This window comes from Mustela erminea, chromosome 1 (genome assembly GCF_009829155.1).
Source record: "Mustela erminea isolate mMusErm1 chromosome 1, mMusErm1.Pri, whole genome shotgun sequence".
Classification (NCBI taxonomy): Eukaryota; Metazoa; Chordata; class Mammalia; order Carnivora; family Mustelidae; genus Mustela; species Mustela erminea.
The window spans coordinates 177,761,096-177,833,184 of NC_045614.1; the positions used below are offsets into that span (position 1 = coordinate 177,761,096).

At 37.6% G+C, this 72,089-nt stretch overlaps 2 non-coding genes across 2 annotated transcripts; both read left to right on the top strand.

Moving 5' to 3' along the window:
- Positions 1 to 1,556: 1,556 nt before the first annotated feature.
- Positions 1,557 to 1,620, top strand: LOC116581806. Its single transcript, XR_004282236.1, has one exon. It is a non-coding gene; the product is annotated as a small nucleolar RNA U2-19 (small nucleolar RNA).
- A 197-nt stretch (positions 1,621 to 1,817) lies between these two features.
- LOC116581801 lies at positions 1,818 to 1,887 on the top strand. The gene has a single exon (XR_004282234.1). It is a non-coding gene; the product is annotated as a small nucleolar RNA U2-30 (small nucleolar RNA).
- Positions 1,888 to 72,089: the final 70,202 nt, after the last annotated feature.

The following is a 72,089-nucleotide window of genomic DNA, read 5'->3' on the forward strand; positions in this document are numbered from 1 at the left end:
AGGAGCACTGCCAAGGATAGCTCAAAATTTGTGTGAAAGCCACACTGTCAGATTGGGACCATGATCTGATTTCCTGAAGCAAGAAAAATTGTATGAAGAGCAGTTTCATAAAGCTGTTCTGGACAGCAACCAAATAGAGAAGCCTGACACTGTAAGGAGTTATCTTGCTTCCACATGAATGCTTGTTTGGTTTCTACTCAATAAGCTTGTTGGGGAGGAAGTTTCTCTATCCTTCAAAGTTCTTCTGGTTGGTCTAAGAGTTAAATTGACATAAAACAGGTTAATAGGAGAAAATCAATTTGATTTATTTATTTATTTTAAAGATTTTATTTATTTATTTGAGAGAGAGCACAAGCCAGGGGAGAGGGAGAAGCAGGCTCCCCCCTGAGCCAGGGGCCTCATATGGGGCTCAATGCCAGTACCTTGGGAGGATGACCTGAGCTGAAAGCAGATGCTTAACAAACTGAGCCACCCAGATGCCCCTGAGAAAAATCAATTTTAATTTTGGATGTATAGAAATCCCATATGTGAAAGTTTCAAAGATAGAAAAGTAAAATGAAGTCTATATACCATCCTGAACTAAGGAGAAAAGGGTAGAGGCATGGGAATTCAAAAAGAAGGAAAGGCATTCATAAGAGATGAAAAAGAGTAATGCTTGATGGATAAATGTTTTCTGGGCCATACAGAAACAATGAGAAATGCAGAGAAATTTTAACAGACTCTATGTTAAATTTCTGCTTTCTACCACTTCTAACTTGTATTAAAATGGAGTTATCTATGGTGATAGCTCTATTTCTGGAGCAGGGCCTCTATCTAAATTCCTTTAGGTAGTTAGGGGAAAAGTCAAAGTTTCTTCCCAAGTTTTAGCGCTTTGATTGTTTTGAGCTCAGATAATCTGTGTGGAGAAGTGGCACATCTTTGGGGCAATTCATTCTGAACTCCTACCAGCTAAAAGCTTTGATCCTGTGTCTCTTCACAAGTATCTCAGTCAACTGGGGTAAATCCAGAAAAAGGTGATACAAAACACATGGAACATTTTCAATAGAAAAATTAACATGGAACACATTGTATAATTAACGATGCAAAACACTGATATCATATACATAGTATCAGCAAATATCCACACTTCAATACTTTGATTATTCTTGAACATAATAAAGGAATAGTTATTCTAAATTATGAAGGCATTAGCTTTTCCTCTGTATTTTGTTACTGATTCATTTGTTTGTTCATCAAACATTCACTGGAGTACCAGATATACAAAAGGCATTGCTATGAACTATGAATGAGGAGCAATGTCCACAAGTATTTCCACTTTCCCAACAGGAATCTGTTATAAGTCAATGTAGCCTTATAATTTTAAAAGAGTTTTATATTCAGATAGTTATACAATCTAAATTTCTCTAGCATTATCTTATATGTTGTGGCTCTACACTCGTAAGTTTTCCATTTTTAAGCTATGTGATCTTGGAGATATATATATCTCTCTCTGGGAATCATCTTCTCATCTGTGCAATAAAAATAAGTGCCCTCTGAGATCTGCTCTTACTGAAGTGGATTAATGATGAAAATAGCCAAATCTGAGCATCAGAAGACCTTCCAGTCTCAATAGTTCTGAGAAGCAAAAGTAATTCAGAACAATAAAGGCTTATGTCTGGAGGTGTGTGTGTGTGTGTGTGTGTGTGTGTGTGTGTGTGTGTGTGTGCATGCGCACGTACGCACACATTTGCAAGCGGCAGTGTATAACTGATGACTTGATGAATGAGCCTGGGGTGAGGGTGGAGAGTGTATGTGTATATGAAAGACTGATCAGTTCTGAGCAATGATGGAAAGGTTTTACTACTGACATTTACAACTATGAAGGTTTCTACACTTGTTCTGAGCTCAAGAAATATATATATATATATATATAAGTGTACGTATTCCATTACGTTGCAGGCTTATGAAATATTTAGAGAGACTAGCATTCAGCAATAACTCAGTAAATGTTAGTTATAACTATTACTTGTAATTATGATCATTATAATAAAGAAATCATGCCTTTATTAAAAGTATTAGAATAAAGTTTAAATATTTGAATTGTTCTGAAAAACAGAGATTCAATATGTATGTGTCTTCAGCAAGAAGGAAAAAGATGACATAGAACCATGTTACAAGTTACAATATAATATCATGTATTTATAGTTTCCAGATACAAAAAGGAGTGGTTACTAAACTGATGGGAACCAGAGGGACTTGAAATGCCTAATTACCCCCTCTTTGGGATTAGCATAAAGTCACTTTTCCTGATCATTAGAGGGTACAGGTTCGTCCATAAGCATGGATCAAATGAATAATGAACAGATCCTTGAGATGACAGACACCTTGAGAAATAAAATTATTCAGATGTTCAGGCCAGGCTCCTGAGGCACAAAAGTCATTTTATAAAGTCATCATAGTTGTGCTAGCAATAAAAGCTCACACCTGGTTTTTAATTTTTTTTCTCCTTTAGTAGTTGCCATCAGTTATTGGAGGTGTTTTTTTTTTCCCCTGTGTATTTGATATCCATGGGGCAAACGTTTTCATTCTGCTCGGTGAACTGTACTGAAACACCTTTCTGAAACCTTTCATTATTACTTTTAAAGGGAAGTAAGCCTTTAAAGCGTCTTTAAAGAGAACCTATGTGGGGGAAAAAATAATGCTCATCCTTCCACCCCACATGACCTTTATAGGCCCCCAGCTAAGTATATACGATCATCTCATAGTTAACAAAGACAGTGCCTTATGCTTGCCTTTTTCTCACTTCCATAAGGATGCTGGCTCTGGAATTTTCTAATACGCTGAAGGCATTTTAACTCTATTACTTAATTGTGAAGAAATACTGACCTTCGGGCTCCTGGGTGGCTCAGTCAGTTAAACACCTGCCTTTGGCTCAGGTCCTGATCTCAAGGGACTGGGATCAGAGTCCTGCATTGAGCTCCCTGCCTGGCGTGGGGGTGGGGTCTACTTCTCCCTCTCCCTCTGCTACTCCCTCAGCTTGTGCTCATTCTCTCTGTCAAATAAATAAATTAAATCTTATAAAAATAAAAACAAGTACTGACCTTAAGGTGTTGTGGTTTTTGGTGCTTTTTTTTTCTATTGTCTTTATTTGTATTAAAAAGAGCTTAAATAGAGAATATATGGCACTGTAGTAGAGGTAGAATATGTCGCTTCTAAGGAACTGCCTCAGTTTAACTGTCTTTTCCAGCCTCATACTCTTTCAGATCATCAGGCAAAATAGATTCTCTATGCCAGACATCCCTGATGTTACATATACTTCCTTTCCTTCTGAAACTGCCTGGGACTTTATCCTGACATTTTTAACAGATAAATGAGGAAAAACCCAAGTGTATTTTTCCAACACCTGCCTGGAGAGTATATTCTGTGCTCATTCTAGAATTATCACATGTTATGATGCAAGTTTAGACAACACTCCCCTAAATATAGATGGCAAACGGTAATCTGTTTTAGTGGTTGGGATTAAATTATTTAGATTTAGATGTGAACCCCCATCCCAGATTTTTGGCTAAACAAACTTTAAAAAGGTAGCCCCCTTCTCTGATTTAATTTACCTATCTATAAAATAGGGATAAAAATATCTCAGAAAATTACTGAGGGTAAATGTGGTAATTTATTTTAAAATGTGCTAACTTTTGTGATACCTAATACTTAATAAGCATTCATTACCTTTGTGGCTATTATTCTACAGCTTCCTTCATTTTTTTCATGTTCTAGTTGTAAATACAGACTTTCAAGTCAGCCAAATTCAGTTTCAAAGAATATTATGTATAAGATGTTTGCGATGGAATTCACCTTTCTGAATCGTTTTATTCATCTATTTTCCCAAAGATGTTTTGAGTATTAAATAATGACCATAAAGTACCTAACATATAGCCTAGAAGTTAATACTCTGCAAATGGCAGATAGAAGTGGCAGTTTCCCCATTTCCATTAATTTATATCGCAACTAATATAAAAATGCAGTCCACATATGATAATCATAAATCTGAATAATACTGTTGATGTCCATTCTTTACCTTTCGTTACCTGCCTGCACTGGAAGGCCAGTTGGAAACATGATGGCATTGGTGTTGGCAAATAAGATATTGGCACAAGTATCCTGGGAAGCCTTTTTGGAAGGTTTTTGCTTTTCCTCATAAAAGGGATAGAGGAGGCTGATTCCATTCGTTTCCCACTTTTTCATGCTTTAACTGTGTCCATGATTTCTGGATCTGCAGTAACCATCTTGAGACCAAGAAAGAAAGGCTAATATAATTTCAGAGGTAGCAACCCTGGCATTGTTACAGAGATAAACCAATGCCAAGAACTGCCTGTTCAGCATTTTTTGTTAACCAAGATAGTAACCGTACAGTTTGGAGAGGTGGAAAGTTGGTTGGGTTTTCTTCCACTTTTAAAGTGTTATATCCTTGTAGAGATACTAAACCTCCTCTTGCCTACAAATTAGCCCCAAGAAACCAAAAGAAAAGAAAAGAAAATATAAAACTTTTACCCCTTCTAGCAATTTGAATCTAAATTTTATTTTACTATGTATGCTCCCGGCCAGATTCTTCCTTATCCTTTATTCTAACATTTCTGGGAATTAGAATACAAAGTGATGCACATAGGTGATCATTTATTTAGTTATCCTTTTTAACTCTTACACTTCCTGAATTTTCTTGTTTTTACACTTTAGAAAAGGGAAAACTAGATACTTATTACAAGGATATAATGAATTTTAGAGTGATTCTTCAAGGTAGCTTCTATTATTATCATTCTCATTTTACAGATGAGAAAACTGAGAAATTGAGAGACCTAAATTCCCTTAATTTGTAAGAGATATATTGAGGCAAAATTATATTATTTATGCCTCATGTTCTTCATCAATAAAATATGATGGTTTTACAGGTTGGCTTCTAAATTTGCTTTTGTGTATTTGCTACTTCTCTCAGAATATTAACTACCAAATTTCTCCAAGTCCTATTGTCCTTACCACCGCAATTAGAGAGACGCACCATCAACAGGGAGATACTTTGGTACAGACAATATATTTAAACATGGCTTCTCTTAGCCACCTGTACAATGTTTATGGGGAATTTACCTAATCTCTCTAAGCCTGTTTCCCTCATATGTGAACTTGAATGTGGTATCACATAGCGATTTGATCTGAGACTTCAATGAAATCATCCATATAAAGTACAGGGCTTGGTACATAATGCTCTACAAATATTAGTCATCATTTTTATTGTTATTGCTATCATGTTAACCTCTGAAAACTTGATTCTAAGCAAACTGGTGAGGGTCTTCCTGTGAATTAAAATCTATTGTCATAAGAAAACCATCACTGACATATTTGATACATTTCATTAATCTTATCCATAATATCACATTATAAAGTATTAAATTTGATGCATGTTCTATTCTTGGGAATCCTGAGAAATAAACTTGAAAATTCACTTTCATTTTACTAGCCCTATAGCAAAAGAAAAAAAAAATCTACTGATGAGACTAACAAAACAAAAGCAACTTTCCTTTAATCCCTATACCAGTCAATAACTAGATACGGGATAGGGTGGTAAAAGCAGGACAGCTTCATATCAAACATTACACTAAAAACTGGATTCCACCCAATTATCAATCCTAATAACATACATCTCATGCTTCTTAAGGAACTGGCTGAAACACTGACTGGGTTATTAAATATTATTTATAGAGTTTTTAAAGGACATCATGCCTCTGATACCAATAACTCATCATCTTTCTTTTAGAAAGGGAAAGGACAATTCTAAAAGTAATAAGCCAATCACCTTGATCAGCTGACCAGTGAATTTCCAATCATGTTCTTGAGAGCCAATCAAAGGAAAATCTTCTTAACCTTTTCCACACGCTTTTATCTCTATCCTTCTTTTAACTTCAGTTGAAGTATACGTACATATGGAATTTATAGAAATATAAATATATTTGCACACACACAATAAAAATTTTACAAATTGGACTTTGTTTTTAAGAAAAGTCTTAAGGGCTAAGAAGCCAATAACAACAACAAAAAAATTACTATTAAAAGACACAGAAAGAAATCACCAAATTTCTTAAAATAAATAAAAAATACATATTATTGATTTCAAAGGCTTTAGATTCACAACCTTATGTGAAATGAGAGTAAGTACTACCAGGATGCTGGGATATTGGAAGTGAGGTTTATTCTTTGACCTTTAATTCTGCCATTCAGAGTATTAATGCTTAGCTGTTACTGATATCAACAAAGCCCAAAGTTGGGATTTATTTAGTTAAGGAAAGTGAATGAATGAGCATGGGCAACCATGATCTCCAAACTACAGGAGTGATTACTAGTAACCCTTAACGAAGGCATTAAAAAAAAAAAAGAAGAAGTGTTGTCGAGTTCCTGGCTCTCCTAACAGGTATGGCTAGAGGAATACCTGAGAAGTTTTTGGTATTAAATGAGTTCAACGGAGGGAGGAGTCAAGATGGCGGAGAAGTAGCAGGCTGAGACTGCTTCAGCTAGCCGGAGATCAGCTAGATAGCTTATCTAAAGATTGCAAACACCTGAAAATCCATCGGCAGATCGAAGAGAAGAAGAACAGCAATTCTGGAAACAGAAAAACAACCACTTTCTGAAAGGTAGGACTGCGGAGAAGTGAATCCAAAGCGACGGGAAGATAGACCCCGGGGGGAGGGGCCGGCTCCCGGCAAGCGGCGGAGCAACGGAGCACAAAATCAGGACTTTTAAAAGTCTGTTCCGCTGAGGGACATCACTCCAGAGGCTAAACCGGGGCGAAGCCCACGCGGGTTCAGCGTGGCCTCAGGTCCCGCAGGGTCACAGAAGGAGCGGGGGTGTCTGAGTGTCGCAGACCTTGCGGGTATTGGAACAGGAAAGCCGGCTACAGAGACAGAGCCGACAGTAAGCTCACAGCTCGGTGTTACCTTGAACTGGTCGCAGGCTCGGAGAGCTCGGAGCGCGGCCGGAGGTCAGGCGGACGGGAGTAACTGGGCGCTGTTCTCTGAGGGCGCACTGAGGAGTGCTGTCCTGGGCTCTCGGCTCCTCCGGGCCGGAGACCAGGAGGCCGCCATTTGTATTCCCGTCCTCCGGAACTCTACGGAAAGCGCTCAGGGAACAAAAGCTCCTGAAAGCAAACCCGAGCGGATTACTCACCCCGGCCCCGGGTGAGGGCGGTGTAATTCCGCCTGGGGCAAAGACACTTGAGAATCACTACAACAGGCCCCTCCCCCAGAAGATCAACAAGAAATCCAGCCGAGACCAAGTTCACCTACCAAGGAGTGCGGTTTCAATACCAAGGAGAGCAGCAGAATTCCAGAGGAGGAGAAAGCCAAGCACGGAACTCATGGCTTTTTCCCTGTGATTTTTTTTTAGTCTTGCAGTTAATTTAATTTTTTTCTTTTTCATTTTTTTTTGTTTTTTTTTCTCGCCTTCGGGTAAAATTTCTTTTTTTTTAACTGTTACCTTTTTCTTTTTTAACGATTTTTTACTAGTTTATCTAATATATATATTTTTTCTTTTTTACATTTTTCCTAGGTGTTTTCCCTTTTTTTTTTAATTCTTTTCTTTTTTCTTTTTTTTTTTCTTTTTTCTTTTTTTTTCTTTCTTCCTTTTTGAACCTCTTTTTATCCCCTTTCTCCCCCCTCACGATTTTGGATCTCTTCTAATTTGGTTAAAGCATTTTTTCCTGGGGTTGTTGCCACCCTTTTAGTATTTTACTTGCCCCTTCATATACTCTTATCTGGACAAAATGACAAGACGGAAAAATTCAACACAAAAAAAAGAACAAGAGGCAGTACCGAAGGCTAGGGACCTAATCAATACAGACATTGGTAATATGTCAGATCTAGAGTTCAGAATGACAATTCTCAAGGTTCTAGCCGGGCTCGAAAAAAGCATGGAAGATATTAGAGAAACCCTTTCGAGAGATATAAAAGCCCTTTCTGGAGAAATAAAAGAACTAAAATCTAACCAAGTTGAAATAAAAAAAGCTATTAATGAAGTGCAGTCAAAAATGGAGGCTCTCACTGCTAGGATAAATGAGGCAGAAGAAAGAATTAGTGATATAGAAGACCAAATGACAGAGAATAAAGAAGCTGAGCAAAAGAGGGACAAACAGCTACTGGACCATGAGGGGAGAATTCGAGAGATAAGTGACACCATAAGACGAAACAACATTAGAATAATTGGGATTCCAGAAGAAGAAGAAAGAGAGAGGGGAGCAGAAGCTATACTGGAAAGAATTATTGGGGAGAATTTCCCCAATATGGCAAAGGGAACGAGCATCAAAATTCAGGAGGTTCAGAGAACGCCCCTCAAAATCAATAGGAATAGGCCCACACCCCGTCACCTAATAGTAAAATTTACAAGTCTCAGTGACAAAGAGAAAATCCTGAAAGCAGCCCGGGAAAAGAAGTCTGTAACATACAATGGTAAAAATATTAGATTGGCAGCTGACTTATCCACAGAGACCTGGCAGGCCAGAAAGAGCTGGCATGATATTTTCAGAGCACTAAACAAGAAAAACATGCAGCCAAGAATACTATATCCAGCTAGGCTATCATTGAAAATAGAAGGAGAGATTAAAAGCTTCCAGGACAAACAAAAACTGAAAGAATTTGCAAATACCAAACCAGCTCTACAGGAAATCTTGAAAGGGGTCCTCTAAGCAAAGAGAGAGCCTACAAGTGGTAGATCAGAAAGGAACAGAGACCATATACAGTAACAGTCACCTTACAGGCAATACAATGGCACTAAATTCCTATCTCTCAATAGTTACCCTGAATGTGAATGGGCTAAATGCCCCTGTCAAAAGACACAGGGTATCAGAATGGATAAAAAAACAAAACCCATCTATATGTTGCCTCCAAGAAACTCATTTTAAGCCCGAAGACACCTCCAGATTTAAAGTGAGGGGGTGGAAAAGAATTTACCATGCTAATGGACATCAGAAGAAAGCAGGAGTGGCAATCCTTATATCAGATCAATTAGATTTTAAGCCAAAGACTATAATAAGAGATGAGGAAGGACACTATATCATACTCAAAGGGTCTGTCCAACAAGAAGATTTAACAATTTTAAATATCTATGCCCCCAACGTGGGAGCAGCCAACTATATAAACCAATTAATAACAAAATCAAAGAAACACATCAACAATAATACAATAATAGTAGGGGACTTTAACACTCCCCTCACTGAAATGGACAGATCATCCAAGCAAAAGATCAGCAAGGAAATAAAGGCCTTAAATGACACACTGGACCAGATGGACATCACAGATATATTCAGAATATTTCATCCCAAAGCAACAGAATACACATTCTTCTCTAGTGCACATGGAACATTCTCCAGAATAGATCACATCCTCGGTCCTAAATCAGGACTCAACCGGTATCAAAAGATTGGGATCATTCCCTGCATATTTTCAGACCACAATGCTCTAAAGCTAGAACTCAACCACAAAAGGAAGTTTGGAAAGAACCCAAATACATGGAGACTAAACAGCATCCTTCTAAAGAATGAATGGGTCAACCGGGAAATTAAAGAAGAATTGAAAAAAATCATGGAAACAAATGATAATGAAAATACAACGGTTCAAAATCTGTGGGACACAACAAAGGCAGTCCTGAGAGGAAAATATATAGCGGTACAAGCCTTTCTCAAGAAACAAGAAAGGTCTCAGGTACACAACCTAACCCTACACCTAAAGGAGCTGGAGAAAGAACAAGAAAGAAACCCTAAGCCCAGCAGGAGAAGAGAAATCATAAAGATCAGAGCAGAAATCAATGAAATAGAAACCAAAAAAACAATAGAACAAATCAACGAAACTAGGAGCTGGTTCTTTGAAAGAATTAATAAAATTGATAAACCCCTGGCCCGACTTATCAAAAAGAAAAGAGAAAGGACCCAAATAAATAAAATCATGAATGAAAGAGGAGAGATCACAACTAACACCAAAGAAATACAAACTATTATAAGAACATACTATGAGCAACTCTACGCCAATAAATTTGACAATCTGGAAGAAATGGATGCATTCCTAGAAACATATAAACTACCACAACTGAACCAGGAAGAAATAGAAAGCCTGAACAGACCCATAACCAGTAAGGAGATTGAAACAGTCATTAAAAATCTCCAAACAAACAAAAGCCCAGGGCCAGACGGCTTCCCGGGGGAATTCTACCAAACATTTAAAGAAGAACTAATTCCTATTCTCCTGAAACTGTTCCAAAAAATAGAAATGGAAGGAAAACTTCCAAACTCATTTTATGAGGCCAGCATCACCTTGATCCTAAAACCAGACAAGGATCCCACCAAAAAAGAGAGCTATAGACCGATATCCTTGATGAACACAGATGCGAAAATACTCAACAAAATACTAGCCAATAGGATTCAACAGTACATTAAAAAGATTATTCACCACGACCAAGTGGGATTTATTCCAGGGCTGCAAGGTTGGTTCAACATCCGCAAATCAGTCAATGTGATACAACACATCAATAAAAGAAAGAACAAGAACCATATGATACTCTCAATAGATGCTGAAAAAGCATTTGACAAAGTACAGCATCCCTTCCTGATCAAAACTCTTCAAAGTGTAGGGATAGAGGGCACATACCTCAATATCATCAAAGCCATCTATGAAAAACCCACCGCAAATATCATTCTCAATGGAGAAAAACTGAAAGCTTTTCCGCTGAGGTCAGGAACACGGCAGGGATGTCCATTATCACCACTGGTATTCAACATAGTACTAGAGGTCCTAGCCTCAGCAATCAGACAACAAAAGGAAATTAAAGGCATCCAAATCGGCAAAGAAGAAGTCAAATTATCACTCTTCGCAGATGATATGATACTATATGTGGAAAACCCAAAAGACTCCACTCCAAAACTGCTAGAACTTATACAGGAATTCAGTAAAGTGTCAGGATATAAAATCAATGCACAGAAATCAGTTGCATTTCTCTACACCAACAGCAAGACAGAAGAAAGAGAAATTAAGGAGTCAATCCCATTTACAATTGCACCCAAAACCATAAGATACCTCGGAATAAACCTAACCAAAGAGACACAGAATCTATACTCAGAAAACTATAAAGTACTCATGAAAGAAATTGAGGAAGACACAAAGAAATGGAAAAATGTTCCATGCTCCTGGATTGGAAGAATAAATATTGTGAAAATGTCTATGCTACCTAAAGCAATCTACACATTTAATGCAATTCCTATCAAAGTACCATCCATCTTTTTCAAAGAAATGGAACAAATAATGCTAAAATTTATATGGAACCAGAAAAGACCTCGAATAGCCAAAGGGATATTGAAAAAGAAAGCCAACGTTGGTGGCATCACAATTCCGGACTTCAAGCTCTATTACAAAGCTGTCGTCATCAAGACAGCATGGTACTGGCACAAAAACAGACACATAGATCAATGGAACAGAATAGAGAGCCCAGAAATAGACCCTCAACTCTATGGTCAACTAATCTTCGACAAAGCAGGAAAGAATGTCCAATGGCAAAAAGACAGCCTCTTCAATAAATGGTGCTGGGAAAATTGGACAGCCACATGCAGAAAAATGAAATTGGACCATTTCCTTACACCACACACAAAAATAGACTCAAAATGGATGAAGGACCTCAATGTGCGAAAGGAATCCATCAAAATCCTTGAGGAGAACACAGGCAGCAACCTCTTTGACCTCAACCGCAGCAACATCTTCCTAGGAACAACGCAAAAGGCAAGGGAAGCAAGGGCAAAAATGAACTATTGGGATTTCATCAAGATCAAAAGCTTTTGCACAGCAAAGGAAACAGTTAACAAAATCAAAAGACAACTGACAGAATGGGAGAAGATATTTGCAAATGACATATCAGATAAAGGACTAGTGTCCAGAATCTATAAAGAACTTAGCAAACTCAACACCCAAAGAACAAATAATCCAATCAAGAAATGGGCAGAGGATATGAACAGACATTTCTGCAAAGAAGACATCCAGATGGCCAACAGACACATGAAAAAGTGCTCCATATCACTCGGCATTAGGGAAATACAAATCAAAACCACAATGAGATATCACCTCACACCAGTCAGAATGGCTAAAATAAACAAGTCAGGAAATGACAGATGCTGGCGAGGATGCGGAGAAAGGGGAACCCTCCTACACTGTTGGTGGGAATGCAAGCTGGTGCAGCCACTCTGGAAAACAGCATGGAGGTTCCTCAAAATGTTGAAAATAGAACTGCCCTATGACCCAGCAATTGCACTATTGGGTATTGACCCTAAGGATACAAACGTAGTGATCCAAAGGGGCACATGCACCCGAATGTTTATAGCAGCAATGTCCACAATAGCCAAACTATGGAAAGAACCTAGATGTCCATCAACAGATGAATGGATCAAGAAGATGTGGTATATATACACAATGGAATACTATGCAGCCATCAAAAGAAATGAAATCTTGCCATTTGCGACAACATGGATGGAACTAGAGCGTATCATGCTTAGCGAAATAAGTCAAGCAGAGAAAGACAACTATCATATGATCTCCCTGATATGAGGAAGTGGTGATGCAACATGGGGGCTTAAGTGGGTAGGAGAAGAATAAAGGAAACAAGATGGGATTGGGAGGGAGACAAACCATAAGTGACTTTTAATCTCACAAAACAAACTCAGGGTTGCTGGGGGGAGGGGGTTTGGGAGAAGGGGGTGGGATTATGGACATTGGGGAGGGTATGTGCTTTGGTGAGTGCTGTGAAGTGTGTAAACCTGGTGATTCACAGACCTGTACCCCTGGGGATAGAGTATTATGCCTCCATCAGAAAGGATGAATACCCAACTTTTATAGCAACATGGACGGGACTGGAAGAGATTATGCTGAGTGAAATAAGTCAAGCAGAGAGAGTCAATTATCATATGGTTTCACTTATTTGTGGAGCATAACAAATAGCATGGAGGACATGGGGACTTAGAGTAGAGAAGGGAGTTGGGGGAAATTGGAAGGGGAGGTGAACCATGAGAGACTATGGACTCTGAAAAACAATCTGAGGGTTTTGAAGGGACGGGGGGTGGGAGGTTGGGGTACCAGGTGGTGGGTATTATAGAGGGCACGGATTGCATGGAGCACGGGGTGTGGTGCAAAAATAATGAATACTGTTATCCTGGAAATAAATAAATAAATAAATAAATAAATAAATGAGTTCAATATTGCTATCTCTCTGGGCTTTTTAATTCCTTCTTTTGCAGTATACCAGGTAAATTCTAGCTTTAACACTATTTTGATGATAGACCACAGATGTCTCTAGCCTATAGATAGCCTACCTAATTGGTTAAAATCACTCCTAGGTGCTTAAGACAGCACGTGAAATTCTGTAACTTTTGTGGGCATATGCATATTAGTCATTTTTTTCCAACCAAATAATATCCATAGATTCCACACTTATACATGCTTCTGATTCCTGCTAATACAAACTGATGGGGTCCTACAACCCTTAGGTATATAAGCTATACCATTCAGAGTAGGCTTTGTATGTCTCCATCAAGTCCATGTTGGAATCTTACTCCTATGTGTAGAGAAGCCATAAAGGATAGGGCTGGTGGGTAGCTACAAGAACTGGCACTTCTTTGTGAGACACTACACCCAGTAGCAGTCATTAAAAGTTTCATTTCAAGGGGAATCTCTCCCTCAGATGGGAGAGGGAGGTAAGATCACTTTATCCCATGGGATTAAGTCTTGAACTGGCACTACAACTTTATAGCCTTTTAATCAGACCCTAGGGTTGGTCCTCAGCCAAATCTGCCCAATGACTACAAGAAATAAGAGAACTCCTTCAAAGATGCCCTTGAAGACTTCTGGTTTCTTTTTCTTTTCTTTTTTTTTTTAAGGTTTTATTTATTTATGTGACACACACAGAGAGAGCACAGCAGGCAGAGAAAGAGGGAGAAGTAGCCAGAGGGAGAAAAGGCTCCCCACTGAGCAAGAAGCCCTATGGGGAATTCAATCCCAGTACCCTGGGATCGTGACGTGAGCTGATGGCAGATGCTTAAGTGACTGAGGCACCCCAAAGATTTCTGATTTCTATCTTGCTCTCTGGGTTATATTTTTATGACTTTGAATTTGTTCCTTTGACCCTGTATGATATCTAGGAGCTTCCAAAACAGCCAACCCAATCCATAATCGTTATGGTCACTACCGTTACCATAAAACCGAGGACTGCAGCACTTGATTCCATTTCCTTGCTTTCTACATTCACTTAAGCCTGTGCCATATGGGTGGAATTTTGAATAATCATAAAGACACTGTAAGCCATGGACTATTAGTGTCCTATTCCTTCCCACCAAAAGATTATCTGTTTCTCAAATGTATGGAGCTACCCAATCGATTTTTTAGGCCACCCCTACTACCAGATATTTAATCAGTCATATTCCTAACAAAAAAGAGATGGCACATCCAATCTGGCTAATTTGTAAAATGTTTAATAAAGGACCACTTACAAAGGGATGGGCAAGCAGCAAGAAAATAAATGAGAGAAGATAAAGTTCCTCCAGAGCTAACAACTAGTGGAAAACCATTACCACCTCTGGGCCTGAAGGTGCAAGGGAGAGAGCAGTTATGAAAATGTGCAATAACTAGCTATCCATCTGAAAGGAACTGGGGTAGCCGACTGCAGGAAGTTAAGGGTCTAAGTGCCCTGACCTCACTCTGGTCCCACTCAGATATCTGAATCTGAAGAAGTAAATGAAAACTATCCATCCAACATAATCATAATGGGGAAGACATTTCAACTGGGATCTTGTAGCCAAAAAATCAGGAGTTTGGATTTCATTCTGACTCTAATGCAAAGCCACTTAAGATTTTTAAGTTGAGAAATAGCATGAAATGCAATTGAAGATTTAAAAATAATGCTCTGACTATTCTGTAAAAACAGAACTGGAGAGGGTCAAGAGAAAAAACGGGATGATGAATTTGGAAGTTACTGCAGTGGGTTAGGCAAGAAATTATTGTATTTTTGCTTGTGTTAGAAAGGTGGCAGTAGAGATGGATATAAAGGAGTGGCATGAAGCACAATTTGAAAGGGGAATGCAGATGATTTAGTGGTAAATATAATATGGAGAACGAGGAAAAAGATGTCAAATATAAATCTCAATCTTCCGGACTCCCTAACAAGCTAGAGGGTGGGTGTAATTTACTGAGATCTGTTCAGCATGCGCTAGTTGAAAATTAAGTTTGAGAAAAATCCCTGAAGAGAGAAGAAAAAAAAAAAATGCAATGTATAAAAAGTCACACAAGCTGCATAGTTTTCTAGGAACAAAGCACATTTTATTATAGCCTATTTCAGCATTTTGGAATCTAACCACAAATTAAAAAGTCAGCTTTATGGCTGTCTTCTGTCACTGGCAAATGGGAGCTTTCAGGGACGTCTGCTCACCTCTTTGAGACAAATGATATTACTAACTGAAGACAATAAAGTTATTTGTGACAAATGAATATAATATTGACTTTATTCTATTTTCCTCTGGTAATTTTTTAAAGAAATATTCAGAAGAAGCTAGGTTCCAGGCCCAACCAATTGAAAATAACAACAGAATTAATTTATTGTTAACTAAACCATTCTCAATATTTCTAGCATCTGTGTTTATTTGGCTATAGTTTATACATCTTCTATCAGTCAGAATTCTATTAATTCTTTCCAGGATTATGTACTACAAAAAGATTCTAAGGAATGAAGCAGTTTCAGTAAAGTTTCAATATATGCCTTATCCTCTTCCCCAAATATCTGAACATTTTAACTAACTTTTCTGAGAGAAAACTAGTCATGCCTTCTAATGTGAAAATCTTGAAAGACTAATGTTGTTCTTTTTTACATATTGATTAAAATCACTTACACAAGATTATCAGAGAATGGCAATTGCTACTTCCAATGATGATTCCTTCTGATGCCCTCCAGTAGATAATTTTGTTAACAGCTTCTGCAGGGCTTTTCACAGAAAACTGTGGCAGCCAAATGGGACAAGTCCTGCTTCAAGTTCTTAGCATCAGTGCCCAGAAAGAATGGACAGAGCTTGTTGTAAGCAGCTCCTACAAACCACTCCAGTTAACTCCAGTTAAAAAGACTAATACCCAGAACTCTGTGACACAAATGTCCAGAAAATACATCATTTGATAGGTCCTTTGCTTCCTTGGAGGCTAGAATGCTCTGTAACAGTTTAAGTTCCTATATTTAAAGTCTCAGTATTAAATAATCCATCATGCCTTAACTGTTAACCCCACCAAAAGTTGCCATGTGAGCAAAATAACTAAGGGCTGGTCCTTTGGAGTTGATGGTCATGATTTTGTCATGTGATCTGAATTCCTGGTTTGACTGGACTAAGAGTGGGTGCTGACCACTAGAGGCTGACAAATAAAGGCATGTTCTGTGGGGTTTTGACTAGTAGTCCAAAATCAGACCCTTTCTCAGAGAGTTTGTATGTGAGACATGGGTAGGAATTCAGGCAATAGAGTAATTTACTCACCAAGAGTCAGCTATTGTTGGTAAGAACATAGAGGTAAACTTACAGTAGATACTAAGGACAGAAAGTGACTAGTCAAAAATAAGACAGTTTTCTAAAGCTGCTGTTGAGCCTCTAAAATTATGTGGTATACCCAAAGGTAATCTATTTATTCATAAATTCCAGTCCTGAAACTATAGAGGCTGGTTCCAATTCCTTCTTATTTTCCAGTGTCTCTTTCCAATGAACTATCACCCAAAGTACTGAAAGCATATCTGGATTTCTTAAGACATAAACCCCTTAACACAAATTAACACAAATCCTTATTTGATAATTTTTTTTTTAATTTATCAATAAATGATCACTTTCAATGTAGTAAGTGAGCACCCTCTCCTTGGAATAAAATATCCTTAATTTAAATTGTGGCTTTTTTAACTCACCTACGTGATTTTGCCTAAATTATTTAACCTCTCTGATCTTACAGGTTTCTCATCTGTAAACGGAAGATGAGACCAGTGTTAGAGCTGTAAAGTTTAAAATGTTGCATGTATTTATCAAAAAATAATTTCTTATTGTAAAATATTACATTTTCAAAAGATGGCTGTCTGTTCTATAGAAAATATTCTCAACTGCTGTGTTTTCAGTTTTGAAGGGGAAAAACACTTTATTGATATTGTAAAGTGAAAACCTAGGGGAAATGAAAAGAGAAAGAAAATCTATGCACAGATTAGGGCAATATGAGTAGTGAAGGAGAGTAAGATAGAGTTACATCAAGCTGGTACTTACAACATCCAAATTCATTAGCTGGGAAAGCCCCATGGATTTAGACAAGCTGGAGTCCAGATGGAGAGGCCTGGGTGAAGCATCTTCCCCTCAGGTGAGACATCTAACTGACCATCCCCATAAGGGCCATATTTAAAGGGCAAATGACAGGATCTGAAGTTAAACCTTTGTTTGCCTACTTGCAGTTTTCAGTGAGCTGCATTTCTATGTTATCATGTATTTACATCTTCAAGGAGGCTGGGTTAAATGTGCTTGCCTCCCCACCCAGATTCCATTCTGGGGGACCAGCCCAACCTGGAGCCAGAGAAGATGAAAGGCACAATTTATAGTCCCTGTTGTCCAGACCAGAAGGGCCAATTCTGATCTAGAGGCCTGCTAATAATTGATTTATCAGACTCCCAAGGTCACTTATGCAGCACAAGTCTCACAAATGACATTCCTCAGACTGCCCGCATACATGCAGGTCTGGTGGTCAGTTATGCAGGACAAATGACAGAAACCTCCACCCATATGATACACTACACAGACGCACACACACAAATATGTTATAGTATGTTATATACTATATATCTACTATATATCTATACTATATTTACTATGTGTATGTGTGTGTGTGTTATAGTATGTTATATGGTATATACCTTACATGCTACACTGTCTTCCTATAGAATGATACTGTTACATTTCTATTAGGAGGTAGACCATTTTACTTCTTCTTGAAACTGGGTAAATCTTTGTAACTGCCTCAACAAAACGATTGTAATAGAAGTGACAAGGCTTGACTTCTGAATCTAGATCATAAAAGATGACATGGCTTCTGCCTGGCTCTAACTCTCTCTTGAAATTCTCACCCCTTGAACCTAGTCACTAAGTTGTGAGGAAGCCCAGGACATGGAGAGGCCATGTGTAGGCATTCCTGATATGAAAGTCCCAGCTAAGGTCTCATTGGACAGCCATCATTAATCACCAGACCTACAGAAGAGTGAAGGAGCCATTAGATCATATCATCTCTCGGGGTTGGAGTCTTCCAGCTGAGACTTCAGATATCCTAGAGCAGAGACAAGTCATCTCCATTGTGCTCTTTCCAAATTCCTGGCCCACAGAATCTATGAGCACAATGAATCATTATTTTACATCACTAAATATTGGGTTATTAATTATAGCATAGTAATCAGGATACTCAATAGATGATAATTATTATAGTATTACATCAGAACTCCTAAAGTGTGATGCAATAACATTATTATAATTACCACCATTTCCATCATCATCATCATCACATCATTATTACTATATTGTGAGGGTCTTACATATTTTATTTCTGTAAGTATACTGTCAAGAGGAAAGCATGACTTTATTTAAAGATTCTTTTTTTTTAATTTTTATTTACTTATTTGACAGAGGGAGAGAGAGCACAAGCAGGAGGAACAGCAGATGAAGAGGGAGAAGCAAGCACCCCGCTGTGCAGGGAGCCCCATGCAGGACTTGATTCCAGGACCCTGGGATCGTGACCTGAGCCAAAGGTAGATGCTTAATGACTGAGCCTCCCAGGTGCCCCTATTTAAAGATTCTTTAAAATTCACTTTCCTGGAGCACATATTCCCTTAAATGGAGCCTCCCAGGTGCCCCTATTTAAAGATTCTTTAAAATTCACTTTCCTGGAGCACATATTCCCTTAAATGGAGAGCACCTATAGTGTTTATAACATGTTCTTGCCACTACAGGCCTGAGTCAGGAGAAACTTCTAGAAGCTGTTTGTGTTTGAGAGTTTTATTTTAATTATGCAGAACAATCAAGAGAATTGAAATAGAATGAGCATTTCTTTGCAAGTTCCCAAACACAATGTATCTTTAATGTGCGTAACTTTTTACGCCAAGTATAGGTAGAAAAAAAATTATCTAGACAAGCTCTTTCAATAGCAAAAAGATGTGTGTTTTTTTCTAATGGTAATTGGCAGCAAGACAGTTTGCTCTAGTTTACTTATAGTAAAATTGTAGAATTGTTTTTAAAGAGCAAACCTTTGTTGCTATCAGAAAAATGTATCCAACAGTATTGTTTTGTGGGTACCAAGAAGTGACAGAAGCTAGTAATATGGTCAGCTTCCTGGATGAATCTTAGTTGTTCATTGGATTAATGAACTTTTTATGGTTATACTTTCTTCTCCTACCTTCTACCCTTGTCTTTCATTTATATCTTTGCTGAAATTTATAAAGATGAAATGTCTTTTAAAATATGTGAAATAGGGGTGTCTGGGTAGCTCAGTCGTTAAGCATCTGCCTTCAGCTCAGGTCATAATCCCAGGGTCCTCAGATTAAGCCCTATGTCAGACTCTCTGCTCAGCAGGAAGCTTGCTTCTCCTTCCCCCACTCCCATTGCTTGTGTTCCCTCTCTTGCTGTGTCTCTCTCTGTCAGATAAATAAAAATAAAATCTTTAAAAAAAAAAAAGTGAAATAACTCTATTTCACTGAAGGAAAAATACCAATGCCAAAAGAGAAGAACAGGAATTAACAGTTGAAGCAGAAATCTTGAATTAGTCAATAGATGTAATTCTGAAAAGTTTAGCATAACTTGGATTTTGGTAAATTATATTTTAGATATCTATCAGAGTTTGATACTGAAAAAAAGTTCTTATCAAATCTTAGTGTATTTGTTTTGTAAATATAAAAGTTCAAATATTATTTTTATTTATAATAATCAGAGCCTAGAGTAGAAAATGGATAGTATATCTAAATTTAATTACAAATGAATAAAAGTCTTAATGCTAAAGATAAAACTAAAAAAAAAAATTATTATATTTTATTTCAATATGGAAAAATATTTACCCATTTTTGGATATACAAAGATATCTTTTAAAAACAGATTGATAGATTTGGTTTCATAAACATTTGAAACATATATAGATAAAATATAACTCAAATTAATTTTAAAAGTAAAGTTAAAAGGTATAAAAGAATTGCAACATATATAATAAATAATTTCAGGTATATTTATATATGTAAATGCATAGAGACAGAGAGTCAAGACAGAAAAAGAGCTCCTACAATTCAAACACAGTAATAGAAAAAGGTGTCAAGATGTAAAAAGGCAAATGAAAGAGTTAAGCAAATAGTTTAATTAAATTATGTTTAAACATACATGTAACAAAATATACAAATATCAAAACAAAACCATAATGAAATATATTTTTAATCTACCTAATATTCAGTCATTGAAATAGGGAAATCAATATTCTCATACAATTCATACATTGTTATTAGAATTATAAATGGATACATTTTTTATTTGAAAGGCAATTTTGCAAAATCTACTAAAATTATGTCTTGTATCATTTGATACATCAACTTCACTTGGTGAATTTTATAAAACTGATACATTTCCACCAGTGAGTGAACATATATGTGTAAGATATAAATTTTTAAAGTGTTAGTAATAGACAAAGACTGAGGAAAGAACATCTGCCAGAAAATAATCAGTTAAACAAAGGTATACAAATACAGCAATTAGAAAGAACAAAGTGAATCTATAAAACAGCTATTTTAAAGAGAATGTATGTTAAAATATAAGTTGTAAAAGCATATTTATAGCATGATTTAGTTTCTTACAAAATAATATTAATAAAAGTAATATATAGAGAGGCACCTGTTGGCTCAGTCAGTTAAGTGCCTGACTCCAATTTCATCTCAGGTCATGATCTAAGTGTTGCGAGATCAAGCCCCAGTGGGGTTCCGCGCCAGGCTGCTTAAGATTCTATCCGTCCCTCTCCCTCTATTCCACCATGCCCTGCTTGTGAATTCTCTCTCTCTCTCTCTTAAAAAAATTAAATAATAATAATAATATAGAAAAAAAAACCTAAAGAGTATGTACCAAGAAGACGATAAAATTTATCTCCAAAGGTAGAATTATGAAAACTTTTACTTTCTCCAATCCATATCTTATGATGATCAAACTTTTACATGATGAGCATGTATTACATTTCTTAATTAAAATATGTAATAAGTTACAATAAAACAAGATGTAAAAGAGAAGATTGAATTGTACCTGTTTATATGCCACCTACAGAACAAATTGATCTAAAAGTCCAAAGAACTCTTTGGCTCTTTTTGTTTGAGTGAAACTTCCTTTCATTAAGAGTTGCAAGAGGAAGACATCAACAAGATGGTAGAATAGCAAGCTCCTCACTTTTCTTTCTCCCATGGAGCTCCCCAAACAAACAGCTGTGTACAGATCGATGCTCCCTGAAAGAAATCTGTAAATTAGTTGACTGACTCCTACAGATAGGCAACTGAAAAAATACCCATATGAAATGGGTAGAAAGAGTGGAGACACACTTATGTCATAAATCCTACCACCAGCCCAGCACGTTACAATCAATGCCCAGTTTCTCCCTGATGAGCAAAGGGTTTGGGTCACATATCTAGTGCCCCAATTTTAATAATGCCACCCAAGAAACTGGCTCCCAAACCACTCAGCTCTGGGAGCCAACAGGGCTCCGCATTTGCAAGCCGCCGGTGCCACAGAAAACAAGAAGGTGATTTTATTTATTTTTTATTTTTTTTTTTTTTAAGATTTTATTTATTTGTCAGAGAGAGAGAGGGAACAAGAGCAAGCACAGGCAGACAGAATGGGAGGCAGAGACAGAGGGAGAAGCAGGCTCCCTGCCGAGCAAGGAGCCCTATGTGGGACTCGATCCCAGGATGCTGGGATCATGACCTGAGCCGAAGGCAGCTGCTTAACCAACTGAGCCACCCAGGCGTCCCAAGAAGGTGATTTTAAAAGGACTTCTCACTGCTCTTTCCCCAGGATCAGCACAGAAGGAGCAGGCAGAAACACCTGGCTCTGTTTCTCTCAGGAAGGAGTTTAACTGTATATTTTCCCCACTGCTATCTGGGTTATGCTTCTAATCACCCTGCACCTAGGAGCTCACTGGGCTTCCCCAGGAGCCTGAAACAATTTTTGGGCACTTTCTACACTTTCTCCCCCTGGCTTGCTCCAGAGAAAGACAAGTCTCCAACTTTTACCTAGAAGAAGGAATTTTATTCATCTAACACCTCAAGTTTTATGGCTGCCACCTAAGGGACAAAATCATCTGGTTCCAAAATCATCTAGCTCTGAGAGCTGATGGGCCTCAGCATTCATGAGACCACCTCAGCCACAGGAGAGAAAAAAAAAGGTTGTGTGTGTGTGTGTGTGTTTTAATAAACACATGAGCTCTTCCTAGGGCTATCCCCCAGGCTCAGCATAGACAGAACAGCCAAAAAACCTAAGGCTCCCAGTCCCTCACTGGAAGGAGTTTAACTACATACTTTCCCAGGTTCTGCCTGAGGGTCAGGCTTCTAATTGTGCTGCACCAGTAATAAAATCAAGTCTCCAGCTTCTCTCTGAAAAGTATTGGTCCAGACATCGATTGCCCCAACTTCTATAACTGCCACCTGAGAGATGAGCTCCTAAATTACCTAGCTTTTGGAGCTGATGGAGCTTGGCATTCACAAGTCATCCAGGACCAAAAAGAACAGAGTGGCACTTTTATATGGTTGTGCAAGTAGTCCCAGTGGCTATTCCCCTTGGCTGAACACAGAGCAAGTAAGCAAAAATACACAGCTTCCACTTTCTCCATGATAGAGGCCAGACAGCATATCTACCATTTCAACTTTCCGAGCTGCAGCCTAAACATTGGCGTTTCAATTAGCATGAAACTTGGAGCAATGACAGGGAAAGCAATTAAGGTAAGGTCTCCAGGAGCCTAAATTGACATATAGGCATCCTCCTACCCCCTTCTAGGCATTGACAAGACTTGGCACTTAATCTCCTGGGGACCACTAAGAACAAAGATAGCAACTTCGAGGGAAGATGGTATAGTAGGAGGACCCTAGGCTCATCATCAGTGTAAATAACCCAGAAAATGACCTGAAGACTGCCATAATAAACATCACAACTATACATAGAGAAAGGCCACATCTAAGGGCATGGGAAGGGCAGAGATTTGACTGGGAAATAAATGGACTCACTTGACTCTTGATGAGAGAGGGATGCTACAGGTATAAGGAAGGGAGAGAAGCAGAACCCTCACTGCAGACCTTGCATAAGGACACTGCATGGGGAAGACAAATCCCCATAGCATTTGGTTTTGGAAACCAGAAGGGCCAAATTTTGTGAGTTCTTACAACTGGCAAGACTTAAACCTGAAATTTTAAAAAATCACCAGGCTTAGCTCTGGGAGAGCTGGGAGGGTAAGAACTGTCCATCCTTAAAGGGACTGCATAACAAACAGCCCAAAGAGATAAAGCATAGAAGCAGCATTTTGAAAGGCACCTGGGACATACAGGAGGGTTATTTATTAATCTCAGAGCTTGTCCTGGAGGTACAGAAATCAATGAGGAACTCCTCTAGGAACAAATGGCAAGTACCATTTCCATCCTTTACCCTCCAGCATAAATACATAGCCACCTGCAGGACTCTCTGCCTAACTTGGACAGCACTACCACCAAGTCTCTCTGCACTTTGTTTCTGCCATTCCACCCCTCCAAGCAACCCATTTCTGGGTGATGCAGGGCCCTTCCTGGAGAAAAATGATGATGCAAACCTTGCTAGCACCACTGCCATCACATGGCACCAACCCCCAGAACTGTACTTCAGTGAATCTGCCTTCTCCAACACTCTCCTGGTCAGCACTCATACATGGAAGTGTTTCAGGCCTGGCAGCGTGCAAGCAGCCCCTACAGTGGTCAGTATGACTCCACAGTGACTCCTGCATCGGAGAGAGAAAAAGATAGACACAAACACACCTGTCAGAGGCCCCAGCAGGCTGGAGGCAAACAAGTGGTCTGACTACAGGCCCTGACCATGAACAAAAGTTTCTCAGGGGATAACACAGGAAAACAACTGGCAGTTAGATGCTACTGCATCTCTAGCAAACACCTTAAATGGCTCACCTCAAGCCCAAGGCATACCCATACTGGCCCACTAACACTACAGAAAGCAAATACTGCCCACATCAAGCAAAGAGAACTACTGCAGATGACTGGACTGAAAGAAAAAATGGCTCACCCACAATAGCAGGGCACACTCATCACACATAGGAAACAGCCCTGAGGCACCAGGTTCTGTAAACAGAGGACATAGAACAACAGGGCACTAGAGTACCTATTCTTCATGAGGCCATTACTTTCAAGTGCAGAAGATGTAGCTGTCTCTCCTAATACACAGAAGTAGACATAGTGAGTTAGACAAAATGATGAAACAGAGGAATATGTCCCAAATGAAAGAACAGGACAAAGTCACAGGAAGAGACCTAAGTGAAATGAAGATAAATAATATGTCTGATAGAGAGTTCAAAGTAATGATAATGAAGATATTCAGTGGACATAGTGACATTAGTGAGACCCTTAGCAATGAGATAACGAAGAACCAATCAGAGATGGAGAACACAATAAATGAAATTAAAAATACATTAGATGGACTAAATAGAGACTAGATGAAATAGAATGAATCAGTGACCTGGAGAACAGAGCAACAGAAAGTAATCAAGCTGAGCAAGATAGAGAGAAAAAAAAATATTCAAAATGAGGATAGACTTAGGTAACTCAGTGACACCATCAAGGATAGTAACATTCACATTACAGGCATCCCAGAAGAATAGAGAAAAGGGGGCAGGAGATGTATTTGAAGAAATAATAATTGAGAAATTTCTGAATCTGGGGAAGAAAAAAAGAAATCCAAATCCAGGAAGTGCAGAAATTCCCTAACAAAATCAACCCAAGTAGGTACACCCAAAACACACAGTAATTGAGACATCAAAAAGTTGTGATAAAGAGATATATTTAAAAGCAGCAAGGGAAAAGAAAGCAGTGATATACAAGGGAAACCCCATAAAACTATTGATGATTTTTCAGCACAAACTTTGCAGACCAGAAAGCAGTGGCATGATATATTCAAAATGCTGAAAGAAAAATATCTGCAGCCAAGAACACTCTATCTAGCAAGACTACCTTTCAGAATAAAAGGAGAGATAAAAAGTTTCCTACATAAGAAAAAATTAAAGGAAATCATGATCTCTCAATCAGCCCTACCAAAAAAAAAAAAAAAAGTGTTAAATGGGACTGTAAGTGGAAAGAAAGGCCATAAGTAAGAGTGAGGAAAGAAGTAGAAAGCATAAAAGCAGCAAAAAAAAAAGTACATCAGTATAAATCAGTCAAAGGACTCACAAAATAAAAGAATGTAAAATATGACACCATATACCTAAAACAGGGGGAATAGAGGAATGGGTTCAAACTCAAGTGACCATTAACTTAATATAGACTGCTATACATGGAAGACATTATATACAAACTGAGTGGTAACTACAAATCAAAAACTAGTAATAGATATGCAAAAAATAAAGAGAAAGGAATTCAAGTATATTGTTAAAGAATACAAACTAATCATGAAAGAAGAGAGTAGGAGAAGAAATAAATGGAGAAAAACTACAAAGCCAAAAACAACCACAAAATAAGAAACAAAATAGCAATAAATATATACTTATCAGTAACTACTGTGAATGTAAACTGTTCCCATCAAAAGACATAGGGTGACAAAATGGATTAAAAAAAAAAAAAAAGATCCAGCTATATGCTGCCTACATAAGACTCATTTCAGACTTAAAGACACATGTATATTGAAAATGAAAGGATGGAGAAGCATTTATGATGCAAATGTTTGTCCAAAGAAAGCCAGGGTGGCAATGCTTATATCAGACAAAACAGACTTTAGAACAAAGACTATAACAAGAGACAAAGGACACTATATAACCATAAAGGGGACAATCCAACAAGAAGATATAACAATTGTAAATATTTATGCATCCAATATAGGAGCAGCCAAATCCTTAAAGCAGCTAAAAACAAACATAAGGGAAATAATAGATAGTAGTACAATAATAGTATGGGACTTTACCACCCCACTTATGTCAATGGACAGATCACCCAAGCAGAAAATCAACAAGGAAACAGTGGCTTTGAGGATAGATTGGCCTAGATGGATTTAACAGATACATTCAGAACATTCCATCCTAAAACAGCAGAATACACATTCTTTTCAATTGCACATGAAACATTCTCCAGAATAGACCACATATTAAGCCACAAAGCAAGTCTCAGCAAATTCAAAAAGATTGAAGTCATTCCATGTGTCTTTTCTGTCCACAACACTTTGAACAAGAAATCAACTGGGGGGCAAAAAAGAGTGATCACAAATACATGGAGGATAAATAACATGCTACTAAACAATGAATGGGTGAACCAAGAAATCAAAGACAAAATAAAAAAATACATGGAGACAAATGAAAACACAACAGTCCAAAATCTTTGGGATGCAACAAAAGCTGCTCTAAGAAGGAAGAAATTTATGGTAATACAGCCTACCTCAGGAAGCAAGAAAAATATCCGGTGAACAACCTAACCTTATAGCTAAAGGAGCTAGGAAAGAAAAAAAAAAAGAAGAAGAAGAAGAAAAAAACTCCAAACCAATAGAAATAAGGAAATAAATAAAGATTAGAACAAAAATAAATAAAAATGAAATTAAAAACAGCAACACCAAAAAAAATAAGAGAACAGATCAATGAAACCAGGAGGTGGTTCTTTGAAAAGATCGACATAATTGGTTCATTTTTAGCCAGACTCATGAGAGAGAGAGGACTGGAATAAACAAAATTACAAATGAGAGAGGAAAAATAAGAAGTGATACCACAAGAATACAAAGAACTATAATAGAATATTATAAAAATTATAGGCCAACAAATTAGAAAAACTAGAGGAAATGTATAAATACCTAGAAACATAAATAACCTACCAAAATTGAATCAGAAAGAAATAGAAAAACTGAACAGACTGATTAGCACCAATGAAATTGAATCAGTAACCAAAAACTCCCAAAAAACAAAAGGCCAGACCAGATGCCTTCTACCAACCACTTAAGGATGATTTAATACCTACTTCTCTATCACAAAAAATAAAAAAGGAAGACTCCCAAATTCATTCTACTAGCCATGTACTAATCCGGTACCAAAGCCTAATAAAGACACAACAAAAAAAAAAAAAAAAAAAAAAAAAAGGAAAGAAAGAAAAAAAGAAAAAAAGGATAGAGAGAGAGAAAACTACAAGCCAATATCTCTGATTAATATAGATTTAAAAATCCTCAACAAAATATTGCAACCTGAATCTAGGAATATGTTTTAAAAAATCATTCACCATGATCAAGCAGGATTTATTCCCGGATGCAAGGGTGGTTCAGTGTTCAAAAATCAATCAATACAATATAATACATCAATAAGTAGAAGGATAAAAAGTATACAATTATTTCAATACATGCAGAAAAAAAGCATTTGAGTACAACATCCATTCATGATAAAATCCCTCAACAGTGTAGGTTTAAAGGGAACATACCTCAGCATAATAAAGTCCACATATGAAAAACCCATTATGAACATCATAGTCAGTGGTGAAAATATGAGAAAGTTCCCTCTCAGGTAATGATGCCCACTTGCACAAACTTTATTCAAAATAGTACTGGAAGTCTTAACCACAGCAATCAGACAAGAAAATGGAATAAAAAGCATCTAAACTGGTAAGGAAGAAGAAAAATTCCCACTATTGGCAGATGATGTGATACTCTATAGAGAAAACCCTAAAGACTCCACCAAAAATTTACTAGGAGTGGTAAATAATTCAATAAGATAAAGGATACATAATCAATGTACAGAAATCCATTGCATACTTATGTGCTACTAATGGACCAAAAGAAAGATTATGATTCATGATCCCACTTATGATTACACTATGAAAGATCTATACCATGAAAACTATAAAACATTGATGAAAGAAATTGAAGACAACACAAATAAACGGAAAGATACCCTATGTTCATGGATTGGAAAAATTAATATTGTTAAGATGTCCATTTCCCCAAGCAATCTACCGATTTAATGCAATTCCTACTATCAAAATACCAATTAGAATTTACCACAAGGCCAGAACAAACAATCCCAAACTTTGTATGGAATCACAAAAGACCCCAAATAGCCAAAACAATCTTTTTTTTCCCAGTGTTCCATAGCCAAAACAATCTTGAAAAAGAAAAGCAAAGCCAGAGGCATCACAACTACAAATGTCAAGTTAAATTACAAAGCTATAGTAATCAAAACAGTACAGTACTGGCAAAAAAATAGACACATAGATAATGGAACAGAATAGAAAGCCAAAGAACAAACCCATGATTATATTGTCAATTAATTCTTGACAAAGGAGGCAAAAATATGCAATGAGAAAGTCTCTTCAACAATGGTGTTGGGAAAACTGGACAGTTACATGCAAAAGAATGAAACTGGGCAACTTTCTTATAGCACATACAAAAATAAACTCAAAATGGATTAAAGACCTAAATGTGATACTTGAAGCCATAAAAATCTTGAAAGATTTCTTATAAGGCAGTCATTTTTCTGACGTCGGCCATAATAATATCTTTTTTAGATATGTCTCCGGAGACAAAGGAAATAAAAGCAAATAAAACCATGGGGAATACAAAAAAATAAAAAGCTTCTGCACAGTGAAGTAAATAATCAACAAAACTAAAAGACAACCTATATAGAATGGGAGAAGACATTTGCAAATGACATATCTGATAAAAGGTTAGTATCCAAAATATATAAATAACTTCTACAACTCAACATGAAAAACAAATAGCCCAATTAAAAAAATGGGCAGAAGACAGGGACAGACATTTCTCCAAGAAGACATAGAGATGCCAACAGACACATGGAAAGATGTTTAACATCACTCATCATTAAGAAAATGCAAATCAGGGCACCTGGGTGGCTCAGTGGGTTAAAGCCTCTTACTTTGGCTCAGGTCATGATCCCAGGGTCCTAAGATCGAGGCCCGCATCAGGCTCTCTGCTCAGCGGGGAACCTGCTTCCCTTCCTCTCTGTCTGCCTGCCTCTCTGCCTATTTGTGATCTCTTGTCTGTCAAATAAATAAATAAATAAAATCTTAAAAAAAAAAAAAAAGAAAATGCAAATCAAAACTAGAATGAGATATCACCTCATACCTGTCAGAAAGGCTAAAATCCAAAACATAAGGAACAAGTGTTGGCAAGGATATGGTGAAAAAGAAACACTTGTGCACTGTTAATTGAATGCAAACTGCTACAGCCACTGTGGAAAACAGTATGGAATTCCCTCAAAAGTTAAAAAAAAAAAGAAAATAGAACTACTAAAATACTACTAAAAATAGAACTACCCTGAAATCCAGTAACTTCCCTGCTGGGTATTTACACAAAGCATACAAAAACACTAATTCAAAGGTGTATATATATATATATATACACACACACACACAGACACATATATACATACACACACACATATATATAGTTTATACATATGTGTGTATCTATCTATCTAGATATACACACACATACATATATACACTATATGTATATAGTTTATACTATGAGATATATATCTCATAATATAAACAATACATGTGACAGATAGATATAGATGCAAAAAAGAATAATATCTTACCAATAAAATGGTAAGAATAAAATCTTACCATTTGCAACAACATGGATGAAGCTACAGAGTATAATGCTAAACAAAATAAGTCAGAGAAAGGAAAAAACATGACTTCACTTATATATGGAATTTGGGAAACAAAACAGAAGAACAAGGTAAAAAATAAATAAATAAATAAGGAGAGAGATACAAAACGAGAAACAGACTTCTCACTATAGAGAACAAACTGATGGTTACCAGAGGGGAAGTGGACAAGGAGATGGGTGGCGGAGATTAAGAAGTACACATATCATGATAAGCACTGTGTAATGTATAGAATTATTGAATCATTATATTGTACACCTGAAACTAACATAAAACTATTTTAACTATACTGGGATTAAAATTAAAAACTTAATAGAATTAAAAAATTAAAAAAAAATAAAGAAAGAACAATGATGGAAGTTTAGACAAACACAAGGTTTGAGAGACACCTGGAATCTGAGGCCAGGTTGATTGGCAATATTTATCTGTTACATGAGGCCAGTCTTCCAAGACTAGGAGAGTTAACTGTTTCATGAAATGCACAGAAACCAACATAGAGGCTCAAGGAAAATGAATAGGAGAATATGTTCCAAACAAAAGAGCCAGACAAATCTCCAGAAACCAACCCTAGGAAACAAAGACAAGTAATTTACGCCCCCCCAAAAAAGAGAATGCAAAACAACAATCATAAAAAATGATTACTGAAATCGGAAAAGCAATGCATGAACAAGTGAGAATTCCAATGAAGAGAAAGAAAATATAAAAAGAGTACCAAACCAAAATCATAAAGCTGGAGAATACGATAAACGGACTAAAATATTTAGTAGAAGAATTCAACAGCAGACTAGATGAAGCAGAAAAAAGGATTGGCAAATATGAAGGTAGGTTAATGGAAATCATTCAATCAGAGGAACAACAACAAAAAAAGAAATACAGTGAAGATTGTTTGAGTTACTTATAAAATACTATTTGTGGAACAGTATACACATTATGGAGTCCTAGAAGGAAAACAGAAAGAGAAAAGGAGGGAAAACAATTTTTTTCAAAGAAATAATAGCTGAAAATTCCCAAACCTGGGAAAGAAATTAACATCCAGATCCAGGAATCCCAGGGAAAATTATTAAGATAAATCCAAAGAGACTCATACCAATACACATTATAATTAAATTGTCAAAATTTAAAGAGAGCAACATAATTTCGAATATAGCAAGAAAAAAAGAATTTGTTGCATGTAAGAAAACCCCCATAAAACAGCAGATTTTTTTAGCAGAAACTTTGCAGGCCAGAACTGAGTGGGAAGATATATTCAAACTGTTGAAAATAATAAACTGCCAACCAAGAATATTTTCCTCAGCAAACCTGTCATTCATATTTGAAGAACAGACAAAAGCTGAAGTTTATCACCCCTAAACCTGCCTTATAAGAAATGCTAAAGGGAGTTGTTGAAGCTGAAAGGAAAAGTTATAATAAAAAATATAAAAGTATAAAACTCACTAAATACAGTCAAATTCAGAATACTCTCATACTGTAATGGTGGTATGTAAATCACTTTTAACTCTTGTGTAAAGGTTACAACACAAAATATTAAAAATAACAATAAGTGCAATATTTGTTAGTGGCATACCATATAAAAAGATGTAAATTATGAAATGAAAAACACAAAATGGTGGGGGAAGAGTGTAAAATATGTAGACTTTTTGTACGTATTTGAAGTTAAGTTGTCATCAGCTTAAAATAGAATTTTATAACTGGTATGTTTGTATGTAAGTCTCATGGTAACCACAAAGCAAAACTATAGTGGATATACAAAATATAAAGAAAGAATCAAAGGAGAAAAATCATCAGATCACAAAGGACGAGAGCAAGAGAGTAAGCAAGAAACAACAACAACAACAAAAAAAATCTATAAACACCTCGAAAACAAATAAATGGCAATAGTAAGCTCTTATCTATCAATAATCACTTTAAATGTAAAGGGCAGAAATTTTTCAATCAAAAGATATGCAATAGGAGTGGAGTCAAGATGGCTGAGAAGTAGCAGGCTGAGACAACTTCAGGTAGCAAGAGATCAGCTAGATAGCTTATCTAAAGATTGCAAACACCTACAAATCCAACGGGAGATCAAAGAGAAGAAGAACAGCAATTCTAGGAAACAGAAAATCAACCACTTTCTGAAAGGTAGGACTGGCTGAGAAATGAATCCAAAGTGACGGGAAGATAGACTGTGGGGGGAGGGGGGGCTGGCTCCTGGCAAGCGGCGGAGCAACAGAACACTAAATCAGGACTTTTAAAAGTCTGCTCCGCTGAGGGACATCGCTTCAGAGGCTAAACCAGGATGAAGCCCACGCGGGGTCAGCGTGGCCTCTGGTCCTGCAGGGTCACAGAAGGATCAAGGGTGTCTGAGTGTCACAGAGCTTGCAGGTATTAGAACATGGAAGCCGGCTACAGAGACAGAACCAAGGAGTGAGCTCTCAGCTCGGGGTTACCTTGAACCGGTCGCAGGATGGGTGAGCTCAGAGTGTGGCCGGAGGCCAGGGAGATGGGAGTAATTGGGCCCTATTCTCTGAGGGCGCACTGAGGAGTGGGGCCTGAACTCTCGGATCCTCCAGGCCGGAGACTGGGAAGCCGCCATTTTCATTCACTTCCTCCAGAACTCTACGGAAAGCGCTCAGGGAACAAAAACTCCCGAAAGCTAACCCGAGCGGATTACTCAGCCCGCCCCTGGTAAGGGTGGTGCAATTCCACCTGGGGCAAAGACACTTGAGAATCACTACAACAGGCCCCTCCCCAGAAGATCAACAAGAAATCCAGCCAGGACCAAGTTCACCTACTAAGGAATGCGGCTTCAATACCAAGGAGAGCAGCAGAATTCCAGAGGAGGAGAAAGCAAAGCATGGAACTCATGGCTTTCTCCCCACGATTCTTTAGTCTCGCAGTTAATTTAACATTTTTTTTTCTTTTTCAATTTTTTTCTTCTTCTGCTAAATTTTTTTTAACTTTTACCCTTTTCTTTTTTAACGCTTTTTAACTAGTTTATCTATTTTTTTCTTTCTTTTTTATATTTTTTCTTTATTCATTTTCTTTTTTTAATTGTTTCTTTTTCTTCTGAACCTGTTTTTAACCCCTTTCTCCCCTCCATGATTTGGGATCTCTTCTGATTTGGTTAAAGCGCATTTTCCTGGGGTCTTTGCTACCCTTTTAGTATTTTACTTGCTCCTTCATATACTCTTATCTGGACAAAATGACAAGGCGGAAAAATTCACGACAAAAAAAGAACTAGAGGCAGTACCGAAGACTAGGGACCTAATCAGTACAGATATTGGTAATATGTCAGATTTAGAGTTCAGAATGACGATTCTTAAGGTTCTAGCCAGGCTTGAAAAAGGCATGGAAGATATTAGAGAAAACCTCTAGGGAGATATAAAAGCCCTTCCTGGAGAAATAAAAGAACTAAAATCTAACCAAGTTGAAATCAAAAAAAGTATTAATGAGGTGCAATAAAAAATGGAGGCTCTCACTGCTAGGATAAATGAGGCAGAAGAAAGATTTAGATATAGAAGATATAGAAGACCAAATGACAGGGAATCAAGCAGCTGAGCAAAAGAGGTAAAAACAGCTACTGGACCACGAGGGGAGAATTCGAGAGAGAAGTGACACCATAAGATGAAACAACATTAGAATAATTGGGATTCCAGAAGAAGAAGAAAGAGATAGGGGAGCAGAAGGTATATTGGAGAGAATTATTGGAGAGAATTTCCCCAATATGGCAAAGGGAACAAGCATCAAAATCCAGGAGATGCAGAGAACCCCCCTCAAAATAAATAAGAATAGGTCCACACCCCATCACCTAATAGTAAAATTTACAAGCCTTAGTGACAACGAGAAAATCCTGAAAGCAGCCCAGGAAAAGAAGTCTGTAACATACAATGGTAAAAATATTAGATTGGCAGCAGACTTATCCACAGAGACCTGGCAGGCCAGAAAGAGCTGGCATGATATATTCAGAGCACTAAACGAGAAAAACATGCAGCCAAGAATACTATATCCAGCGAGGCTATCATTGAAAATAGAAGGAGAGATTAAAAGCTTCCAGGACAAACAAAAACTGAAAGAATTTGCAAACACCAAACCAGCACTACATGAAATAGTGAAAGGGGTCCTCTAAGCAAAGAGAGAGCCTACAAGTGGTAGATCAGAAAGGAACAGAGACAATATACAGTAACAGTCACCTTACAGGCAATACAATGGCACTAAATTCATATATTTCAATAGTTACCGTGAATGTTAATGGGCTAAATGCCCCAATCAAAGACACAGGGTATCCGAATGGATTAAGAAAAAAAAAAATCTGTATGTTGCCTACAAGAAACTCATTTTAAACCCGAAGACACCTCCAGATTTAAAGTGAGGGGATGGAAAGCAATTTACCATGCTAATGGACATCAGAAGAAAGCAGGAGTGGCAATCCTTATATCAGATCAATTAGATTTTAAGTCAAAGACTATAATAAGAGATGAGGAAGGACACTATATCATACTCAAAGGATCTGTCCCACAAGAAGATCTAACAATTTTAAATATCTATGCCCCTAATGTGGGAGCAGCCAACTATATAAACCAATTAATAACAAAATCAAAAAAACACATCAACAATAATACAATAATAGTAGGGGACTTTAACACTCCCCTCACTGAAATGGACAGATCATCCAAGCAAAAGATCAACAAGGAAATAAAGGACTTAAATGACACTGTGGACCAGATGGACATCACAAATATATTTAGAACATTTCATCCCAAAGCAACAGAATACACATTCTTCTCTAGTGCACATGGAACATTCTCCAGAATAGATCACATCCTCGGTCCTAAATCAGGTCTCAACTGGTATCAAAAGATTGGGATCATTCCCTGCATATTTTCAGACCACAATGCTCTGAAGCTAGAACTCAATCACAAGAGGAAATTTGGAAAGAACCAAATACATGGAGACTAAACAGCATCCTTCTACAGAATGAATGGGTCAACCAGGAAATTAAAGAAGAATTAAAAAAATTCATGGAAACACATGATAATGAAAACACAATGGTTCAAAATCTGTGAGACACAACAAAGGTCAGTCCTGAGAGGAAAATATATAGTGGTACAAGCCTTTCTTAAGAAACAAGAAAGGTCTCAGGTATACAACCTAACCCTACACCTAAAGGAGCTGGAGAAAGAACAAGAAAGAAACCTTAAACCCAGCAGGAGAAGAGAAATCATAAAGATCAGAGCAGAAATCAATGAAATAGAAACCAAAACAAACAAACAAACAATAGAACAAATCAATGAAACGAGGAGCTGGTTCTTTGAAAGAATCAATAAGATTGATAACCCCCTGGCCAGACTTATCAAAAAGAGAAAGGACCCAAATAAATAAAATCATGAATGAAAGACAAAAAAAGATGGAAGTACACAGTACCACAACTTATGAGATGAAATTAAAACAGTTTTAATCTTATAGTAATAAGCACCTACATTAACAAAAAAGAAAGATCTCAAATCACAATCTAAGTCTATACCTCACAGAACTAGAGAAAATAAGAACCACGGTGGGCACCTGGGTGGCTTAGTCAGTTAAGCATCTGTGGCTCAGATCATGATTACAGGGTTGTAAGATTAAGCTCCACATCAGGTTCTGCCCTCCAAGCAGAGTCTGCTTGAGATTCTTTTTCTCTTCCTCTGCCCCTCCCTTTGCTCATGTGCTCTAAATAAATAAAATATTTTTAATGAAAAAATAAGAATAAACTAAGCCCAATGTTAGAAGAAAGAAAATAACAAAGCTCACAGTAGAAACAAATGAAATAGAAATTAGATGGTCTATAGAAAAGCCAATGAAACTAAGAGTTGGTTCTTTGAGAAGGTAAACAAAATTGACAAATCTTTAGCTAGACTAACTCAGAAAGAAAGAGAGAATATTCAAATAAATAAAATCAGAAGTGAGGGGCGCCTGGGTGGCTCAGTGGATTAAGCCGCTGCCTTCGGCTCAGATCATGATCTCAGGATCCTGGGATCGAGTCCCGCATCGGGCTCTCTGCTCAGCAGGGAGCCTGCTTTCCTCTCTCTCCCTCTCTGCCTGCCTCTCCGTCTGCTTGTGATCTCTCTCTGTCAAATAAATAAATAAAATCTTTAAAAAAAAAAAATCAGAAGTGAAAGAGGAGACATTACAACTGACTGCAGAAATACAAAGGGTTATAACAGAGTATGATAAATAATTATATACCAACAAATTGGGTAATCTAGAAGAAATGGATAAATTCCTAAAAATATACAACCTAATAAGAATGAATCATGAAGAAATAAGAAATCTGAACAGACCAGTAATGTGCAATTGATTTGATTATATATATGTGATTTATTGGGTAATCTCCTGAAAAATAAATGTGTTATTGATTTGGTAATCTCCCGAAAAATAAAAGTCCAACACCAGATTTCTTCACTGGTAATTCTACAAAACACTTAAAGAACACTTGATACCAATCTTTCTCAAACTCTTCCAAAAAGATGATGAGGAGAGAACGCTTCCATAATCATTTTATAAAGCCAGCATTACCCTAACACCAAAGCCAGACAAGAACACTATAAGAAAAAAAGATAATGGGCCAATGTCCCTAATGTACATAAATGCAAATATCCTTAACAAAATACTAACAAGCCGAATTCAACAACAGATTAAAGGAAATAAAAAAAAAAATAAAAAATAAAAAATAAAAAATACTTAAAAAAAAAAAAAAAAAAAAAAAAAAAATCAAAAATAAAAATCAAGTGGGATTTATCCCTGGATGCAAATATAGCCTAACATCTGCAAATCAATAAATGTGATCAATACATCATATTACAGAATGAAGGATGAAAGTCATATGATCCTCTTAATAGATGCAGAAAAGTGTTTGACAAAATTTAGTACCCTTCCATGATAAAAACTCTCAGCAGATTAGATATAGAATGAGTCAAAAGAATAAAGGCAATAAATGATAAGCCCACAACAACACATTCAATGGTGAAAAGCTGAAAGATTTTTCTCTAAGATCAAAAACAAGATAAGTGTGCCCACTTTCACTACTTCTATTCTACCACAGTACTGGAAGTCTTAGCCAGAGCAATAAGACAATAAAAGAAGTAAAAGATCAAAATTGGAAGATGGGAAATAAAATGTCTCTGCAGATGTCATGAGGTTATATCAGAAAATCCTAAAACTTTACAAAAAAAAAAAAAAGTTAAAACTAATAAATGAATTTTGTTGCAGGATACAATAATCAACATGCAAAAATCAGTTGTGTTTCTATACAACTATCAAGTTTTTAAAAACAAAAGGAAACAATCGCATATACAATAGCCTCAAAAACAAGAAAATACTTAGAAATAAATTCAACCAGGGAGGTAAAAGATCTGCACACTGAAAACTGTAAGACTTTAATGAAAGAAACTATAGAAGACACAAATAAATGGAAAGATATTCCATGTTTATTAATTGGAAAAATATGTTAAAGTTCATACTATCCCAAATCATCTATAAATTCAATGCAATCCCTATCAACATCATTTTTCACAGAAATAGAAAAAGCAACCCTAAAATTTGTATGGTACCACCAAACGCTCTGAATAGCTAAACAAGTAAGTAAGAAAAACAAAGCTGGAGGTATCACATGTCCCCACCTCAAACTGTATGACAAAGCTATAATAGTCAAAATAAAATGGTACTGGAATAAAAACAGACACAAAAATCAATAGAAGAGAACAGACAGCTCAGAAATAAATCCACACATATTTAATCAGTGAATTTTTGACAAAGGGTCCAAGCAGACACAATGGAGGACAGATAGTCTCTTTAATAAATAGTGCTGGGGGGCGCCTGGGGGGGCTCAGTGGTTAAAGCCTCTGCTTTCAGCTCAGGTAATGATCCCAGGCTCCTGGGATCGAGCCCCGCATCGGGTTCTTTGCTCAGCAGGGAGCCTGCTTCCTCTTCTCTCTCTGCCTGCCTCTCTGCCTACTTGTGATCTCTGTCAAATAAATAAAAATAAAATCTTTAAAAAAAAATAGTGCTGGGAAAACTAAATGGCTACATGTAAACAAACAAAATTGGACCTTTACTTTATACTATGTGCAAAGTGGATTAAAGATTAAAGATTTAAACATAAAATCTGGAACTATAAAACTCCTAGAAGAAAACATAGGGGAAACACTGCTCAACATTGGTCTTGGCAATGATTTTTTGGGGTTTAACACACAAAGTCCAAACAACAAACAAAATAATGGGGCTACATCAAAGTAAAGTCTCTGCACAACAAAGGAAACAACAAAATGAAGAAGCAATCTGCAGGATGGAAGAAAGTATTTGGAAACCAAAACATAAAAGTTTTACAACTTAATGGCAAAAAAATAAAACAAACTTTTAAAAATCACCCAAATAAGAAATGGGCAAAGGACTTGAATAGACAGTTTTCCAAAGCAGACATATAAATGGCTAAAACATACATGAAAAGATGGCCAATATCACTATCATCAAGGTAATGCAAATCAAAACTACAATGAAATACAACTTCACATCTGTTAGGATGGCTATCATCAAAAAGTCAAAATATAGCTATTAGCAAGGATGTGGAGAAGAGGGAACCTAAACCTTATGCACTCTTGGTAGGGATAAAAAACTGGCACAAGTATTATGGAAAACAGTATGGAAGTTCCTAAAAAATTAAAAATTTAACTAACATATGATCCAGCAATCCCATTTCTGGGCATATATCCAAAATAAATAAAAATAAAACCACCACCTCAAAGAGATATTTGCACTCCCATACTCATTGCAGTGTTGCATTATTTACAGTTGCAAGATATGAAAACAAGCTAAATGTTCATCGATGAATAAACGGATAAATAAAATGTCACACATACACACACGCATGCAAGCACACACATGTAGAAAATATTATTCAGCCTTTAAAAAAAATCTTCCTTTTACAACAACATGTATGAAACTGCAGGACATTATGCTAAGTAAAATAAGACAGACACAGAAAGTCAAATATTACATGATCTCATTTACATGTGAATCTAAGACAAAAACAAAAACCTGAACTTATATACAAGAGAGTACAATGATGGTTACCAGAGGATGGGGGTAATAGAGGTATTTAAAAAAAGAAGAAGAGAAGAAAGTAGAATGGTGATTGCCAGGGCCTTAGGGGACAGGTCATGGGGAGTTACTATTTAATCAGTACAGAGTTTCTGTTTCACCCAATGAACAGAGTTCTGGCATGGTAGTTCTGGCATGGTGATAGTTCTGTAACAATATGAATGTATTTAATACCACTGAACTGTACACCTAAAAATGGTTAAGATAGTAAATTTGATGTCATGTGTATCTTATAATTAAGAAATTAGAACAAATTACTATTAAAAAAGCGGGACCTATAGAATTAATAGGAATAACAACAACAGCAATGATGATGATGATGACAACAATAATAATAATGCGACCTAAGTCTTCACTTTGAAGAATGGAGAGTCTCTGATAATCATTTTAAAAATCTTAATTTTAATTAAAAAAAAGAAGTGCAATAAATAGACTTGTCACTGATTAGAGCTTGTTAGGATTATTAGGATTTAATCCATATTTGATGCAAATCCATACTTGATGCATAAATCATGTCCACCTAACCCAGGCCTGTACTCCTTAACTACAGATAATAAATAAATAAATAAATAAATAAATGGAAAAAAACAAAAATGAAGATCCTGTTTAGAAGTATGTTAAAAACAGTCTTTAATACAGTTTCCGTAGGCTCAGATTCTTGGCTGATAGAACAAAACTTTCCCTTGACAACTTTATAAAGAAAACAATTGACTGACCAAATTCACAATGTTAATAAAGGAGGCTATTAAAATTATTTCAGCAGAAAGTTTTAAGGATATTTAAATAATCATTTAAGATAAAGTAAATGTTAATAAAAAAGAAATAAGAAATTTTGCCCATGTTGTATTCTGCATATATTCAGTATTTTACAACTTGCCACTAGTTCATCTGTCTTCCTCATTCCAAGCAGTTCAACGCTGAGATTTTTTTTTTTTTTATTTAAACACTGATAATTCAGTAATTCAAATACTGATTCTAGGGGTATATTCAGGTTTTGTGTGGCTTCTAAAATTTAGAGAGCCCTCTCTAAGAGTAAGAATAAAAAGGAATAAGTCTATGAAAACACATTGGTAGAGTCCTTCATGCAAAGGTTATGAGTTGCATAGTAGACATAGAGATATACCTGTCTCTCCTTTCTTCATTTTATTATCAAGGAAGAATTGATTTCTTCTGCTTTTATGCAATCATACACTCTCTGAAGAACTAACTAAGAGAATACTTTTCTAACAGGTCTTAATTTACCATCTAGACATTTTTTTTCCCCAGCAGGGATTCTCTGGGCTTCTTACAGCAGGGGGCCTAATGATCCCCTTTCTGTTTCATGTTTTTGAGAACAAAGCCCACAGTTCATTTTCCCTTATAATGGCATGTTCTTGTGACTACAGAGATTCCCTTTTAACCATACCCTTCTTTCTACTAATTTTATAAAACGAAGATCACAAGGAAAGAGTGAAGCAAATGTTTCCATGAGTCCCTCCACCAATAAGAAACAAGTTCAGCTGTTTCTCAGAAGATTACCAGGCAAACAAATAGCCGTCCCCTGTGTTAATATGCCAGGATATAGAATTTTACTACGTTGTTTAAACACTACTAGTAAACAGGATGCAAAAATGCAACAGATTTATATTTGTACTTGGATTGCTATAAATGGCAGTAGTGTAGACACAGAAATTGTTAAAGGAATCTGAATTACAAAGGAGAATATAAAATCAAGAGAATATAAAGACAAGTGTAAGCCAGATTAATATTTGCAACTTGTCTTTGTTCTCCAGTTGCAGTATTCTAAAACATGAGAGAGATGAAAGATGAAGAATGGAAAGAAATGAGAATGGGTAAGAGATGAGAAATGAGAATGGGTAAGAAAAATTACTACTGGTCAACATTGTTGGTACTTTGATTGGTACTAGTTATTATCACATTTAAGTGAGTTAACCACATACAATACATTTGGAAAGTTCAAATCCACTAAAATGAATTTTAATTCAACATTTTATTTTTCTTTATTCAGCATTTTCCTACATGAAAAGCTCTCATGGAAAGTGTGGCTACATATTTCTAATTTCTTCAGTTTCTCACCGAGCAATCAAGAATATATGCTCATTCAGGGTGCCTGAGTGGCTCAGTCAGTTAAGCATCGAACTCTTGATTTCAGCTCAGGTCATGATCTCAGAGTTACCAGGCGAGCCCTGTGTTGGCCTTTGCACTAAGCACAGAGCCTGCTTGGGATTCTTTCTCCCTCTCTCCCGCAGCCCCTCCCCACCAGTCTTTCTCTCTCTCTCTCTCTCAAAAAAAAAAAAAAAAAGAGTATATGCTCATTAATTTTAAACCATTGATTCGAGACTAACAATGAGTCAACATACTGTATGTGCTGGAAAGGCTGACATAGAAAGAGCTTTATTCAATATTTGTTTTTATTATTATCTCCATACCGTCTTACTAAATAGACTACTTATGAATATGGTAATGAATAATTTGTACTCATAGTTTGCTTTTGTTAAACAAAGCAGCAGAATCTACCTCAGGGGAATCCTGATTTAAGTCTCAGCTTAAAATATCCTTGTCAGTTAGGAAGTGTTAGATTTCAAGTTTCCTCCAAGCCCCTGAACTGAAACCTCATTGATGTTTTGTCATTTCCTTGAGAGACAAAGAGGCTACCTCCTGAGAAAACAATTGTAAACGGTTGAGCAAATAATTGCTGCCTTGTAATTCTACATCGTGCTTCATGATCTCAGGGCTTATGTCTAGGAGATAACATCTGAGCTAATGTATCAGCCAAAATCCATAAATTCTAGGGTGAAACATAGTACATACAATCTATTTCCCAAGAATTAATAAATATTAAAAAATAGAAAAAACACCATTTCCATCACTTTAAAAAGCCCACATACACACATACACACATACAGACCCCCAGAACATGTGTGGGGAGCCATTTGGGATGATCTGTCGCAAAGAGATAGAGCCACCTCTCCTTAGAGCAGCGCCCTAGGAAGCATGGGCTAGCTACATATATCAAACCAGAGGCTGCTAAACATTCCTTCCATGGCTTCTTTCCTCCCTCTCCTTCCCCTTCAAAGAAAAAGGGTATTTTTTTAAGAGCCTCCAACTAATCTGTTGATTATTGCATTTCATCAGTTTATGGACTCCATGAAAGCCAATATAAATTCTATCCTACCTAAATGTAGAGTCAGTTTATATTTTGGCTCCTCCTAATCAACCTTTGGGAAACTAGATCTGTTTAGCTACATTAATTACAAAACAAATTTTCAGGGAAAGGGGTGAGATGAGAAGATCTACTTCCTCTGACTCTAAGTATTTGTGACTTCTTGAGCACTATGACATGGCATTACCACTTTTGACCACGGTTCACACTCTGTAGCATAAGGATGTAACACAGTGTGGTGGTTGAAGGCATGACCTCTTTGGTCTGATCTCAGTGCTGATGCATTGTTACTGAGTAACATTTGACAAGCTACATAATTTCCCAAGTCTCAGTATTCTCATCTATAAAATGGGAATAATAACAGGACAAAACTGAGATTGTGGTTCTAGGAGTATTACATGAGTTAATGCAGGTAAAATATTTAGAACGGTAACTTCCACAGGGTAATACTCAATAAGTACCAGCTATTGCCTTTAGAAAAAGATTCTCTTATAGGAAAAGCATATAGCCTAAAAAAGATTTTATGCATATTCAGGGACTCTACCACATGTCCATCCCCTTCACTTGAGACATTCAAATTCTTGCCATATTCTTTTTTCAAAGTTTTTCAAATTCACAGTATGTTCTTCTCCAAATTCCAAAATCCCTTTGATATCTAAAGACAGCCAGGAGCTAGAGGACAGCTTTGGCCCAAGTGATCTTATTTATTTTTTCTTAGAGAAAACAATTTTTAAATACATACTATGTCCATGCATTGTGTTAGCCATTTGGAATTGTAACAAGAGAAATGAAAGACATTGTTTCAAGTCTCCTAACTGAGGTGGGAGGATGGGAAGGGGAATGGGAAGATAAATAAGTGAATCAAAAGTTTTCTGCATCATCCTTTCTTTTAATGTGTAAGTGATAATAGTTTAAATCATTATCCTGTCTTGTGTCCTATATCCTAATCTGTTGTTTTTGCTGTCGCTGATGCTCTAAGAATTTCCAATAAGTTCTAGTACATCCTATGATTCATTTCGGATTGCCATCAGTCACCCCTCCCTCAGACTGCTGCCCTGGCTTCTATCACATGGAGCATTCTCTCCAAGCCACTTTGTTTGCTCTGCTCAACTCTCTGATCTGCTTCATCTTCAAGCATGAATAGAGGTAAAACTGAAGGATGTAAGAAGGCAGGGACCAAATGTGAGGATTGGTACTTTATCATAACCCCAGAACCTACTAGCACAGTGCCTGGCCTCTAGTAGGCGCACTATAAATACTTCATTCCTTCCTCCTATTGAATAGAGGAAGGAATACACGAAAGAATTATTGAACAAATTCATAAGACAATAAAGAAGAATTTTATTCTTCACTCCTCTGTCCGTAAGTCCTGGACCCACATATATGGACAGTCAAAAAGCATTAAAAGACATTCAGTTAATGTATTAATTTCTGGGGTACCAGGGTGGCTTAGTTGGTTGAGCCCACCAACTCCTGGTTTCAGCTCAGGTCATGATCTCAAGGTGATGAGACTGAGCCCCAAATATGATTCTCTCTCTTCCTCTGTCCCTCCTCTCCTTCTCTCTCTCTCTCTCTCAAATAAATAAATAAGTCTTTAAAAAAAATGTGTATTAATTTTTACAATAATACCCTCTGCTCATAAGGAAAGACTAATTTTGTTTCATATTATTTAATAGTATTCTAAAATCAAGCATCTCAGTGTATCTACGGTCTTGTATCTGCATAATTCAAAAGGTTCTCCACAGTAGTCCTTCTCAAAATAAAGGTAACACTTTCTTCTTCTCCTCCAAGGATGAATTTCAGCTTCCATTTTCCCCTCTCTTCCAATGTAGAAACAGTTGAAAATTTTAAAATAGCTCATATCGGTCCTGCTATAGGATGGTAGTAGTGGTGATAATGTTGACCATAGAGTTAACTATTATGTAAGTGTTTTAAATGTAATACTTCAATGTTCCATAACAGGCGGTCCATGAACTAGGAACTATAACCTCCATTTATAGATAGGGAAATTGAGGCTTACTGAGGTTGGAACTATGGTGAGTAAATGGTGTAGTAGGACTCAAATCCAAGTGTGCTTACTCTCGAGCCTCACAGTTTGGTAAAGGAGTAATCATGTAGGTGCAGATCAAGACCAAATGGTAAGTAGTAAGCTCTACCACCACACAGTTCATTGCTGTGTGTCTTATGTACTTCTTATGGGGGTAATTATACTTACCATCTCATTGACTTTACTTTGTTCATTCAGCTTGGTTTGAGCAATAGAATATGAGCTGAAATGCCATTTGTCATATCCAAACAGAGATTTTACACACAATTATGTGGTTCAGCTCAGCCTCTTACTCTCTCTTCTACCGTTAGAAAGTATAGGTCCCACATATGAGAGCAGAGATAATAGCTTGATAATAAGCCAGTGAAATTTGGGGTTGTCCGTTTGGAACAATGTTGACTAATACTACTGATAGATTATAAGTTTATACTTAGTTGAAGAAAAAAAAGATGCAATAAGCTCTATGAAACATATATGTCTGGGGGAAAAGGGAGAAAGACAAAAAGCAAATGCCTAAAGAAATCATGAAAGAAAATTTTTAAATATATTGTTTCAAAAGAGACGGGGGGGGAGAGAGATATTAACCTCACCTTATCCAAAGGGATCATTTGTTACTTAAAGTTTCAAAATGAAAATGGAAAGGGGAAAGAAAATAAAAACAGAGTACACTTGAGTCAGTAAGAAGAACAAAAACTGACTATCTAGAAGCAGCTCATCACAATGGAGTTTTTCTGTTTTCTGAAAATATTAGAGATGGAATTCAAGGTCCAAGTACGGTGAATCGAAGGGCTCATGATAACTAAGTGCCAGGTTAGGATGCCAAGCCCATTGCATTCAATGAGAAAGTACCATTAAAATCTCACAAATACTCTACTTAACCCTGCCCCTATTACAGGTGACAAAGCTGAGCTCTACAATGAAGTCATGAAGATTATAAGAGGCAGAGACAAGATTTCAATACACTCAGTCTAGCTCCATAATCTGTGCATCTGAATGCTCAGTAATGTTATTTTCTTGTTATAGGAAAAGTGAAACTTTTTTTTTTTTACACTGAATGAGAAAGACTATAGAAGAGTTTGAACTTAAACAAATCATCTTATGAGTGGAGAGAAGGGTAAGAACATTTTGTTTGAAATCAGTGTTTCTCTTTGAAAGGTGATGTGAGAGAATGAGGATGCTGGTGGGAATGTGGGACTGTTGATAGGGGGGAAAAGAGAGGGACTTGCACATGAAAAGATTCAAACACAAAGTGGAGGACCCAGCAGTGATATCATTCTGTCCAGTGATGTCACTTCTTCCAGCAGTGCCTAGAGACTCGGGTGTAGGAAATGTACACAACTGATGATGGGTCTGATTTAGAGTTGAGGGCGCACAGGGCAGGTACAGTGGAAGAACAAGGTCATGGAGAGCCAGAAGCCCTGAGGTGTAAGCGGAAGAAAGAAAAGCCAGAAGAGACAAGTAAATACTCCTCCAAATAGTCATGGAGAGGTATTTCCCCTTCTTTTGCCCAGATGGGAGATAGAAGTCCCCATAACTTTCACCCTTCTACTTTCATCTATTATGTAATACTTTTCCTCATATCCCTTCTTTTGCTTGTATAAGATAGAAATGTATTAATTTTGTTTTTGTTTTTTCTCTTATTTATTTCTAAACCTATCTCTACAATCTTATGGCATTACACAATAAATTACAAGATGAGGTTTAGGCAAAATTACTCTGTAGACTCTGGGAGATAAATAAGAAGCATAACTGGATCTACGCTTACAAAAATAAACAAACAAAACAAAGTAACAACAAAGGTCGAGAATTGTTCAAGTTATTAATCATGCCACAGAAATATCCCATGTAGCTGTATTTAAAACATGTCTTCTAGTAAGTTGCAAAAGTGATACTGATTCTTCACTCCAGTCCGAATCCACATCCTTCTCCCATCAAGAAGGGGACCTATTTCTCCTCCCCTGGAGTTTGCACCTGCCCTTTGATCTACCTTGGCCAACAGAATACAGCAGAAGTAATGACATGTCGATCCAAGCCGAAACCTCAAGAAGTTTTGCATACTTCTCCAGTTTCTCTTGGAATCCTAGCAGATGTTGTAGAAATAAGCCCTGGCTTGCTAACTAGAGGATGGAAGATAAAGATAAAGATAAAGATCACATGGAACAGAAAGGAGCCATATCAGTTGAGGGCATTCCAATGAGCCAGCTCCCAGCCAGCTGGACAGATATGCAGGAGCCAGCCCAGCTTGGACCAGAAGAATCTCCTAGCTGAACCCAGCCTAAGTTGTTGACTTGCAAAATTATGACATAAATAAACAAATATGACCACTAATTTCAGGGTAATTTGTATGCAGCATAAGGTAACAGATTCATTGAAACTACTGATTGTGACCTTTTAGCAGGTCTAGATTGATCCCTGTGAGCTGAGGGAGTATGTCTTTGTCATTACTGGTCTCTTCAGTTTGAATAGGCAGGAATCCCAAAGTGGCAAGACAATGCCTCATAGATCTAGGTCAAGATGACAAGTTAGTGGTTCATCCTCTGCTATCCTGAAGCCCCAAATCATATGAAGACAGCTAATTATGTGGTCTGCCTGTACTAGAGGAGACTGTTTTGCCTTGCATTTGAGTTTTCATGGTCTGGAATTTAGTGTTGTTATCTGACAACTCTTCTCTGTTGCTTGCCCAATAGTAGACGAGGCAAGATTGGGGTGGGGGGGGATCTTGAAGGAAGCAAGAGGTTCTTTCCCAAGGGAAAAGATGACACATCCATTTTCAAGAGAGACTATATGATACTGGGATCAAATGCTGATCATGTCTCAGGGACAAGATATAGAAATAAAACAAACAAACAAAAAAAGACATATCCTCCTTGCCTTGGCTTGAATACAGAACTTATCAGGGGTCTGGTAAATCAGTGACAATGCCTACCTAGGAGCAGTGACAGAACAAGAGTTGACAGTGATATCTGGCTGAAGAAGGCAAAGGCTCTGTGGAAAAGGTAGGCAACATGGTGCCCAGCTATAAGGAAATATATCAGTGAGGATCTATAAAGTACTTTCTGAAAACACCAAGAAATAACCAAAGGCAACATACATGCAGAGAGTAAACCCTGAATAGAACTATTAAAGTGGTCCTACCTGGATGCACTGACTGGAGCTAAGTTCTGGAGAAATTGGTGGTACTTTAAAGATTTTATTTATTTGTCTCAGAGAGAGAGGGAGAGAGAGAGAGCACAGGCAGACAGAGTGGCAGGCAGAGGCAGAGGGAGAAGCAGGCTCCCCGCCAAGCAAGGAGCCCGATGTGGGACTCGATCCCAGGACGCTGGGATCATGACCTGAGCCAAAGGCAGCTGCTTAACCAACTGAGCCACCCAGGCATCTCGAAATTGGCGGTACTTTAAATATTGTGAGACACAACATTTTGCGAATGTCAATCAAAATAATTTAAAATATTAACGAAGTCTGGAAAAAAGGTTGTAAATCAGCGGTTTGATTTTCAAGATCAACAACTTGACAACAACATGAGAGAAACAGTGATTTCTTGCCTTGTGAGGAAACATGAACTCTGTCTCCACATCCTCTCAGCCACTGCAACCTCTCCCTGCTGCTCCTGTCAGTCTAACTACTAACACCACAGTCTGTAAAGTCAGCTGGTGTCCCCCATGGTGAAATGTTTTCTTCAGTTTCTCACTGAGCCACTTGCTGGTCAGCATCAGTGCTGCTTTCACAGGAAAGCAATGGCTGAGCAGTCCAAGAAGGCTGCCTCCGTTCCCATCCCATCGCGTGACTTGACACCCCACAGCAAGAAGGCCACCCGCTCAGATGCCAAACAAATGTTCTCAACCTGAAAAAGACAGGGATGTTTTCATTGGCCTCTGCAATCAGCCTGTCAGGTTGGAGGAGAGAAAGTCGGGGGAGAAAAGGAGAAAGAGCCTTCCAGTGCACACTCTTCCACACCATCTTGGCAAAAGAATTGTAACTGCTCTGTTTGTTTACTAACAAGGATACCAAAGGCCTTTTCCTGCCTTGGGCTTTACATATTGATAATGTCAGAGAGAAAAAAAAAAAAAAAGGTAAAGAAAAAAGACTGGGTTTTATTATTATTGTTATTATTCTCTTCTTTGCCTCACAGAATGTCATCAAAGAACTATGACTTGTTACTCAGGAAGGTGAAGGCATTGCTGATACGGCCTGAGGAGATTTTACTCTTTGCAAATAATCACACCTATCAGGTGTTCTGGACCTACCCAGGTATAACAAGGCCCATTTTCAAAATTCTCTCTTTTAAATATGACAAATGTTGGCAGAGGAAAGGATCTAGAATTTCTCTGCTTTTGCAGTATATAATAGTAACACATTTTTTTTTCTTTTACATCTTTAACGCCGGTCTCCAGTGTGATTTAAAACCCACTGAATTCACAGATTCCTTTGTCTAGTACCGAAGTGCACTAATAGGACACACAAACGTATACAGGTAAGATTATTACTGTTTTCAACCCAGAAATAATTCAATAAGTTGAATTTAAATTTGGTCACCATCATTCTGTTGGATGCTTTAAGAAGCATTGTATTTCCAGACACAGAAAGGATCCAGGTGTGTGTACAGGATGTAATTCACCTCTCCCTATCAGAGGCAGGAAAAGGTTAAGAATGCAGATTCCTAGATCCGGAATGAATCAGCCTTTCCAGGCATGGGTTACAGTTGCCAGTACTTTAAATAGTCCCCCCCAAAGATTCTTGTTTAATAAGCCAGATGCAGTTTGCCATATCTGCAATTGAGATATCATCAGACACCAAGATGTTATTAGTAGCTTCTTTCTGTTTGTTTGTTTTGCATTTTTTAAAAATGAAATGCCTATGTTTGCAAGAGCTCTGTGAGCTGGAAAAGATAACATCCTGGCCTTCTAGAAGCTCTACAGTAGACACCCTGATGCATATGAACATGTAAAATTCGTATTTGCCCACAAACAGTAAGTGAGCTCTTAGACACTTGATTACGGGTAACTTGATTCCTGAAATGAAATTGGCAGTTGGTAGTGGAAAAATGAACTGTGACTTAACTTCTCCAGTGAGGAAATCATTCCCCTAGGAGGACTTCAGTGTCCTTTTCAAGGAGATGGGGAAGTGTGCCTGACAAGTTTAGCCATAAAAGGCTTGGAAGATGTAATGGACAAAAGGACAGTGGGCTCACAAGAAGAGTCTCAAAGGAGAACAAAGGATAATACAGCAGTTGTTCACTGTAAAAGGCTTTGAAAGGTTCATGGAAACATACCACAGTGGAAAGGATCTGACAAGGGATCAGAAGACTCAGATTTCATGGTGATACCAAGGTTGTCCTAGGGGAGTCTTAGTGTCCCTACCCCCAATTCCTAACAACTTCCCAGCTGCCCCAAGTGTTTTCAATAATAATGGCATCCTTTAATACGGACAATTGACATTTCTCTATCTTTGAGTTAACAACGAGTAAATCATCTTTAGAAAACTTCACCATTTTGGGGGGTGCCTGGGTGGCTTAGTCAGGTAAGTGTCGTCGGCCTTTGGCTCAGGTCATGATCCCAGGTCCTGGAATCCAGGCCTGGATGGTGCTCCTCACTCAGCAGGGAGCCTGCTTCTCCCTCTCTCTCTAACCCTCCCCCTGTTTGTGTGCTCTCTCTGTCAAATAAATAAAAAAATAAAAACCTTAAAAGAAAGAAAGAAAACGTTGCCATTTTTATTGATCTGCAACACAAATCTAATTTTGAAAATACATTTGCTGGACATAAGAGAGCTTCAAGACAACCCCCCTCATTTTCCTTCTCATTGACTAAATCTCTCTAAATGGAAACATTGCTTTTGTTCTAGTCCTGACTTAGAAAAATTTCTCCTTCTCTTTGAATGAGATTTTTTTCCCCATCAGAAACACTCAGGGTTGGTCTGTGTGACTTCTGTCATCATAGAACTAAAATATTATACTTTCCTTATGCTCATGCTAGAAAACATTAGCACTTTGTTATTTCCAAACCCAAACCCCAAATCATCGTATGCTGTGCTCCTTAATTTGTGATGAGACTCTGCTTGTTCTGATTTGATCTCTTGATAGTTGCTAATTTTCTGATGGTAGAAAAAGACATTAATTCCATAAATGGGCCACTGGTGACCAGGGGCTCTGAAATGCTAAGCTTTAATGGTTAGCAACTCCGTTCTCAGCACGAGTCAATTTTTCTCTTTGCACATACCACAGATTCTATGTCTGTTTCTGTGCCAACTCCTGGCACACACCCACACCACCCTCACTCACCATGATCAAGTTAAATGTGTATCAAAATAAACCCCAAACATTGTAAAGCCTTATAGAAAATTTTCTCCCTCTCTGTTTTTGTGAGTTTTGCGAATACTGTAAATTTTGTTTTTAACCAATGGATGCCATCCTGTGGGGAAACGTGGTAATACAGGGCCATTGCTAATTCGCCTCTGGCCGGATCTGATGCAATTAGCAATAGCCCAGTATGCATTTTATATGATTGAGCTGGAATAAACTCAGGATGGTTCCCACCAAAAACCCTGACTCCCATTGGTGATTGCAGCCTAAATTATTTGTTGAAAGGCTTCTAGCAAACTCAATAAAGGAACTGGTTTTGTTCTACGGATGATTATATTTCCTACTACAAATACAAAATCTTGTGTCTTCACAACATCCCCTGAAAAGTCTGCACAGTGATTTCTTTTCTTCAAGAAGAAGAAAGAAAAAAAAAAAAAAAAAACCTGTGAGGTTACATCTCAGTGAGGTAAGAACTCAATTCTGTTTTATAACTGAGCTTACTGCCCACCTCACCAAATGAATCAACCTGATTAGCTGTCGAGTACAAACTGCTGAGAGCCCACCACGGCGCGGTCACCTTTACACTTAACAGCACAGGAAAATTACAATTTCAAAAAAAACATTTAGTCACTTACTCTAAAATAGCAAATCCAGTCATTGTCATGAGTGTTGCTTAACACAATTTCATGCCCTCTCAGCCTTGCTGAGCTTCGTCTTCTCGTCACTGTCTCTGCCCCCAGGGAAGGTGAATGAGGAAAGCTGGCAGCCCCACCCCAGGCAGCTGCCGAAAAACCCCTAAAACCCCACCAGAAGTCTGCCATCCTAGAGACGCCAGGAGAGGAAAGCGACAGGCTGGGAGTGACCCTTCTGAGGAACCACTGTTGTGCAAGAGCGCTTACCCTGGGTGCAGGTCAGCTGTATGTTATCCCTGGAGTCTACGTTTATCTTCTTTCCCCTGTGCTCGAATAGCATTCTGGGCAATGCCACCATCAGACACAACTGCGACCCTCTTGGGCTAAAGAATCTGAATGTTTTTCCCATCTTCACTACGTGGGTATGAGCTCCTGGGAAACAAGAAAAGCCATACACAACTTTCAATCTTTCAAATAAGTAAATAAAAACAACAAAACAAAACAAAATGAAACAAGTAGTATTCTGTAAGCATCCATTACTTATAAGTTGACTTTAAAAAGAGAGAGGAAGAGAAACACCTAAGGCTATAGTCGCCTCTTGGTTAGGGAAGATTTCTCTAAACTGATTGTATCATAGGAAAAATTACGCTAATTTTCAAATGGTCAATTTCCCCCAATAACAAAGAAATATCAAAACTTTAAACAGGTAGCTCTTCAATAACGGTGAACACCCAGCTCACCCAGCACACAGAAGAGAGACAAACAATAAAAAACTGAGCGAAAGTGAAAGAATGGGTGACAGCTAGATCATCAACTTCATTTACAACTACCTTATATGGTTAGAACAGGGTGTTTCAAGTTTGGCACTGTTATTAGCATTTTAGGCTGGATAATTCTTTGTTGTGTGGGTGGGCAGGCACTGTCTTGTGCATTATAGGACACACGGTAGCGTCCTTTGCCTATACCCATTAGACACCAGTAGCACCTCTCCCACCTCTCCCAAACAACAGCTCCAGACAACGCCAAATGTCCCCTAGAGGTCAAAACCATCAGCTTAGAGTTAATTTGTACTTATTAGGGACTCTCCAAAATGAATAAAGTGTATCATAGATTTTTACATCATGGGCGTCTTCTAGTAAGTGGATATCTTTCTGCCTTTCACCCAGTTTTTTGGACTCAAATTAAGAATGTAAAGCAGAGAGGGTAGGAATACCAGATCCTCAATATCACTGCCTCTTAAAGGCATTACATTTTCCTAAACTCTCAGTTCAGGCCTCTGACTCACTGGAAAACCTGGACTGGACTACGCAGCGGAATGGCAACCACCATATTGAGTCCAGGCCACTCAATGGGTAAGAGAGGCCTCTGCCATGTCAAGATTTTGAGGATCTCTGGATCTAAACAATTTCAGAAATTTCATATTAGAATTCTAGAAAAAGGTTAAGACTCTGTGTGACCAATAATGGAAAAGTTAATTCACACCAGTTTTCAAAAGTGGGGAGAAGTGTTGATTGCAAAAATGAAATTTTTTTGGATACATCAGGCTTCAGAATTGGCAAATCTATGATTGCATGAAGGAGGAGTCTGTTCCTCCCTCCCCCCCACCCCCGCTCAACCATCTATAGAGAAGATCATCTTTTTTTCTTTCTTCTTCCCCTTTCTGTCTTCTTGAGGTCCATTCTTCTCATGGCATAAGGTATATATATATATATTCTTTCGAATCTATCGGAAAGACTCTAACAACTCTTCCAGAAAGAGTCCTGGAATTCAATCAAGATGGAAGACTGAAATCAAGCCCATCCCTGAACCTTGTAGGGATGATGGCTACAAGAATGAAACATGCAGACTGGTTCAAACCATCCAGGGCTATTGCTGTATTGAAGATAGTGAGTGAGGAGCGATGGATAGACCCAAAATAAATCTGTTACTTGAAAAGGAAAAGGAAGGGAGTGACTTCTAGAAGTGCTACCAGTACTATCTGCCACTACAGTTAAAATTTTCATTTTAACTGTTTGCATTAAAAAATAATATTTTAAAGCATAAATTACAATGTAACATATTTTGTTATTTGAAAGGTAATTATAGGATTAGTATTTTGAAATAAATAGCAATTTAGAGTGAAGTGGGAGAGGGAGGTTCTTGTCTCATGGAGTCAAAGAATGAATTTCACAGACAAAGGAGAGCCAGTAAAGCGACAGAGTTTTATTAAGCAAGGATACCGAAAAAGCTCTCGGGAGTCAGTGGGGTCTTGACAGGGCTGCCACCACTGATCTCCACTAACAGTCTTTTATTTAGAACTGACTGGGGAGCTTGTGGCCTTACCATTTTTGTGACATCTTGGTTGAGTAAGGACTGGTGGTAACATCTTTAATGACTTACTTCTTCTTTGGGATCTGGTTATTCTTTGTTGGTCACACTGTGACTGCCATAAAAAGACCTCTGATGCCCAGGGCAGGGTAGTCTGGTTTGTTCCCTTATCCCTAGTTTCCTCACACCTCAGCCTTTCTGGGATTTCTGTGAGCCTGATCCCATAGCCCCCTGCCTATCTCTCCCTACCTAGACCTGCCTGTCCCTTACTAAATGAGCCCCTTCAGATGTATACTGGTGGGTCATATACTTGTGGAATGATTGCCAACATGTATCTTGGAGGAGGGGGTAGATATAAGGGAAGTTTCTAAAGGAATATTTACATGTTAAAGTAGACTTACAGGATCCTGGGGGTCAGGCTAAGATTGTCTTTTGCCCTGAGCAAAGTGTCAACAGCCAGGCAGTTAAGTTCCTAGAGGAATGTCACTCTGCCCATTTCAAGGACTTGTCAATGGGCTATAAGTAGTAAAGAAATGTAATAATTTTTCTTCTGCCTCTGTTTCCCACATCAATACTTTGCTACAGTAATTTGGTTTAGCAATAGACACAAGTTTGAAGGGTAGGATGATCACCTTTTAATCCTTTAGGTATATAAATGCATATTATTTTCTCATTTGGGGGTTACAGCAAAAGCTATACATTTGAGGCCCTATCTGAATGTAAGGCTCAGACCAACTGGCCAAAAGACAAAAGGCACTACCACCACCATCACCACAGACAAGGCTTCTGTCCTCCTTTTGGCCCTTTTAAGTTGTATGAGAAAGCTTTCAGAGATGCTCACAAAATTAGAAATAAGTTCCCGTTCAAATGATGAAATGAAATACAAATACTCCTGCCTACAGTGTATTCAGAAAAGTAAACTCTCTGTTAGGGAAAATTACTTAACAATTTCCATGAAGGTAAGTGCACAGTGCAGTAAAGAGCTTTAGAGATTGGGGAAAGGCTAAAGTTAAGCCAAGCTCCCTGGAGGATTGTAGGAGCAGTTTATTTTAAATATGCTAAAATGTTAGGGTATTATCTCTCTAATAAGATGAGATCAAAGAGGAGTCAACAAACAGAACAGAGAAAATAGATGCTGTTTCAGAGTTCAAAAGTTCAAGAGTGTAGGCGCCTTCCAGCTTCCTGCTGACTTCTTGCTGGGGCTTGTCGGAATGTTCAAGAATTCCGAGAGAGCTTGGAGAGAAGCCAGTGAGGATTTCTTTGATATTTCTAAACATAAAAGCACCCTCAAGCTTCCACATGGACTATGTTCTAAGAGTTTAGGTTGTGAGTTATTTATTTAAGACTCAGTGTGCATCTTCCCTAGAGATATCCAGAGAGCTAAAACCAACTGCTGAAGCAAAGTTCTGTCCTGAGCATTTTATGAAACCATGCTGCAATGTTCCTATTAGAAAATGCATTCTGCATCGTAGCTTGGAAAGGCAGGGACATATTTCTCATCAGAGTAAGTCTTCAGTTTAAGTCCCTGGGCCAGGGGCCTGCACTCCAAAAGAGAAAACAGGATAAAATATGGGAATGATAGGGAATCTAAAGGTGAAAACCTCTGGAAGTTAAGGAGTAGGAAATACTCCTCTCTCTCTTCACACTCAGCCCTTTGACCTCCACAACCCTGGGCACTTCTCAAATTGATGTTTGAGAAGTTTGTTTTCCTATCTGACCCTTTATAAAATTATGCTTATCTTATCTTCCCTGCTTTTATTTTGTCATAAAATAAACACATTACCACTTGGAAATTTCATAAAGGCTTATATTTTAGGCAAAAGTAGACAGCAGCTATTAAAAAGAATATCTCTTGGGGCACCTGGGTGGTGCAGTTGGTTGGGTGCTTGACTTGGTTTTGACTTGGTGATGGCAGGGGTTGTGAGATCGACTCCAAGCTCAGCACAGAGTCTGCTGGAGTTTCTTTCTCCCTCTTCCTCTGCTCCTCCCTCACGCACGCTCTCTCTGTCTCTGTCTCACTGAAATAAATAAACCTTAAAAAAAAATTTTTTTTAAATAAAGAGAATATCTCCTCTTTTGCCTGTACATTTTTTTTTTAAAACTTGGACTCCTGGAGACCTGTAAAAGTGCCATGAATTTTTAAAATATCAATTTTTCACAGTGTTTGAGGTAATAATCACTGTAAGAAGTCCCTTGATAGCCTTATACCCATAAGATGGTTAACAAACCTTCCAAAGTTGTCAGGCTTCTAAGACCTAGTTAAATCACAGGAAAATACAGATTAATAATGCATTACCTTTTTCTGTTACTGGGTTTTAAATGGTTAAAAGTCATTGGATGTGGCATAATTCAGAGCTGAAATTAGATATTAGGTATTAGATATCTAATAAAATTATATATTTGATATAACTGCAAATAGATATACTCAAGCAAGTCCAGAACTGATTATGCTAATTTGCCAATGAATCGGTAAGAAATAGCCAAATGAGAAAGAAATGACATTAAGGTAAAGAAAAAAAAAAATTTAAGAAAAGGACACTCATGTTGTACAAAGAAAGAGGTTAAAATAAAAAGTGATTAAGAAAAACAATTATTGGGGCACCTGGGTAGCTCAGTGTGTTAAGGCCTCTGCCTTCGGCTCAGGTCATGATCCCATGGTCGTGGGTTCGAGCCCTACGTTGGGCTCTCTGCTCAGCGGGGAGCCTGCTTCCTCCTCTCTCTGCCTGCTTCTCTGCCTACTTGTGATCTCTGTCTATCCAATAAATAAATAAAATATTAAAAAAAAAGAAAAACAATTGTTTTACAGAGAGAGAAAAAAAGGTGATGGAAAGGAAAGGGCAGGATTTCTCTCTTTTTCTAACAGACAGGTATTTGGCAAGGACTGTATAGATTTCAGAACTGTCAAGACAATGAGAACAAAGTAGATGATTTATCTTGGCTCCTATCCTCAGGATGGGGGCAAGTATGCCTGGAATTGATAGAGCAACACTAAGGATAACACACATTTCATCAGCCAGCCACCTTGGGCAGTGTTTTGGCCACTCTCAAAATCTGGAGTTTGCTGTCTAAGGGGAAGTAGAGGTTATTTACCAATCACTGAATTGCTGTTATCAGTTGTTCTATAGTAATAACCATTAATATTATTTTCTCCAAAAAAGTGTTAATATGCCTGCCTTGTATTAAAGAAATTGTCAGGAGTACTAGAAGAAGGACATGTGCAGGACTGAGAGTCCATGAAACTAATCTGGGAAAATCATGTTAAGAGAGGACACTAATGCAAGTGATACCCATGTAATAACATTTAGGAACCTTCTTCTCTTCCTCACTCTGAAAGCACTCCCCAGATTAAGGCATCAAATTATTTAATGTTTGAAAAAGTCTTGAGGAATTTCTTCACTATGACATAACCAACTACTCTCTGAGATTTTTTGTAACGTACAGAACTTTTTTATAAAAAACAACTTACTAAAGCTGGCTTTCCACAATCAAGGAGAAGATAGGGTGTGATGAGAAAGGATTTATGGATCTATTTTATTATCAGATGGAAACCACCAGATGGCACTGCGTTAGGCTTTATCCTGGTAGTTTTCATGAGGCAATAATGTGCTTGTGGTTGGAACTTGGGGGAGTGCAAGATAGCAGATAGCACTTTGGTGTAGTATCTTATAGGAGATAATTTAACATGCCAGTAAAGCTTGTTCTATTGCTGAATATGCATTTCTTTGCTCTCTGCTACCTGCAGCATAGAAATCCAACAACCGCAATACTCTATGCTACTAACTGCCTAACCAGAAAAGGAAAGAACCACTTTGGGTAGGTGAGAGGGGGGTGTCTTGTGGTTGCTGGATTTCTGCACTGTGGTCAGCTGATGGCGAGAAAGGATCTCAGGCACAAATACAACAGCGACGTGGGCATCTTGTACTTTATCTAAATAATGTCTAGTGTTTCACATTGTGTACTTTACAGACATGATATCACTGATCCTGAAAATATCTCTGGGAAATAAGCAAGTAGAGATTTTGCTACGATCTGTTACAGAGAAGGTTTATCAAGCAACAATTTTTATAGAACTCAAGTATTGACAAAACACAAATTCAGAACTATAACTCTGATATTTAATTATTGAGATTATGACTTGGTAATTTTGGGAGATGTCACACCTGTAAGTGGAATTAAATTCTACACAATGCCTTGATGTATAGAGAATCACAAACTATTTCAACAGACTACCTAAAGCCCCGACTAAAAAATTAACAATTTTGTAACTTTGGGAAATCAGTAGGGTTGAACTATATCCCCATGGTACCCGCAGTATACCATGAAGTGTTTGTGAGTATAGACTTTGGTGTTAGAAATAGTCCCATTTGAATTCCTGCTCTGTCACTCAGCTGTGAGAACTTGAGTGTGTATTCAACCTTTTGACCATGTTCCATACCTTTAAACTAGAGTAAAATAATACCTACTTCAATTTTCTTGTTGGGAAAATTAAGTGCAATAAATAAAATATTTAGCATAGTGCTTGGTCTATACTAAGCATTCAATGAATATTAACTATTAGTATTAATAAATAAGATTCTACCTTATACTATTAAAGAGCTTTTTTGCATTTTATTTATTGGGTGAAACATGCTCTAAGTTCTATAGATAGTCTAGGCTTTGCCAACTTATGTAATGCTACTTAGTTTTTAATAAACCTAATAAGTAATAGCTTTCTTTGTCAGTTCTATCCCTCCTGTTATGAAAGGCAAGTGAGCAGGTCTGGCCAGAAAGGTAAGGCAGATATCCAAAAATGCAGAATAAGTGACTTAATCAAAGTCACAGCTGGTATGAATGTCAGAGCTTTATCTACTGTTCCAAAAGTTTTTGACTTGCAGTAATGTCCTTGGTCCAGGCTGCATCTTGCCAACCCAAGTAATATTTCAAAGGTTGATTTAGATTTGGCTGCTCAAAGCATAGATCACTACTCCAATCTTGATGACATTTCCAGCCCAGGGCCAAGAGTCTACCATTCTTAAAAGTTATAGCCATAAACAAAGCAGTGGTACATTGCTAAATTAAAATGGGGAAGGAATTATTATCCACATGGAAGTATATTTTAGTTATTGCACCAAATTTAAATCAGCCCAGTTGATTTGGTGGTATTTCTCAATAAGAACGGTATTTTGGCATTAGGGGAAAGGTTCTAAACAATGGTCGAAATCATCTCTGACAAAGAGTGTAATATCTAGCTTCTCTAATGTGCACACTAAAGTACCTATGAAGATTCAGAAGAAAACACATAGTAATAAACATAAAGACTTAAAGTCAACGTTCAAATCAGAAGCTGACTATAATTTTCACACTGTATCAGAGTAAGGGATGGAAACAAAAATCACAATTAGTAAAAATCCCAGTGTGGCAGATGCATGTTCTAAGGATGATGACATCAATTTATTCCATCCTATATATTCTTACAACGTTAAGACGTGGGGTTTATTTCTCCTTCTGCTGAATATAGACCTCCTTAGTATTTGCTATTTTTTTCTTTTTTTTTTTTTTTTTTTGAGAGAGAGTACATAGGTGTGTGAGCAGGGGGAGGGAAGGAGGAGAGGTAGAGGGAGCATGAGAGACAGAATTTTAAGCATGCTCCACATCCAGTGCAGAGTCCAACACAGGGCTTGATCCCATGACTCCAAGATCAGAACCGGAGCTGAAATCAAGAGTTATATGCTTAAATGACTGAGCCACCCAGGCACCTATAGTATTTGCTTTTAACAAATAAAATATAAAGGAAGAGATACTGTGTAACTTCTGTGGCTAGGTTGGAAAAGTCAATACTGATTCCACCTGCCCACCCGTCTCTCTTTTGCTATAACTTTTCTTTGGAATTCAGCCATCATGTTGTGAGGAAGCCCAGGCCACACAGAGAGGCTACCAACTGGTGTTCTGGCCAACAGCACCAGCTAAGGCCTAAACCAGTAGCCAGTATGGTCAGCCACCAGATAGATAAATGAGTTCACCTGCTGATGATTCCAGCGCCCAGACTCTGAGATGCCCCAGCTGAGGCTTAGTGGAGAAGGGATGACCTACCCTAATGGGCTTTGCCCAAATTTCAGGTTTGTAAGCATAGTAAAGGTTGTTTTAGTCTACTCAATCTGGCAGTGGTTTGTTACACACCGGTAGATTACTAGAAGATGCTGACACATATTTTGCCACATAAAAGAGAGGGATCCTATTCCTATGTTGGAATCTGAGATTCTGTGTTCTTTCACCACTGGTCCCGTTTTTCAAACAACCAGATTCAACTGGAAAACTGGACTGCTCTCCCCCCATTGGCATAGTTACCGTGTTTAGAGTTTAGCAGAATATTATAGCAAAAGCACTTTAATACCATTAACTAATAATTATATTTATTGAGTAATTATGATTAGGTAGGCATGATGCTAATTGTGTGATTGAGTGATTTTGCCTCCAGTTTCTCATTTAATACCCTCAACCCTGTGAAGTATTTAAAACCAGTATGCTTAACCCCATGGAAATTTAAAACTATTCTCCTAAATTCTTGTATCAATGAGGAAATAAAAACTTCATTGCGAGCCCCTCGGAAAATAGTGATAAAGAGAACATGACAAAATGAAATAATATGTCAAAATTTATGGGATGTGGCCAAAGCTGTACTCAGAGAACCGGAGTAAAATGCACTCAGGGTAAAATTAATAGATTTAAGTGCTTTCACTTTAAACAAACAAAGAATAAAAATAAATCAACCAAGTAGTCAATTCAGTAATTTATGAAATCAATCTAAGGAGACTATAGTGGATTATTATCCTGGTTAAAGCACAGATTATACAAAATAGAAAGGCTTGTGGTATTAAAAACATACAAAATACAACTAGGAGCAGTGTATCATGAAAAAGCAGAAGTTATAAATATCGGGTATACCAGTCAGGGTAGGCTAAGTACTAGGAAAACAAAACAAAAAAAAAAACTAAAAAAAAACAAGAATGAAATCTTAAAGTTTCAGTCATTTAATAAAAGCTTATTGATTGCTTATGCCATAATCTAATGAAATGGTGATGGGATTGACAGGGCTTTGCTTCACAAACTTGGCTCCTTCCATTGTATGATGCTACCGTCTTGAACACATAAACATCTCCACCCATAGTTCTTATGATCCCTGGTCTTCTGAGTAGGGGGAGATGTTTTCTTTTATGTTAAAATACTCCACAGCTATATTTAAAATAAATTTTAGGTATTCTGCTTGCTCTGGAGGTAGAAAAACTTTGAACACCTGCTTTCTGCTCATTGAAAGCTGACATTCCAATATCTGATTTGAAGTTTAAAGAGTTTTATTCCCAGTTTATTGCTCTTTTAGGATTCTAATATATTTGTTATCAATTGGTATGTTACCACCTTACCAACTGGTACCAACTGATGTACAGCAGACAAAGCTGACATCCCTTCATGGACACAGTTCCCAAATCCGATGTATTCATTTGCATTTTTTGCCAACAGGCCACTCCAACCTTAATGGCTTCTTTCTTGAATCTATTGAGCTTGACTAGGAAGACTATTTTCCTTTTTTTTTAAGATTTTATTTATTTATTTAACAGAAAGAGAGAGAGAGAGAGAGAGCACAAGCAGGGGGAGTGGCAGGCAGAGAGAGAAGCAGCCTTCTCGGCTGAGCAGGAAGCCTGATGCGGGGCTTAATCCCAGGACCCTAGGATCATGACCAGAGCCAAAGGCAGACACCCAACCAACTGAGCCACCCAGGCACCTGGAAGGCTGTTTTCAATAGGCTTCTTTTACTCACAATCTTTCTCAGTCACATATGGCCTCAAATTATTTCCAGTTGTTTCAGAGCTAGAAACAGTCAACTTTCCCAGCTCTTCAAGGATCTTTTTTCTAGACTTCCTCTATTTCTAGCCATTTATGCTTACAAGTTGGCCAATTCTTTCCTGAGGTCACTCTATCTTTGTCAACATTAATTAATGTGAGGCAAAATAAACTAAAACCTTTATTCTTTTAATTCACTTCCCTTAGTCCTGTCAGCTGAGCAGGCATATGGTGTGCCTCCCAATATGGCAAGTTATACTCTTACCACATGTGCTGTCAGTACTTTATAGGAATTGCCATATTTCCAGCCTTCAATATTGTTTCTTTGAATTCCATCACCCAAATGTTAAACCATTGCCATGTATTTTGGATTTTCATGAGAGCCACAGCCCACTTATGAATAAATTAAAGTAGGTTGTTGCTTGGGGAAAAGAGAAAAAAAAATAGACAAGTCTCCAAACCTCAGAGGCTTAACATATCATACTCCAAAGCAGATTGACAAGACAGTTTCTACTGCATGCAGTCTTCCAGCAAAGGAACCTTGTTTTAGTACCACTCTCTCCAACACATGTTTCACAATCAGTCCAGCCTCAGTCATCCAGCCGAGAGACGGGGACAGAGAGAAGGAGTGAGCACGAGCTTAAAGAATACACATCTGCTCTTAATTGGCTTAAACTGAAAAGGGCACATTACTTTTGCTTAATTCTATCATCTGGGACTAGTCTTACTGCCCCCATCTAAATGGGAAGAGCTGTAAAGTACAGCTCAGGTGTGGAGCCAGGTAGATGAAGTGGATCTGGTAAACTTCTGACCAATACTTCCAAGTGAAGAAAACACACACATCTGCTGCTCTTGCAGAGTTCACGGTCTGGACAGGAAAGAGAAGCTATGGCAAGGACACGGCTCTCCTCAAAACAGGGTGGAAATTCTCAGCAGCAACAAATATTCGTGGAACAGACATTTAAGACTGTGATCCGGACAACTGAGATAACCGGATTTAAGGCCTCGATACCTAGTGAGAGAAAGAGAAGACAAAATTGCTCTCTCTAGAAGAATGGAAACTAGAAAGAGAAGCTCAAGTTCCAGAAGACTGGATCGCCACAGAGTAGAATCACCATAATTTTGTTTCAATTTGAGGCATGTACGTTTTTAGTAGGTTTATCTATTACCACTTATAACACTCCTACGATTAAGATGGGTTCTAAAGTATGCAAAACAGCCAAGTCTATACATGAGGTTTAACCTGACAAGTTTGGGTAGGTGTAGAAATAGAAACCAAAGTGCTACAGTAGTAAGCCTGGAAAAAAAAAAAAATCAGAGACGATATGAGAAGGAAGAGAAGATCTAGGGAAGATGGTACTCACAGTTCTCTGGTCCTATTTTTTTGAAAATTTACCAATGCTGAAGAGCCAAAGGTGACTAAAAATCATAATATCATAATGCTATCCTCAGGGGATAGCTTACATTCAATTGCAAGGCAAAGAATTGTGTACTGTTTTGTGTACTGAATTGTGTACAAGGCAAAGAGTGGTGTACTGTTTCCTCTATTAGTCTTTGAGGAATCTAATAGTCTAATAGAGGAAACAGTACACAACTCAATGGAATCAACCCATTTCTTCATTTCCCCTTTGGTTTCCTTCTATAATCATTTCACTCAAATCAGTCTCTAAAGCTTTGAGAAGAACATCAAAGAGAACTAGACAGTGTCACATTAGAAAGGGCACTAACTTTTTTGTGGGGAGAAGCTGTACTAAATATAAAATAATTTTTAATGTTTTGACTCCCCAGTTCAGCTCCCTGTAGAACGGATAATTGCTTCTATTGGACATCCAGGCTTTTGCCATTAACATTTGTTCTACTAATTAGAAAAATAATGTGCATCAAAAATAATAACATGAAGTAAATAGGTCTATTTCATTCTGTATTTTATGAATGATATTACATTCTCATATGTTGTGGCTTGCAATAATCATGTAATCTATTCTGCATCAGTAAATAGTGATTTATTTTTCTGAAGCTTTAATACGATTCATTTTTGCTAGTAGTTTAAGTCCCATTAGTTAATGCTTTGCTGCTGCTGACCTCAGTAGATTTTTTTGGTAAAGCTTCATATAGCATTTATAGGTCACAAAAATGCCAGCAGTGTTCATTATGGTCATTTTCCAAAGTACCTGACAGCAAAATGTTTTCCCTCAACTCATTTGTATGTATATCCCTTAATTAATGCTTCACCTCATGCCAAATTATAGTGAAATCCTTGTCACTTTACATGCAGCATGACATTTACACAAATATCTACTGAATTTATCATGAGCAATGCACACAGAATTTGTATCCTGTGGCTTGAAGGCAGACAAACCATAAACTTGGATCCAAATACCTGCAGACAGAAAACATTAGGGAAAATAGAATATTGAGAATCTTTGAAAAAGTGGAAAAATGCTTTCTTTGCCATCCTCAAAGGTATCATGACTATTAATTGATGTCAACAAACATACCTTCTAAAACCAGTATAAATAATAAATAAACAAATAAATAAATCCAGTATAAAAACTCTTTTAGGAGTATTTTCAGAAGTTGATATTTCATATAAGAAATATTCCTCATCTAAACAACAGGTGGACTTTTTTTCCCCCTAAATCAAAAAAGGTGTTTGAAAGACTCCTAAGGACTCAAAAATAGAGAGTGCATCAAGCCATTAGGATGATGTCCTGTCTGGACATGAAGAGTATTTCAGTGATGCCATTTGATTGTTGGGGGAATACATACACTTTGAGAGCCTAAAAGAGTTCAATAAACAGATTTCTAAAACTTTAGTTCAAAGGAACTTCTGGGTTAGGAACAATAAAGTGCTTTCTGTCATAAGGCTGATTTACATGAGATGCATCAAATATAAGAATTTTTCAATAGCCACATTTTATGTAATGTTTTAAGCACAGTAAAAGCATAGGGTATAGGGTTTGAGAGCCTAAGCTCTGGAGCTCAGTCATTTGGTTCTTGGTTTTTGCCCAATTCACTGCGATAATTTGGGCAAATGATCTAACCCTTTTGTAGCTTCAATTTCTTCATTTAGGAAGTAGAGGAAGGCTTATAACAGTAATGACCTCATGAGTTTGTGAAGATTAAATGAGTTAATATATGTAAAGCAGTTTAGAATGGTGCCTGGCCCATAGTAAACATTCAGTGTAAGTTAGCTATTACTAGTATTCCTAATTTACAATGAGAGAACATCAGAGATATGAAGTGACTTCTAACGTGCCCAGCTGCCTCCTGGCCATCAGTCCCCTGATGTTCCAGATCCCATTTCCTTGGTGGCTTTCCCCTGAAACTTCTCGTACAAATTGAAATAAAAACAACCTGGCTTTCAGCAATATTATTAATTTTCACTCCCATTCATATTCAAACTGTTATTGGCTAGTTGTACTCAGCAAGTAAATTGCAGTAATTTCCCAACTCGCAAAATTTTTCCCAGCCTTCTTTCCTTTATCCAAAAGTGTCTGAAAACCTTTTTTACTTTTTAATTGAAATACTATCAATTAGAACTCAGATAAGGCTCCAGATCACATTTTCCTTGGATACTTTGCCAAGGATCAACACTCTCAGAGAAGGAGTAAACCTCAAAGACCAACCTAAATGAGCTACCTTTTGTGGCCCAATCTTAAGTTACTGGATGACATGTTAAGGATTAAAACTCCAAGCTCTACAACTGGGTATCACATGCAAATGAAACTAGACAAGATGTTAATAGACCATTCATCCTGAAAATATCTGACCCCAAAATGTCTGACTATAAAGATGCCATAGAGTTAAATAAGCACAGTATAAAATCATGTAATAATGATAGACTTGGCTTTTAGCTTTGGCTTGAATCCCAACTAGCTTTCTGTTAAACCAAGTTGGAATAAATGATATAGATCTTTAAAGATTTAAGATTCTAGCATGATTGTGGGTTGTTTTTGTTTTTCTTTTGGAGGTATGTTTAAAGACTATATGTTGCTTCTTGGTGATCTCACATATCTTTCTCAAATATTTTAAACATTATGGTTTTCTCTATGAAAAGAAAAAAAAAAGTATGGCTCTCCAAGCAGGAATTAGCTTGAAAATAATCATCTAATAAAACAAACTATTATGCAGAATACTCATTAGCTGAGGTTTTCACATAGGAATCTTTAAAACACCTACCTAAAGAGAAAATTTAATTTTGCTGATAAAATTAGATCAATTCATCAGTTAGCTATGCAATGGATATGTTTCATACATGAGGGAATATCAGCTAAATGATCTCAAAGAATTTTTTTTTAAAAAAAACAAGAGGTCCTGCTTGATTTCCTTAGGGGAAGAAAAGGCAAGGCCATTGTTAAATATTTTTTTGTTCTTTAAAGATTTTTATTTATTTATTTGACAGACAGATCACAAGAAGGCAGAGAGGCAGGAAGAGAGAGGAGGAAGCAGGCTCCCTGCTGAGCAGAGAGCCCGACGAGGGGCTCGATCCCAGTACCCTGGGATCACGACCCGATCCGAAGGCAGAGGCTCCAACCCACTGAGCCATCCAGGTGCCCCAAGGCCATTGTTAAATGTTTTAAAATGTATTGTGTGACTTTATAACATGAGTGAAATATTTGCCATTTATTAAAATTATTAAGATGAAGTCATTAACATGATGACAGTTTAACAATTATACTCCTTTATATTTTCAGAAATGACAGACTCCCTTTATAAACTGAGCATCCCTTTTGTGGGTTGTGCTCATCATATGCTATGGCAATTGATGATATTGAAAACATATTCAGATGCTCCTAAAATGGTCTATGTTGCTAACTCTGTGCATATTCTTTTCTGCAATGGTGCAATATTCCTTGGTAGGTCCACTGAAACCACTAAAAAGGTACTGAGGAACAATAAGAAGGTAATAAAATTATGCATTTTCATAGTCAAAGAATTTATACGACTTAGACATGTCCTGCTAGAATTCAGATGCTGATGGCAAAAATAAGCAAATATACAGTGACATATACCTTTGACTCACTCCAGGTAGGAGAAAAAAAACAGAGATTATGGAGAACAAAACAAGAGAGAGACAGCTAAATTCTCCAAACATGTATGTTATTACATATTAAAGGAAAGATGATTGATTAAGCCTGAAAGAACTTGGGAAGTAGATAAAATTAAAATGTTCCATTAAGTGGTATGGAAATCTTTCTAAATATTTCTAAATATTTATAACCTGTATGCTAATAAAAATTTAAGATTTGTATCATTAAGCCCTATAATCTATTTGAGTGCTAATATTTTATAAACCTGCCATAGACTCAGGAGTTAAGCAACAATTTGAGGAACTCTTCTGATACCTTAACCTGAGACACAAAGCTACAGATGATACCTTCTTGCCATATCTGCACCAGACTTTCCTCTGTGCACACATGGTATCTTTCCCTCTTCTTTTTTTCTAAATTTCTTTTCAGCGTAACAGTATTCACTGTTTCTGCACCACACCCAGTGCTCCATGCAATCCATGCCCTCTCTAATACCCACCACCTGGTTCCCCCAACCTCCCACCCCACCCCGCCCCCCCGCCCCTTCAAAACCCTCATATTGTTTTTCAGAGTTCATAGTCTCTCATGGTTCACCTCCCCTTCCAATTTCCCTCAACTCCCTTCTCCTCTCCATCTCCCCTTGTCCTCCATGCTATTTGTTATGCTCCACAAATAAGTGAAACCATATGATAATTGACTCTCTCTGCTTGACTTATTTCACTCAGCATAATCTTTCCAGTCCCATCCATGTTGCTACAAAAGTTGGGTATTAATCCTTTCTGATGGAGGCATAATACTCCATAGTGTATACGGACCACATCTTCCTTATCCATTCATCCGTTGAAGGGCATCTTGGTTCTTTCCAGTTTGGCAACCGTGGCCATTGCTGCTATAAACATTGGGGTACAGATGGCCCTTCTTTTCACTCTCTGAATCTTTGGGGTAAATACCCAGTAGTGCAATTACAGGGTCATAGGGAAGTTCTATTTTTAATTTCTTGAGGATCTTTCCCTCTTCTTATAAGGACACTTGTCATATTGGATTGAGGCCCACCCATATGTTCTCATTTCATCTTAATTACCTCTTTAAAGGTCCTATCTCCAAAGACAGTTACAATCTGTGGTATACTGAGGTTTAGGGGACTTCAACGTATGAATTTTTCCAGGACAGATTCTGTTTATATCAGAACCTATGCCTCTACAATCACTGTTTTTTTCACCTATCTCGGTTTTTCTCAGAGATGTTCAACACTGAACATCCCAGGGCACCTGGATGGCTCAGTCAGTTAAAAGTCTGCCTTCTGCTCAGGTCATGATTCCAGGGTCGCTGGATCAAGCTTCACATTGGGCTCACTGCTCAGCAGGAAGCCTGCTTCTCCTTCTTCTTCCTGCTTATGCTCTCTATCTCATTATCTCTGTCTCTCTCTCTCAAATAAAAAAATAATAATAATAACAAATTAAATCCTTAAAAAAAAAAAACGTGAACATGCCTATGTGATGCCTTTGCTAGAAAATGAACCAATATCCTACCCACAATGTTCACCTAATAGTATAAAGGCTCACCCACTCGGTCCTCCCTTGTCTTTTAGCTGGTATATGGCAGCTTTATTTGCTGTTAAGAAAACTGAAGACTTGAAATTTATTACTGACTTAAATTTACTACTGGCTTGATAAATTTAATCTATCCCTCAGACTGAAGTGTTTGAACTTGGGAGAGGCCAGAAATAAGAAAACTGGTTAGAATGCTGACGTTTAACTGAAGAAATGGAAAAGAAAGAGTAAATTCAGGAGCTATTACTGGAAATCTTAGTTGGACATGCTGAGCTTACAGATGCAGGAAGAGGAGATGGAATGAAAGTGGCTTTGGTAGGAGTCAAGAAAAACTAGTCCACCTATTGAAGGAAGACTAGGTCACACCGTTCCTTTAGAGAGGACTGCACAGTATGGAAATAGAATGTTTGACAAAAGGAAATATTTATTTAAGAGTCAAAACAGAAATGAATCTGGACACCTTTACTGACTTTAAAATGATGTTTCATGAGGCCCTACGGTTCCACAGAGAAGAACAAAGGGAGAGGGACGGGGCATCATTCACTGCCAAGACAGCTCTGCTTTTACTATCCAGTAGAAACTTACTAAAAAATAGGATTTTTCCTACATTACTCTCCAAATTTTGAAAACCACTAGGCTACACAATATTTAAATTCTCTTTCCTTTAAAAAAAAAATCAGGATGCATGGGTGGCTTAGTCGGTGAAGCATATGCCATTGGCTCAGTTCATAATGCTGGAGTCCTGGGATCAAGTCCTAGGTTGGGCTCCCTGCTCAGTAGGGAGTCTCTTTCTCCTGATCCCTTTGCCTGCTGCTCCCCCTGCTTGTGTGCTCTCTCTCTCTGTCAAATAAATAAATAAATAAAACCTTAAAAAAAATTTTCTGAACTCCCAAGTCTGAAAATACATTGCAAGTCCTAAGTCAGAATTTTCAATAAGTAGTAACACTGCCCTTTTCAATAAAGAGTTCTTAAAGTCTTGGTGTGCCTGGATAGCTTGGTCAGTTGAGCGTCTGACTCTTTATTTCAGCTCAGGTCATGATCTCAGGGTTCTGGGATCAAGCTGCACATGGGGCTCTATGTTCATCAGGAAGTCTACTTGAGATTCTCTCCCTCTCCCTCTGACCCCACCCTCACACACTCTCTCTCTCTCTCCCAAATAAATAAACCTTTAAAAAAAAAAATTCTTAAAGTCCCTGTTAGTTGAATATCTGGTTTGAAAATGGTCTTAAATTTAAAATGATCATCTCCATATTTGTGATGGAAAATGGAAGTTTAGGAAATAAATTTATTTTCCTAAGCAGCATCACTCATAAATAATAGACACCCTCTCTTAATTAACAGATGAAGGAAAAAAAGAAAAGCTATTGTTTAACAATTTATACAAGTAAAATCAAGTTGAAAAGAACTTCAAGTGCAGCACGAGGGGTAGGGTGTTGTAAAGGCAAGGGTGTTGTAAAGGCAAGGGATAGGCCGACCTCTATGATGACTGTGGTGGTTTGAAGTTGGGGGGTGGGGTGAACATGAGAAGATGAACTGTGAGTTGGGAGGTGTGTGTGGCTGAGGATGGAGGACAAGCAGGAGAAGGGTTGGAGGGATCCTCTGTACCAGAGAAGGAAAAAGGTCTACAGAGGCTAATAGCTCCCAGAGCTCTTACCCTACAGATTATACTTGCAAATAGTAACTCTGGGCTCAGGAAAATCCTGATTTCCATACCCTAAGAACTCGGAATCATTTACCAGATCACAAAGATACAATTTTTTGTTCTTTGAACTTTCATAAAGAACATAAAAGCCAATTTAAAAGAAGAAGACGAAGAAGAAGAAAAAGAAAGAAGAGAAAAGAAATGAGAAAATACCATTAAATAACATATATCTAAGCACTAGCAATCTAGAGCACTTTTTCTATCTGGTCCCTCAAGTGTAGCCAAAATTTAATAAATAAATAAGTAATAAAGAAACAAAAAAGAAGTGGAAAGAAAAAAAAAAAGAACAGATCTAATAACATTAGAACCAAGTGACAAGCTACCATCAGATACTACATGATTTCTACTTGAAAGTGAATGTCAGATGGCTGCAAACTAGCTCCCAAAAATCTCACACTACAGAATTGACATTTCATTCCTAATTGAGCTTTCAGGACAACAGAACGTTTTCAAAGTCTGATTCCTCTTTTATGCACTTATTTTTCCTCTGCATTTTTAACATGTCGAGACACAGTGAAGTTAATGAGGTCAACCGTATCAATGTCTGTGATCAAACTACTAACCAATTAGTGTTTAAACTAGAGAATGAATGTTTAAACTACATTTTCCATGTACTCCCGATGATCTGAAATCGTCAGCCTGTGAGCATATTTCTTCTGCCATCAGATTTTATGCCAGCTACTAATTTATCTCTGATGACTGCTAGCGTGTTTTGAAGTTTATATAATTAACCCTGCACTAGTGGCTGATACTTAGCAATGTGGATCTTGAATTTATTTTTAATAAATTACAGTTTAGCAGAAGAAGCAAAGATTACATTTGGCCTTGTTGAGTACTTTACTGCATTGATTAGGTTCTAGCCACCAATTGAGCCAGGTTCCCTCGCTGAATAAATCCATAATATTTTCTACAGCAAGACAGCAAGCAAGGGTCCTGAGAATAACTCAACTGATAATTCTTTTTCAAACATAATCTTCTTAATATTATGATAATTTTAATATTTGAAAGTATTACTGAACTCTTTTTGTGAATATTGTGTGTACATTTTTTTTTTCCCTCATCTCTTCCCTCTTTATCTCACCCACATTCCTTCTGTACAAACAGCCTTCATGGAATAAAAAAGACTCAAAATTGTAGGAGAAAAGCACCATATTAAGCCTTGTTGATGACATTTGGGAACTACAGGATCAATGTTTATCCACCTCAGTCAGAAGCTGCTCTAGAATTTGTAGAGTTGGCCTGGGAAAGTAGTCTGGTGGGAAAAAGATAGTGGGAAAGGCCTGGAGAACTTACAGTCAGGCTATATTTCATAGTGATTAATTATTTATTTGCCCAGGCCCAGAGCTAATGCTGATGTAGATATTACTGTTCCCCCACTCCTCAAACCGTTGCCATTGCCACAGCTACCCCCCACGGCCAAGAATCACACGCCAGGGAGAATCGCTGGCAGAGATTGCTAAAGACAGGAAACACATGGAAGTTCAGTGTCTCAGCAACAAATGAGCAAAAAAGTAAATCAAGGAAGTGGTGCAATGGAGCCTCTGGGGGCACTGTCGGTTAGTCCTTGGACTTAAGGTTTCCACTAAGGTTATGATCTCAGGGTCAGGTCATGATCTCAGTGTTCAAGCTCAGGAAGGACTCTGCTAAAGTTTCTCTCTCCCTCTCCCACTGCTCCTTCCCCATGCTTGTTCTCTCCCTCTCTCTCTAAAATAAATATATCTGGGAAAAAAAAAAAAAAGAAAGAAAGAAAAGAAAGAAAGCGAGCAATTACAATTTCAGCTGTGGCAGGCACCTCCGTAGAAAAGTCCGGGATATAGTGAGTATTTAAGAAAACCTAGACTAGGAAATCAGGATGGAGTTTTCTAAGGAAGAACTTTACATTCACCAGTATGGCCCACATTTAACCAAATGCAAATCACTTAGTTTGTTGATTCAACAAAATTTCTTGAACCCCACCATGTGCGAGGCACCCTTCTACATGCTGGGGAGATAATTGTAAATAAAACAGAAATCCCTGCCTCTATGTCATTTAAACGCTGAACTAAAGGACAAAGATGAATCAGCAGGGTATGGGGTTAAGTGCTCATTGTTCAGGAAACAAAGCAGGGGGATGAGGCAATTCTGAGGAATATTCTGCAGAGGTCAGAAACAATAACCATGTTTTACTGAAACAGGCATTGATTTCTTAAAACGTGGCATTGAGTTTAACCACAACAATCAAAAAAGCTCATTTTATAATGAGCTCTGAAACATGATATCTTCAAAGTAAATTAAAAATACCTTCTACATAAAATGACACTACCCATATTCCATGGATTTGTATCTATCTCAAACCTTCCAGCACAGGTTGACTGAGAGGAACAGAGGGAAAGATAATTAAGGATGACCAGGGAAGCAACAGTAAAATAAGCAAGAGGCGATTTACAAATTTGATGGTAATAGTGTGCCAAGAATTTCCAGATGTGATTACATTAACTTTCAGAATTCAGGATTCCAAAACC